The 69,594-nt window shown below is 52.7% G+C and overlaps 2 protein-coding genes and 1 long non-coding RNA gene across 5 annotated transcripts; 2 read left to right on the top strand and 1 right to left on the bottom strand.

The window, feature by feature from the left end:
* Positions 1–4,741: 4,741 nt before the first annotated feature.
* On the bottom strand, positions 4,742–19,610 carry LOC104673248. The gene is made up of 4 exons (XR_004053755.1): positions 19,560–19,610; positions 15,363–15,456; positions 11,291–11,517; positions 4,742–5,124 (listed from the first exon to the last, which is right to left on the bottom strand). It is a non-coding gene; the product is annotated as an uncharacterized LOC104673248 (long non-coding RNA).
* Positions 19,611–19,845: 235 nt separating this feature from the next.
* On the top strand, positions 19,846–36,533 carry SLC22A11 (solute carrier family 22 member 11). Of its 3 annotated transcripts, none has more exons than XM_010377213.1 (10): positions 19,846–20,644; positions 23,331–23,434; positions 26,158–26,312; positions 26,421–26,589; positions 29,026–29,146; positions 29,932–30,047; positions 32,587–32,801; positions 33,652–33,760; positions 34,637–34,843; positions 35,996–36,533. In XM_010377213.1, exons 1-10 carry the CDS (start codon positions 20,252–20,254, stop codon positions 36,057–36,059), a joined length of 1,653 nt encoding a protein of 550 aa, XP_010375515.1. In that variant the 5' UTR covers positions 19,846–20,251; the 3' UTR covers positions 36,060–36,533. The 3 variants fall into 3 exon arrangements, with proteins under 3 accessions (XP_010375515.1, XP_030774801.1, XP_010375520.1); XM_010377218.2 differs by lacking the exon at positions 19,846–20,644 and adding an exon at positions 20,856–20,941 and having other exon boundaries at positions 35,996–36,531; XM_030918941.1 differs by lacking the exons at positions 32,587–32,801; positions 33,652–33,760 and having other exon boundaries at positions 35,996–36,531.
* A 20,583-nt stretch (positions 36,534–57,116) lies between these two features.
* Positions 57,117–66,710, top strand: SLC22A12 (solute carrier family 22 member 12). Its single transcript, XM_010377240.2, has 10 exons — positions 57,117–57,895; positions 58,715–58,818; positions 59,346–59,500; positions 59,575–59,743; positions 62,893–63,016; positions 63,177–63,292; positions 64,038–64,252; positions 64,732–64,840; positions 65,098–65,301; positions 65,846–66,710. Exons 1-10 carry the CDS (start codon positions 57,494–57,496, stop codon positions 65,907–65,909), a joined length of 1,662 nt encoding a protein of 553 aa, XP_010375542.2. The 5' UTR covers positions 57,117–57,493; the 3' UTR covers positions 65,910–66,710.
* The last annotated feature ends 2,884 nt before the right edge of the window (positions 66,711–69,594 follow it).

The raw sequence follows: 69,594 nt of genomic DNA on the forward strand, positions 1-69,594 counted from the left end.
CGCCCAGGCTGGAGTGCAGTGGTGTGATCATAGCTAACTGCAGCCTCAAACTCCTGGGGTCCAAGCCATCCTCCTACCTCATGCTAGGACTACAGGCATGTACCATCACGCCTAGCTAGGGTTTTTTTTTTTTTAATTATTTTTAGTAGAGGTGAAGTCATGCTATGTTGCCTAGGCTAGTCTCCTAGGCCTCGAGCAATCCTCCCTCCTCGGCCTCTCAGAGTGCTAGGATTACAGGCATGAGTCACCGTGCCTGGCCACCTCAGCGAATTTCTTAACCTCTATGAGCCTTAGTTTTCTCATGTGTAAATAAGGATTAAGTTTGATATCGATCATAAAGTTTACATCATGTAAAAGCCCCAGTAGAAGTTAACTTTATTTATGAGGCTCTCACTATATACAAAAATTTGTCATTATTTTTATTACTGTGAAAATAAGCGAAGACCAACCAAATGAGAACAAGCAAAGCTGTTTGTTCAGAATTTGCTAGAGCCAGGGAGTCAATCACTGTCAGTTGTTCGGCAGTGACTCAAAACTGGCCGGGGAGTGAGGACGCCAGACAGTGGGAAAGGTGGCGGGCTTGGCTGTGCCCTGATGCGGCTGGCACGTGGGGAAGCTGTACGGCCTCTTGGGAGTCTGGGTAGGGAGCAGGTTGGCTTTCTTTTCTTTCCCTTCCCTTCCCTTCCCTTCCCTCCCCTCCCCTCCCCTCCCCTCCCCTTCCCTTCCCTTTCTTTCTTTCTTTCTTTTTTTTTTTTTTTTTTTCTGAGACAGGTCTTCTTTTTGTTGTTGTTGTTTTGTTCTGTCATCCAGGCTAGAGCGCAGGGGCGCGATCTCTGCTCACTGCAACCTCCGCCTCCCAGGTTCAAATGATTCTTCTGCCTCAGCCTCCTGAATAGCTGGGACTACAGATACACACCACCACGCCCAGCTAATTTTTGTATTTTTAGTAGAGATGGGGTTTCACTGTGCTAGCCAGGATGGTCTCGATCTCCTGACCTCGTGATCTGCCCGCCTCAGCCTCCCAAAGTGCTGGGATTACAGGCATGAGCCACCGCGCCTGGCCGGCTTTCTTTAGTTGATCCTAAATTGAAAACTGTGACCAAAATTAGGGAAACTGGCAGTTGCTGGCCAAGTCCTGGCCATCTGGGACGTTGCTGTGGAGGCTGTGGCTTCCTGTGCTGGTTGTGGCAGGCAGTGAGGAGTTCTGTTTTCTCGTGTGATCTGCCCTTTGTCCATAGTTCCTGTCACTATCCTCACTGCCCTGGGCTTGCCTTGGCACGCAGTGCTGGGGCACCCGAGGCCATCCTCAGCATGCCCCTAGCACAGGATCACCCTCGCTGGGCCCTGCAGGCTGTGTGGCGAAATGGCAACCTGCTGCAGGCAAAGCAGGATCTGGCATGCCTGCCCCGTGTCACTGCGGCAGCCTCTACCTGCACCTGGTGGAGCCGGTGTGCTTGTCACCACCTGGCACCCACGTGAGGTGTGCAGGGTGGGTGGGGCGGCCAGCGCCCCAGGGGTCCTCAGTCTCACCCACCTCTTCGAGCTGCTTCCTAGATCGCTGGACCCTGGATTCCTACTATCTGGGTTCAAGTCCTGCCTCCATTGTTCATTCTGTACCTGTTGGTTTTCTCAGATTCCACAAAACCATCCACACAGACCCTTCTTCTTAGTGGGTGGGGTGGGCCGTGAAGCCACGCTGGTGGAGCCAGAGGTGGGCGGGGGGCTGTGCAGAGGTGGAGAGAAGCCTCAGGCTGCCGTGGGGGTCTGGGCGTCTGGGGTTCTGCCCTACCCTGACAGAGGACCTGAGGCAACAGGAGGAGGAGGGTGGGGCAGAGCCTGGCACTGCCATTCGCCCTGGGTGACATACATACCCTTCAGTGCCCAGGACTCCAGGGCAGGGGCCCAGCTCTCTTCTACCAGGTCCAGAGCCCAGGTGCCCGCTTCCCCAACCAGAGGCAGCAGGAGGCTGGGCCTGTAGCCAGAGGCCCCCAGGAAGACCCCATCTGCCCTGGCCTCTCCTCTGGGTAAAAGCCCTGCCCTCATCAGGTGAGGTCTGGTCTGACCCAGGGCCTGGCTGCAGTGGGCTCAACAAATGTTCTTTACTGTCAGACTGGGTTCCCCAAGGTGGGGGCACATAGCCCTGTGGGGCAGGGATCCTCCACACAGCAGCAGAAAGGGAGTTCAATGTGCCTTCACACACTAGGATGCTTAGTCCCTTTTCAATTTTTTCTTTTCTTTCTTCTCTTTCTTTCTTTCTTTCTTTCTTTCTTTCTTTCTTTCTTTCTTTCTTTCTTTCTTTCTTTCTTTCTTTCTTTCTTTCTTTCTTTCTTTCTTCCTTTTCTTTTCTTTTTCCTTCCCTCCCTCCCTTCCTTCTTTCATGATGAGGTCTTGCTATGTTGCCCAGGCTGGTCTTGAACTCCTGGGCTCAAGCAATCCTCCCACCTCGGCCTCCCAAAGTGCTGTGATTACAGGTGTGAGCCATCGTGGCTGGCCCCCTTTGCAATTTTCTTTCAGTCCCCTTAAGTCACTCGAGCAGGAGAATCTGCCTCCTGAGGCTAGTAATGCCTTATTCTTAAAAACAAAGAGAACGCTGGCCTCAGTTCGGCACCCTTGGCAGGCGAAGGCGCCCAGCCAGAACTGGCACATTTGTTTCATTTGCACAGCAGGATATTTTTACAGTTTTCTTCTATTTGTGGCGAGTGATCCTGGTTTTCCAGTTATGATAGTTGCTGTAGACATTCTGGGGCACATAAATAATTTAGAAGTCAGTTCACTGAGAGAAAACCATGAATTAGATAATAGTCCATGTGATCTGAGATGTGGCAGAAGTCAGAAAGATATGTAAATGACACAGGTTTGGAAAATGCTGCTCTGAGGCAAGACAAGGATCACTTGCTGGGTCAGGGATGCGTTATTTTGTGACTGCGTCTTGCTCTCGGGCTATCGTGGCCTAGAGGATTTGGGAGCCCCAGAACAGATATGAGTTGATTAAGCATACACATAGCACTTTCTTTGTGGCTGGGCACTCCCCCAAGTGCTTTTCTGATGTGGCCTCACTTCATCCTCACACACTATGCCATCAGTCCAATGTTCCCATTTTACAGCTGAGAAAACTGAGGCGAGCCGGTGAGTGGCAGAGCTGGGGTCTGAATGTGGCTGCCTGGCCAAGTGTCTGTGCTGTGAGCTCCCACCACGGTCCCAGCGTCTCAGCCCTTACGCCCTGCAGGGCAGTTGTTGATGCTGCGGTTGTGTCCCTGGGTCACCTTTTCAACGTGTGCCCTGAAGGAAACGCAGGCCTGGCCCTGCCTGGTGCTGGTGCCTCAGAGCCTCTTAGAGCTGTTTTGTCATTTACTGGCTTAGGGGCCGTAGCCTCCGCCAGGGTCCCTGCTGTGTGGGCACCAAGGGAGACTCAACATCCTTGAGGGTGGAAATCCTCTCCTGAGACTAGGTGCTGCTGCTGTGGCTGGTCTCCCCAGGCCAGGGAAGCTGAAGCAGGAAGTGTGACGGTTACTGTCCTTCCAGGGCAGAGCTAGGGGAGTACTGGTCACCGGAGTGTGAAACGGGCACCACCAGGCTCCCCTCCAGGATGGGGCATTTGGAGAAGGCGCCCACCCTCCTTTCAGGACAGCGGCTGGGGAGTGGGTCAGATATAAGCTCACCCCCGGTTCTGAAGATCTGAGGACCCCTGAAGAACATTTCACTCCGCTCCCTCTTATCACCGACCACATCCTCCTGGGCACGGCCAGCCTGGGGAATTTTCTCCTTCTGCCTGGAACTGACATTACCCAGGACTCGGAGGACAGTGAGCAAGGTCCTAGAGAAAGGGCCGATGATGGAGAAACGTGAAGACAAGGTCCTAGAAACAAAGTTCTGAGGATGAGGGCTCCCTGGTGGCTGCAGGGAGAGCCCAGAGGTGCCCAGGTCCTGCTGGGCTGGGATGTCCTGTCCTTAGTCTCCCAAGAGGCTCTGGGGTCCAGCTGTCTCCTTGGCTCCAGGTTCTGGTCTGGCTGCGTTGTCAGCAGCTGGAGGCCCCTACTCTGCAGGGGACCCTGCCTAGGGGCCGAAGTCACTGACCCAAGGCCTCAGTGGCCAGAGATGTCCTAGGCATCTAGGCATGATGGAACCCGTCTGGCACTCGGGTTCATGGGCTGCCAGTCCCTGTGCCACCCTGGCTGCAGGTCTCCCGACCACATGTCCAGCCCCTCAAGAGGAGCATCTGCACTCCATATTCATCGTTCTAGAAGCAGGAGGAAGTCAGGAAGTGAAATTGTGACTATAATAGAAAAGGGGTCTTGATCCAGACCCTAAGAGAGGGTTCGAGGATCTCGCCCAGGAAGGAATTCAAGGCAAGTCACAGAGTGCAGTGAAAGAAGCAAGTTTATTAAAACTCCTCCATTCCCGGCCTGGTGCGGTGGCTCACACCTGTAATCGCAGAACTTTGGGAGGCCGAGGCAGGAGGATCACTTGAGGTCAGGAGTTCAAGACCAGCCTGGCCAACATGGCGAGACCCCGTTTCTACTAAAAATACAAAAATTAGCCAGGCTAGTGGCTCGTGCTTGTAATCCCAGCTACTCAGGAAGCTGAGGCAGGAGAATCACTTGAACCTGGGAGGCAGAGGTTGCAGTGAGCCAAGATTGCGCCACTGCACTCCAGCCTGGGCAACAGAGTGAGACGCTGCTTCAAAAAAAAAAAAAAAATCCTTGAGCATTCTCAGAAAGCGAGCAGAGGACCGCCCCGTCCTTAAGTTTCTCTTATATAGGGGTCTTATCTGTGTAAAGACTAACCTAAGCTGTGCCTACGTGTGGCTGGGCTGACAGCATGACAACAATGATTATGCTATTGATTTAAGAAAGCTATCCTTGACATCTTCGTGAGTGAGTACATCAAAGCATAACTATAATTTTTTGAAAGCGTATATTGTTATGGGTATTGGGACATCTGGACTTTCTGCTGTTGTAGGAGCATGTCCTTGCAGGCATCTTCAGGCTGTGTTCTTCGTAGATGTAATTATCTTATGACCCTGAGTCACGACCGGCAAGGAATGTGCCTGTTTGTGTCGAGATGGAGCCGAATTTAAAATGGCATCACTGTGGCTCTCCCTGCTCCTGCTTCCGTAACAGAATCCTTCAAGGGAAGAAGAGAATCATCGAGTGAACATTGTGTCTGTACTCCTGGGGCGTCATAGAAACCTAGATTCAAATTTCCCTGCTTCCAAGACCCCCACCCAGAGGTGGCACTTCTGCTCCCCACACCCTGTGTCCCTGAGGGCAAGCCCCAAGAAGGGAGTGTGGCCCGTACCCCCTTGTCCCAGCCCACCTCACAGTCACCTTCCCTGCCGCCCTTCCAGAAGGACACAGCAGCCTCCCACACCCCGTCATCTTCATCTGTCAGGGCCCTCCCCGCCCACCAATTGGCCCTGGCCTGAGGCATTGGGGGCTGAGAAACGGTGATGTGCTGAGAAGAAATCAGGGTGTGGATGAGCAGAAATACCTAATCGCTTGTGAAATCTCTAGCATGCTGGGGCAGCTTCCTCCGGGCCCTGGTGACACTGCAGTCTTTGTCAGCATAACCCGGACAGGAAGTGACAAGCCGAGGGCCCGGGGCAGCAGCCTGATGTGCTTCACATGCACTGGGTGGACAGCGGAGGCCCCGGGCCGGGGGAGGTGGCAGCGGCCACTCAAGTGAACCCGGGTCTGGAAGCTTCTTACAGCACGATGATGCCCAGGCCTGGCCGGGCAGCTCCCTGGACCCCTCGAGGAGGGTCAGGCACTGCTGTTACACTCCCACATCCCTGGTGGTCCTCATGGTTAGCATTTACCATGGTCTTTCCGTATTTATCCAACTCTCACTTAGTGCTTCCTTTTACTGTGTGTGGTCACTGTCCTAAGTGCTCTACTTACACCTTCAAAACAACCCACGAGACAGGAACTACTATTATACATTGTACATGGAAGGAAACTGAGGCACAGAGAGGGTCAGTCACTTGCCTGAAGTTACTGAGCTGGTAACAGGCAGAGCTGGACTCCGAGCCGGTGTTTCGGCCCCGGTGCAGTTGCCTGTTTTCTCATCTGTTCCCCTGTTAGACGGGGCTTTTGAAGTCAGGGTCTATGTCTATTTTATTCTCCTTTACCTTCATAGGAATTGACAGAGCCCTCAGGTTGTCAGTAAAGATCTGCTGATTGAAATAATGAATGAGACTGGGCACGGTGGCTCACACCTGCAATCCTAGCACTTTGGGAGGCCAAGGAGAGCAGATCATTTGAGTGCAGGAGTTGGAAACCAGCGTGGGAAACATAGCGAGACCCAATCTCTATTAAAAAAAAAATTTTTTTTTTTAAATTAGCTGGGCATGATGGCTGCATCTGTAGTCCCAGCTACTAGGGAGGCTAAGGCAGGAGGATTATTGCTTCAACCCAGGAGTTTGAGGCTGCAGTGAACCATGATCACACCACTGCACTCCAGCCTGGGCAACAGAGTAAGACCCTGTCTCTGAGATAGAAAGAAAGAAAGAGAGAGGGAGGGAGGGAAGGAGGGAGGGAGGGAAAGAAGGAAGGAAGGAAGGAAGGAAGGAAGGAAGGAAGGAAGGAAGGAAGGAAGGAAGGAAGGAAGGGAAAGGAAAGCAAGGAAAGCAAGAAAGCAAGCAAGAGAGAAAGAGAGAAAGAAAGAAAGAAGGAAAGAAAAGAAAGAAAGAGAAAGAAAGAAAGAAAGAAAAAGAAAAGAAAAAGAAAGAAGGAAGAACCAATAAGAACGAAAAGAAGAAAGAAAAAAGAGAACAGAAAGAAAGAAAGAGAAAAAGGCGGGAAAGGACCATTCCCTTCAAGGCCCTCCTTCCCCCCACCCCTCCCTTCCCTTCCCTTAAGCAAGGAAAGAAAGTCCATGGAGATACTTACCCATCTCCGAAGATGAATGAAGGCCAAGGTAACCTATAAATTGAAGAGTTATGGTGGACATTTAATGTACAAACCTACCTCCATTCTTGGAGTTTAGACATTTTACCAGGCATGTGCCAATTTTTCATCCTTGCTACCCAAAGCTACTGGGACATTGTAGCCTAAACATTTCCATCTTCTTCAGCTCAGAGGTCCTTTCTTTTCTTCCTTTTCATCTCTCTGTGCTTTTGCACTGGGTTCCAGGAAACTCCTTTGTCAAGAACTTCCAGGTCACTGTATTCCCCTCATTATTCAATCTATTAATTAGTGGTTTCAGAATTTGTCCATCACATTGGCAATTTCCAAAACCGAAAAGGTTTCCTTTTCTCAGGAAACTGTTTCTTTTAAAAAATAGATGTCCTCTCAAATTTCCCCGGAAATAGAAAGTACAGCTGTTTTACCTTTTTCTTCTGTTTACTGCATTACTTCATCGGCCTCCTGTGTTGGTTCTTTTGTTTGTCGAGTTTGGTGTCTCTCTTTCGGTGCATTGGATTCTTGCATTTTTAGTGTTCGTTGGTTGCCTCTTCATATTTGAAGATGGTGCGGGGAGGGATCTGGACAAAATTATTGTTTCCTAGAATGTTCTTCCTCAGGCTAAGTGGGAATTCCTGTTGGCTTAGCCACGCATGAAATCTTTGTGCTGGAGAGCCCTATCTACAGTAATTGTCGCGTGTGGGCAAGTGAAAGAGGCCTGTGGCCAGGAGGAGCTGGTGGATCTGATTTTCTGAGTAAAGGGTTCTGCCTCCCTGTGGGACGCTTAAGTTACCTGGGGTGCTGCCCTTTTTCTCTGGCCTAGTATGCAGTTTCAGAACTCCATTTAGCTGTTCTTGCGCCTTGACCTCCAGGCAAACATGAAATTCAATGCCAAGTGGTGTTTGGTGGAGGAAGGGTGGGACACAGTCAATCTGCTCACCCTGACACTGTTAATTACCCAGATGTCCTTGGCCTGTGCCCACTCTGCAGCCTCTCACCTAGTGCTGTCCTCCTAGGAAGGTTCAGGAGTTTGGGCCTCCTTTCCCTCCTGCATGGGGCGTGGGTCCCTTGGTCTGTGGGTTTCATTGTCCGTCTGTCCCATGACCTTTATGTCTTATGCAGATTCAGATTCTTTTCGTAGTTTTCCATTTCTCAGCTTTCCCATGCTGCTCTGGGACTGCCAGATTATTTCCTTCTTTGATCCACTTGGATTTGACTGGGGGGAGATAAATGAGTGCCCCATCAGCCATCCTGAACCCCGAGCCCCTCCATGTCCCTGGAAAACAGACAGCAAGTGGTCGGGAGACCTGTGTGACCGAGAACTTCGGGTTCCTGCATCTCTTGGGGGATGTCACCCAGTAGGTTCCTTAACGGCAGGATTCTTAGTTGGCAAAGAAGTGGCTGAGTGAGCTCAGTCTGCAGCTGGGTCAAGACCGACGAAGAGAAGGGTCTGAAATCTACCTGCCACCAGGGCAAAGGCACATGTGTCGGGGAGAGTGGGAAGGGGGGTGGGGGGAATGTAGGCCCCCAGGCTTCTGCCTCTCCAGTTGTCTGTGCAAAGAACAAATCCTAGCGTGCTGTGGCAGGGGTGGCACATCTCTTTGCTCTCACATGCCACTCTGTTCCTTGTTCCATTGCCTGATGATGCAGAGGATAGAAAGGGACTTGTCCCTGGCGCGCTGCCAGTCTGCATGGTGACACACATCCCCTCGTTTATTCAGCAAGCACTGAGTAGGCACCTCCAGTGTGCAGGCAGGGCTCAGGCACTGAAGGGTTTAGGGATACACGTTCCCATCCATAAGGAGCTTATATTTTGACGGAGAGGCAGACATGGAAATAAGCATAAAGCCCTTCCCGGAAACCCCTTCCGAGGAGACAGAAGGTGTGGAACAGTCGTGGCTGTGGAGAATGGTCAAGGCCAGGGCATATTAAACTTCAGTGGGCACATAGATCACTTGGGGCTCTTAGTAAATGCAGATTCTGACTCTGGAGGTCTGGGCTGGGATCTGAGATTCTGCGTTTCTAAAGAACTCCCAAGTGACACTGATGCAGCAACAAGGGTAGAGGGAAGCCCCAGCTTCCTGCCATACCTTGATGCTGTCCTGTAGGTGCTGGGGGCACCTGTGGGAACTCACCAGGAACAGTTGCCCCCGAGGCCTCTGAAAGAGGCCCTGTCCCAACCCCAGGCCCAGGGGCAGGATGGAGGCTGGCTTCCAGGTCAGCCTGGCCTGCAGTTCCCCCACTGCCCTTCATGCTGCTCCAGAGGGAAAGTTCTGGGAGGTGGCTTTGCCTGGACAGGACACAACCCAGCAGCTCTGGACTGGGTCAGGGAAGACCTCTCTCCAAAATTTTGGGGGTTGGCTCTGTTCTTGGGGGAAGCCTGGTCAGATGAGGTTCTGTGGCCACCCACACGGCCCTGGGGCTTCAGAGCTTGTAGTAAGGTCCTCGTGAGCACTGAGACCTCTGCATGAAGCTAACACAGGGTGGGTGCCCAGGGACCCTTGGGTGTCTTGGGGGCCAGATGACTCAGCAGCGGTCACTGCTGCTGTCAGGCTTGGCTCCCTCAGGTCACTCAGGGTCAAGGTAAAGGCTCCAGACAACTGGAGAGTCATGCCCCGCTGCCTGTGACAGTGGCTCAGGGCCAGGTCAGATGTGGCCATCCTCGGGACCAGGCTGGGAACTCGCTCCCTAACCAGGGAGCTCTGGGGCTCCTTTCAAGGTGGCGGAGGATGTTGAGCCATGGTTAATAGGCTTACAGGTTAATCCAGCATGTGACCAGGACAGGCGCATGCTTCGGCGGGTGGAGGTCAGGATGCTGCCCCCTTACCAAAAAAAGATGCTCTGAAATTCTGGAACTCTGTGCATGCCATTGAGATCACTACAAGAGCCAGCAAGACTTTGCTAGGACCACGAAGCACTCTAGGCAGTCCCTGCCCATCCACCTCTGGGCTGGAGTGCAGTGGCACGATCAGGGCTCACTGCAACCTCCGCTTCCCAGGTGTAAGCGATTCGCCTGTCACAGTCTCCTGAGTAGCTGGGACAGGCAAGTGCTACCACGCCCAGCTAATATTTTTATTTTTAGTAGAGATGGGGTTTCACCACATTGGCCAGGCTGGTCTTGAACTCCTGGTCTTAAGTGATCTGCCTGCCTTGGCCTCCCAAAGTGCTGGGATTACAGGTGTGAGCCACTGCGCCTGTTCCCCACCTCTTTAAAATGTGTTGAATTCACATTCTCCTCACCATCTCCACAGTCTGTGCCCAGTTCAGGCCAGGAAAAGCCTCTTCCTGGTTCTCCTCTCTGTAGCCCTGTCTCATCTGAGCCCACCTTACATTTTCATCCATCCAAGACATTTGCCTAGTAATCAGACACTCTTCCCCCATCTCTCCTGGTCTGGCCTCAGGGCCTTTGCACATGCTGTTCTTGCTCTCAGAACACCCATCCTCACCTCCCCACACCCTCTCAAACCTGTGCTTTCTCTCAGCTCTTTCTTGTCTGTACTTCCTAGTTACGTTTTTGGCCTTTGTCCTGTGGTGTGCTGAGTTGGCTGATACCGCCCTGATGCAGTGGTTTTTACATCTGTCTCCCCACTGGACGCACCTCCTTGCTAGTTCACCTTGGGTCTCCAGGGCCCAGCATGGGGCCTGGAATCTTGTACACCTTTAATACATGTTTGTGGAGCTGACATGATGATGAATTCTTTCACAACCTTCAGATGTGTATCTGTTAGGTGGAAGGAAATTGCTGGGAAACAATTTTCAGAACTAAGTGCATTCGCTGTTGCGCTTGGAGAAGCCATTTAACTTCTCTGAGCCTCACTACCCCACCGGTCACCCACCTGTGCAATTGTTCTAAGCATGATCAGGGGGTGGTGCCAGTGATCAGCAGGGGGTAGGCTTGTCATTGCAGGGCTGCCACTAACCAGCTGTCGCACCTCACAAAAGAGGGTTGGGAACCCCGCCTTAAGTTGGGTCCCCTCCAAAGCCAACATAAAATAAAGATTTGAATGTAAATCATCTATTTGGGAGGCGAACCCAGGAGGCACTGGTAGGGGAAGTGAGACGGGGAATGGAAGAAAGTCAGCAAAGGGTGTGGCAACTTGGGCCAGGGAGCTGGGGTATTGATCTACCAGGTCCCAACAGTCACTGAGTGGAGGCTACCCTGCGGGTGCTAAGTCCTCAACACTAATTCTGTCTTGCTCTCAGTAGACCCTTTGAGTTCCTGAAGCCAGGGAAGTGCTGGAGTACTTGCAGTATGTGGTGTCAGAAGGCACCAGAAAAGAAGGCTTGGGGACCTCTTCCTGGTAAAATGAAAGGAAATAAGCAGAAGCCAAATAGCAAAGAACGAACCCCCATCACTGGAGCTCAGGGCAAGTCCAGCCTCAGCTTACCTGCTTTGAGCAGGACCTGCAGGACAGCTCTGTGGGTGGCTGTGTAAGTCTACCAGTTTTCAGACACTCTGATTCTTGCAGCCGGTCAAAGTCCAAAGGGGCATATGGTGATGGAGACACATGTGAGAATGAGAACAAACCCCTGCCCAAGATCACATGACAGTCTGGACCCATCTGAGGAAATGAAGCCCACAGGTGAGACTGGTTAAAACCTGGTCTCCTGGAAACTGCAAAAAAAAAAAAAAAAAAAAAAAAAATTAATACACAGAACCTAACAGTACATTAAAGAAATAACACAATCTGTCCAGCTCTGTGTGTGGCTGTGTAACTCTACTTAAACCTATGAATATGATGAATTATATTAATGGATTTCCTAATACTGAACCATCCTTTCATTCTAGAAGTGAGTAGAGATTTTACCAGAAAAGAAAGGAAACTACAGCCCAAGCTCACATGTAAAGATTAAGGAAAACCTCTACATAAAATACTAATAAATAGGCTGGGCATGGTGGTTCATGCCTATAATCCCAGCATTTTGGGAGGCTGAGGCGGGCGGATCACCCGGCCTCGGCCACCCCGCCTCGGCTTTCCTTTCATCCAATGAAAGGGTGGTTCAGCATTAGGAAATCCATTAATATAATTCATCTTATTCATAAATTTAAGAAGAAAAGTCATAGTGTCAACTCTACAGGTATTGGAGAGGAAAGTGACAAATCCAACAAGCATTCTGGATTTAAAAATCCAACCATGAAACAATTCCTTTATCACCATGGAGTAGAGAGGGCTGTTCTAATGATGACTAAAACCCAAAAATCAAAAAAGAAAATGATAAATTCAATTACAAAAAAAATTCTGCATACAGAAAAGTATCAATAACAACATGAGTTGTTAAAAGACAAAGTGGGCTGGGCATGGTGGCTCACGCCTGTAATCCCAGCACTTTGGGAGGCCGAGGTGGGACGATTGCTTGAGCTCAGGAGTTCGAGACCAACCTAAGCAACATGGCGAAACCCCGTCTCTTCTAAAAATACAAAAATTAGTTGGGTGTGGTCGTGTGTACCTGTAGTCCCAGCTACTTGAGGGACTGAGGATTGCTTCCCAAGTAGCTGGGACTACAGATATGCACCACCTACTCCCTCTCCCACAGTAGTGGGAGGATCGCTTGAGCCTGGGAAGTTGAGTCTGCAGTGAGTCCTGAATGCACCACTGCATTCCAGCCAGGATGACAGAGTGAGACTCTGTCAAAAAAAAAAAAAAAAAAAAAAAAAAAAAAAAAAAAAAAAAAAAAAAAAAAAAATCCAGTCTCCCTAATTTATAAAGGGTTTGTAGATATTGGTAAGGAAATAACCTACAATTGAAATAGGTAAGTGGTATGAAGAAATAACAGAAAAAGAGAAATACAAATGCATCTCAAATATATTATAAGGTGCTCAGCCTCACTCATAAGAAAAGAAATGCAAAGTAAAGCTACACTGAGAAATCACTTTTTATCCATGATATTGGGAAAACCCCACAACTGTGACACTGGCTTTCTGAGTTAAGGAGCTGGGGACAGGATACACAACTATGTCCTTGGGGAAGGCAGTGGGCTGCCTCTCAAAACCACGGCTCACTCACCCTTCAAGGAAGCAATCCCACTTCTGGAATTTTATTCTACAGACATACTAACAAACATTTGAAATAGTATGTATGTAAAGTTATTCATCCGAGCATTTTAAATAATGTTTTAACTTTTATTTTAGGTTCTAGGGTTACATGTGAAGATTTGTTACATTGGGGAACTCATGTCGTGGGGTTTGTTGGTACAGGTGATTTCATCACCCAGGTACTAAGTCCAGTGCCCAACAGTTATCTTTCCTGCTCCTCTCCCTCCGCTCACCCTCCACCCTCAAGTGGGCTCCAGTGTTGTCTGTTGTTCCCTTCTCTGTGTTCATGAGTTCTCATCATTTGGCTCCCACTTATACGTGAGAACATGTGGTATTTGGTTTTCTGTTCCTGCATTAGTTTGCTGAGGATAATGGCCTCTAGCTCGACACATGTTCCCACAAGAGACATGCGCTCGTTATTTTTTATGGCTGCATAGTATTCCACGTGTATATGTAGCACAATTTCTTTATCCAATCTACCATGGATGGGCATTTAGATGATTCCATGTCTTTGTTATTGTGACTAGTGCTGCAGTGAACACACATGTGCATAGGTCTTTATGGTAGAATGATTTACATTCCTCTAGGTATATGCCCAGTAATGGAATTGCTGGGTTGAATGGTAGTTCTGTTTTTAGCTCTTTGAGGAATCACCACACTGCTTTGCACAATGGGTTGAACTAATTTACACTCCCACCAGCGATTTATAAGCATTCCTTTTTCTTCACAACCTTGCCAGCATCTGTTGTTTTCTAATGTTTTAATCAATAGCCATTCTGACTGGTGTGAGATGGTTTCTCACTGTGGTTTTGATTTGCATTTCTCTAGTGATCAATGATATGGAGCTTTTTTTCATAGTTTTAAAAATACTTTTTGAAATATGAAAATTTTAGGGCCAGGCAAGGTGGCTCACGCCTGTAATCCCAGCACTTTGGAAGACTGAGGCAGGTAGATTACCTGAGGTCAGGAGTTCGAGACCAGACTGACCAACATGATGAAATCTCATCTCTACAAAAAATACAAAAATTAGCCAGGCTTGGTGGCAGGCGCATGTAATCCCAGCACTCTGGGAGGCTAAGGCAGAAGAATCACTCGAACCCAGAGGTTACAGTGAGCCGAGATCATGCCATTGCACTCCAGCCTAGGGGACAAAGTGAGACTCTATCTCAAAAAAAAAAACAAACAAACAAAAAAATCAAAATGTTAGACACAGTCCAAGTGACCATGAATGGGAGGGTGGTTAAATGTGTGATGGTAAATCCATGCAGTGGGTTACCATGCTACTGTGAAATGGGAAGGAGGATGTTCACAAAGCACGAGGAAAGGCGTCCGAGGTACACTGTTGTGGGAAATCAATGCAAAGGGGAAGAGTACCTTTGTGTGAAAAGAGTAAAATCAGAATGTGCGTCTCCCCTCGCTTATATTTTCAGAAAGAAAATCTGGAAGGATGCGCAAGAAACTAAAAATGGTTCCCTGAGGGTGGGTGGAGGTGGGATGGGAGAGAGCCTCTTCACTCTACACATGTTCGTAAGTTTTCTATTTTTGAACGATGTGAATTTACTACCTATTGAAAAATTTTAAAACTTTAAGAATGTGTTTGAAGGTACATTATGATTTTTCTGGAGAATATAACTTGTTGGTGGCAGTTGCCCCAGGCAGTTGGGGATTAGAGGAGAAAAGGACTTTTACTTGCCACTTTACACACTTTGAGATCATTTTGGTTGTTATCGTATACATTAAGACTTCTCAGGTATAAATGACTAATGATAATGATTTCTGTTGACATATTTCTAAATACGTAGGTGTTTTAAATAAAGGACCTGGGGTCCTTTGAGCAGTGTGATTGTTGGAGTCAGGGGGGAAAGGGGGGCCTTCCTTTCATTCCTCACATGATTTTGTGGTTTTTGCAACATGTACACTTTAAGAAAAGACAAGAAAATCGAATTAAGGCAGTCCCTATCATCCTCCCTCCCTGCAAAAAGGCACGTGGGTGAATTTAGGAAGATCTGCAAAAATGAGTTCTTATAAGGCATAATAAGATCTAAGAGCTCTAAGCTGCTGCTGGGCAGTGAATTGAAGAGGAATTCAAAAACGAAGAAAAATGATTTAAGTTTGTAGTGTTATTGGTGGAGGAGGGATAGTCCCCAAATTTATGTCCCTCAAAGAGGAATTAAAGAACTGAAGAGGTGAGATCTGCTTATGGCCTTATGTAGCTCATCAATATCTCCTGTTCAGTGAGGTGAGTCCTGTTCTCTGGAGCAGGAGGATAATTTGATATTTTATGGTTAATGTTTCTTTGACTTTCTGATGGATCATTGGGCATCTTTACAAGGGTACAGTGGAAAAAGCAATCAAACTGGAGTCAGGATCTGAGACCCTGGAGAGCCCTGTCCCTACAGCAGTATGAAACTAAGAAAAAGCTTCACCTTCTGCCGACTCCAGATTCTTCCACGATTTCAGGGAGGAGTCAAACAAGAAATCCCTGTGATTCCAGTTGGATCTGAAATACTGCAGCTTCAACTGGAAAAGAAAAAAAGGAAGAACGATGGGTCTGCTATGATGGTTGTGGTGATGGTGTGATGGTGATGGTGGTGGTGGTGATGGTGATGGTGGTGGTGATGGTGGTCATGGTGATGGTTGTGACAGTGGTAGTAATGATGGTGGTGGTAATGGTAATGATGATGGTGATGATAGTGATGGTGATGGTGGTGATGATGGTGGTGATGATAGTGATGGTGAGGGCAGTGATGATGATGGTGGTGATGGTGATGATGGTGGTGTTGATGGTGGTGATGATGGTAGTGGTGATGGTGATGGTGGTGATGATGGTGATGATGATGGTGATGATGGTGGTGGTGATGATGGTGGTGGTGGTGATGGTGGTGGTGGTGGTGGTGATGATGGTGGTGATGGTGGTGGTGATGGTGGTGATGGTGATGGTGGTGATGGTGGTGATAGTTGTGGTGATGGTGATGATGGTAATGATGGTGGTGCAGATAGTGATGATGGTGGTGGTGATGGTGATGGTGGTGATGGTGATGATGGTGATGATGGTGGTGGTGATAGTGATGATGGCGGTGGTAATGGTGACAATGATGATGGTGGTAATGGTGACAATGATGATGATGGTGGTGATGGTGATGGTGATGATAGTGATGGTGGTGATGGTGGTGGTGGTGGTGGTGATGGTGGTGGTGATGATGGTGATGATGGTGGTGTTGATGGTAGTGATGATGGTAGTGGTGATGGTGGTGGTGGTGATGATGGCGATGATGATGGTGATGATGGTGGTGGTGATGATGGTGGTGATGATAGTAGTGGTGGTGGTGGTGGCAATGGTGGTGGTGGTGGTGGTGATGGTGGTGAGTGGTGGTGGTGATGGTGGTGATGACGGTGGTGGTGATAATGGTGATGGTGGTGGTAATGGTGACAATGATGATGATAGTGTTGATGGTGATGATAGTGATGGTGGTGATGGTGATGATGATGATGGTGGTGGTGATAGTGATGATGGTGTGATGGTGATGGTGGTGATGATGGTGATGGTGGTGGTGATGGTGATGGTAATATGATAGTGACAGTGGTGATGGTGATGGTGGTGGTGATGGTGGTAGTGATTGTGGTGATGGTGATGGTCGTGATGATGGTGGTGGTGATGGTGATGATGGTGGTGGTGATGATGGTGGTGATGGTGGTGATAGTGATGGTGATGGTGGTGGTGATGGTGGTGGTGGTGATGGTGGTGATGGTGGTGGGATGGTGGTGGTGGTGGTGGTGATGGTGATGGTGGTGATGGTGGTGGTGATGGTGGTGATGGTGATGGTGATAGTGGTGATGGTGATGGTAATGATGATATTGGCGGTGGTGATGGTGGTGGTGGTGATGGCAGTGATGGTGGTGATGGTGGTGGTGATGGTGATGGTGGTGGTGATGGTGGTGATGGTGGTGGTGATGGTGGTGATGGTGACAGTGGTGATGGTGATGGTAATGATGATAGTGACGGTGGTGATGATGATGGTGGTGGTGATGGTGGTAGTGATTGTGGTGATGGTGATGGTGGTGATAGTGATAGTGATTGTGGTGATGGTGGTAGTGATTGTGGTGATGGTGATGGTGGTGATGGTGGTAGTGATTGTGGTGATGGTGGTAGTGATTGTGGTGATGGTGATGGTGGTAGTGATTGGTGGTGATGGTGATGGTGGTGATGGTGGTAGTGATTGTGGTGGTGGTGATGGTGGTGATGGTGGTAGTGATTGTGGTGATGGTGATGGTGGTGATGGTGGTAGTGATTGTGGTGATGGTGATGGTGGTAGTGATTGTGGTGATGGTGATGGTGGTGATGGTGGTAGTGATTGTGGTGATGGTGATGGTGGTGATGGTGGTAGTGATTGTGGTGATGGTGATGGTGGTGATGGTGGTAGTGATTGTGGTGATGGTGATGGTGGTGATGGTGGTAGTGATTGTGGTGATGGTGATGGTGGTGATGGTGGTAGTGATTGTGGTGATGGTGATGGTGGTGATGGTGGTAGTGATTGTGGTGATGGTGATGGTGGTGATGATGGTAGTGATTGTTGTGATGGTGATTGTGGTGGCTAGTATTTATTGTCAAGCCCATTAATTATCTAATTTAATCTTATTACGTTAAGTGGAAGGCCCTATCTTAGAAATGGAGATACTGAAGTTCACAGCAGGTAAGGCAACCGCCTAAGGTCATTTGGCGGCCATGCTGGTCTTTGGTTTAATTGATGGGAAACCTGGGCTAGAAAGGTCAACTCCACAGCAACTCTACTTCTATGAATAACAGGGGTTTACTTTACACAAATTAATTTAATGAGGCACCCTGGAGGGCTTGACCACTATAATCGGGGGGCTGCCTGCCTTCCTCCCCAAGCCCTTCTCTCCCCACCCCTGCCTGAGGACCTTTGAAGGATGGGCACCTGGGCAAGATGTGCCTAGTTTGGGAAAGGCTACAGTCCCAGGTGTGACCGCCAGGTGGCAGAGCAGCTGCACCAAGCCCTGCCCCCAGCAGCCCCAGAAAAACAGAAAATACAAATGAAAAATTCCTTGGCCTGGAAGCGGAAAGTCAGTTGGAGATTCCGGGAGCCTTCTGGCAAGTCCAGGAGGTTTGACCTTCTGCTGTAAGCAAAGCCTAGGGGTGTCCATGACAGGCAAAGGGCAGGGAAGAAGAAAAAACGTGAAAGCATATGGACGGAGGAAGGAGAAAGAATCGAAGGGCTTCCTGGACACCTTGGGTTCCGGCAGCCACCTCCAGCCCAGAGATTTTCAAAGCAAGGCCCGGGCCCGGTGTGGTGCAATCAGTTGGGGACTTACTTTAAAACGTGCACTCCTGGGCCCAGCCCACCCTGCAGCAGACGCTCAAGAAACTGCGTTCTAGCCGGCACCCCAGTGGCTTCTGGCACATGCTGAGGTTTGCAAACACCAACACAGCAACACACTTCACTCCACAGGCAAGAAGCCAGGAGCCAGAGAGAGGAGGCCACCACGGAAGGCCACGTCTCAGGGCCAGGCCTACCCCCAACAGCACGGTGCTTGCTCAAAACAGGAATAGGGTGCAATTCTTTGCACGTTAGATTAGGCCTTTGTGTTGTTTTGGACTGGGGCTCTGTCCAAGGAGTCCCTCTCCTGCGGCCTCCTGGGCTTTAATTTGGGTTGGTTCTCCACCTCCCCCAGTCCCTCTCTTTCTGCGATTTTAAAATTCGTAACCGTTTCCTGCCTGGAGAGGCCGAAGAAGGAAGGAGTCCCAGCTTTGAAGCCCAGGCCTAGAATCCGACTCCCCAGCTTCCTGGCCGAGTTCCCCAAGCCCTCCAGGGAGGTTCTCAGAGGTTCAGGGTCCAGACACCCACCCACACCTCACCCACACTTCCAGCACTTCTCGGACTTCTCTCCGGAACTGACTCAGCCGCTTCCCTCTCGCACTCTGGGAGGTGACTTCGGGCTGGCCCTCATTCTGACCCAAATCCTGAATTCTAGCTTTTGGCCAGGATTTGGTCCATGACAGGCTGGAGACCACACCGCAGCTGCCCAGGGGCATCGGAGAAAGCTCAGGCTGTGGCGTCTGGCTCCGATCTGGACTGTGGCAAGTGACCTTGGGCGAGCTGCCTTGTCCTCTCTGAGCCTCAGTTTCCTTGTTTAAGGGAATTTGTCTTGTTTCTCTCCTGGGCTGCCATAAGGAGTGAAGGAAGGGGTGCAGGCAGTGAGGTCAGCCCAGAGCTGAGCACACTAAGAGGCACCACCCAGATGGCCATGGGGGAGGGCTGGCTTCACTCTACCTCGTGCAGAGCCTGGAAACGGGGCTGGCCTCAGAGGCTAGGTCACAGCGTCGTGATTCTGCTCACTTCCCCAACTGCCCGCCTGCTCAGCTGCGGGCCCACGAGGGGCTTCAAAGAGAAGCCAGGAAATGGTAGCCATGGTTTCCACTGGGGGAGCTTACTGTCTAATAAAGGCAACCTAAAACCTCGGAATAGAAGCTTCCCAAAATAGTGAGTCTGCAAGCTGGTCTCCCCGGCACTGCCTGGTAGGAGGTTCACATCAGGAAAGAAAAGAGCACAGACTTGGGCCCTCCTGCCAGCTCATGCCCACCCCACGTCCTCTCCCACACCCACCTGCACCATCTCCCCAGCTAGGGAAGGCCCTTCCCAGGCCTCACATCTGGCTTCAGAGCCTTGAACAATTGTCAGGAGGGATGAAGTTTAGGCTGACCGTTTTCTGATTTAAAGGGCCTTGCGTAGAAGGTTCTAAAGATTTAAGAATGAGATCAACTGGCCAGCGGGGAGTGGCTGAGGCCTCACGTCCTGAGACATGAACTGCCTTCCTCACTCAGAAGCCCACGCTGAGATTAAACTTTAACCAACTCAGTGAGGCAACAGTCCAGTTGGTATTTCTTCCAAACTGTAATTCAGTAACACCAAAGCACCCTGTCATTTTTAATAGAACCTGCCTGACTTTCACTTTTGGTGCTGGAGAACTCAGAAGGTGGCTCAGCCCTCTGGTCCACACTTGGTGGGCAGCTCGGATGCCCCAGGCAGCCCGAGTAGAGTGAGTTTAGTCCCGTTACCCCCTCCGCAGAGTGCTGGGGCATCCGCAATCACTCCTGGAAACAAGAGAAGGAGGAATTTCCCGGAGGCATCATAGGGTTTCCTGGGACCGACCCAACTGGTTATTGGACAGTGCTCCACCCTCAACCCAGCTGAGGGGTAGGAGGGCAGAAGGTCTTGGTGGCCCCGGATCTTGTGGCTGTAATCAGTTTCAAACAGCAGTTAGGTCAGCTGTCCGCTCAGCCGAGGCAGCTCCGTTCATGGCATTCTCAAAGCTCTTGGAGCAAGCCGGAGGCATGGGCCTCTTCCAGACCCTGCAGGTCCTCACCTTCATCCTCCCCTGCCTCGTGATACCTTCCCAGATGCTCCTGGAGAACTTCTCAGCTGCTGTCCCAGGCCACCGATGCTGGACACACCTGCTGGACAACGGCTCTGCGGTTCCCGCAAACATGACCCTCAAGGCCCTTCTGACCATCTCCATCCCGCCAGGCCCCAACTGGGAGCCCCACCAATGCCGCCGCTTCCGCCAGCCACAGTGGCAGCTCTTGGACCCCAATGCCACGGCCACCAGCTGGAATGAGGCCGACACGGAGCCGTGTGTGGACGGCTGGGTCTATGACCGCAGCGTCTTCACCTCCACCATCGTGGCCAAGGTAGGGCCTCCCCCAGAGCCACTCGAGTGGAGGTCAGAGTCATGGATCAGGTTGGTTGGACTCCAAGGTCCAGTCCTGGGAGGGACCCGCCTCCTCAGGCCCTGCTCACTCACGAGCCTCTCAGCCCCTCCTCAGCCACACACAGGGGAGTGGGTGGCAGGGATCCGTCTACAGATGGGGCCAGCCCAGGCTCCTGGAAGTGCGGGGGCACCTGGACATTCGCCAGCCTCGTCTGGTCCCGGCCCTGTTGACCCATCAGCCATGACTTCAGGCAACTCGGCTGCAGGGGAGTCAGGGGTAAGGGGGGGTCTGGCTGAACTGACCCAACAGGCTTCTTGCTGAGACAGGCCAGGGTGACCAGATATCACCCTAGAGGTGGGTGGAGGATGAGGAACCTGATCGGATATCGAGGCTGGAGTCAGAGGGGATTCTTGCTAAACTGATTCAGCAGGGTCCTTTGCTAAAACTGGATTTTATGAGGAAGCGCCCAGATGGGCCCAGGAGAAGGTTCAGGAACCTGACTAAAGTTTAGCCAAGCAAAGACTTCTGGTCACCCCACGCCCATTTCCTGATTGGTGATGATGGGCCAGATTCAGATCAGGGCTCCGGTTCCAAGATGAGCAGGGAGCCTTCAAGAAGCATCCATTCCACTGGTGAATCCACTCAGTTGACATGTAAACCCCTCCTAGCAGCAAAGCCACCCCTCGCCCTGCACCTGCGAAGTGGCAGACACATTTCCACTGCGTCTCTGCTGCCACAACCTCGCCACAATCTTGTGGGATGGATCCTATGACAGTCCCCATTTAATAACAGAGAAAAGGAAAACACAGAGAGGTTAAGGGGCTGTCCCAGGCTTCACAACTAGAGTGTCCTAGAGCCTGATTCAATCCCGGCAGTCTGCATGGGGGACAAAAGCAAGGTTGCGAGGGGCGAGGAGGGGCAGCCTCCTTCAGGCAGATGGTTGGGGATGGCCTCTCCAAAGAGGCAACATTGACACTGAGACTTGGATGGTGAGGGGAGGAATCGGTGAAGGTCAGGAGCCCCACAGAGCAAAGGTCATGCATAGAAGCATGTCTGGGATTTGAAGGAGCTGAACAAGGCCCAGTGCATCTGGGCACAGGTGCTGAGGGGCCAGAAGCAGGTGCAGGGGCATGCTCTGGAAATGGGATTTTCTTTTTTTTTTTTTTTCTGAGACAGAGTCTCACTCTGTCACCCAAGCTGGAGTGTAGTGGCGCAAATATGACTGACTGCAGCTTCTAACTCCCAGCCTCCAATGATCCTTGTGGCTTGGCCTCCCCAGTAGCTAGGACTATAGGTGCATACCACCATGCCCAGCTAATTTTTTTTTCTTTTTTTTGACACTGAATCTTGCTCTATTGTCCAGGCTAGAGTGCAATGGCACAATCTCAGCTCACTGCAACCTCCGCCTCCCGGGTCCAAGCGATTCTCCAGCCTCAGCCTCCCAAGTAGCTGGGATTACAGGCATGTACAACCACTCCTGGCTAATTTTTGTATTTTTAGTAGAGAAGGGGTTTCACTGTGTTAGTCAGGCTGGTCTTGAACTCCTGACCTCTGGTGATCCACCCACCTCAGTCTCTCAAAGTGCTGGGATTACAGGCATGAGCCACCACACCTGACTTAATTTTTAAAATTTTTAGTAGATACGAGATCTGACTACATGGCCCAGACTGGTCTCGAATTCCTGAGCTGAAAGGATCCTCCAGCCCCGGCATTCCAAAGTGCTGGGATTACAGGCATGAGCCACTGTGCCTGGAATTTCCTTTTAAATGCAAAGAACCTCATCATCGTCATCCTCATTGGAGGGTTTGGAGCATGGAAGTGATTTGGTCTGACTTGCATTTTCAAGAGGTCACTTTGCATGATGGAGAAGCTCTGTGAGGGCATGGGGGACCCGCTGGAGGCCACTGCAGCTGCCCGGGTGGGAGGGGAGAGAGGTGGGGGGAGCTGTTGGGCCTCAGTGGAGGACAGGCTTGGGGACGGGTGTGGGGTGTTCAGGCAAAGGATGACCGGTCCTGGGCTGGAGCCACTGTAAAAATCCCAGCGAACAGTGCCAAGCTCTCTCTAGTCATCCTCACTGCTGATGAGAGGACCAGATCATGGCTCCGTCTCTAGAGGAGAGGATAGCCCAGCTGAGGCAGTGGCTCTGCCACATCCACCTGGCCAGCACTCAGTAGAAGTGGAAGCCAAGCCTGTCATGTCACCCCTGCCAGCCATTCCCTGCCCCTGCCTCCCACTGCCCACCTTGCCTGCCACCTCACTGCCCACCACTGCCAGGTACTGCCGGACACAGCCACACATTGCCTGCCGAACTTCTTTTTACCAAGAAATTGTTCATTTTCATACCACTTCTGCCCCTTCAAGGCCCTGCTGCCCATTAGAGTCTGTCCTCCGCATGAGGGGCCACTGGGCCCCGTGGAGAGGCCTCCACACAGCTGGCAGACACAGAGCCAGGTCGCACTCTGTCCTGCAGCTGGGTTTCCCGTGGGGGGTTGTAGCCCCATGGTCAGCAGGTCTCTTCTACCTCTGTGACCTGGCACTGGGAGTCCAGGGACCCTAGTGTGGGTGGCTGGCCCCAAGGGCTCAGGCTGGCCAGGCGTCCCTCGGCCACACCCAGCCCCACGATTCCACACCCCCCAAGCTGAGCCACTGCACCCTCCTCTTGCAGTGGGACCTGGTGTGCAGCTCCCAGGGCTTGAAGCCCCTGAGCCAGTCCATCTTCATGTCCGGGATCCTGGTGGGCTCCTTTATCTGGGGCCTCGTCTCCTATCGGTGAGTGCCTCCGCTCCTCCCAGCCCCCAGCTCCCTCAAAACAGAATTGAAGACTGTGGGGCAGAAGGTTCAGAAATGTCAGGCGAGCACCCCATCCCCCCCTCCATCTCCCTCCTGCCTCCTCTGTTTCTTCCCTCCCCTGGCCATCCCCACCAACCCACAGACTATTCCGGGTCCCCACCTCAGCAAGTTCCCCCAGACCCTGGCCTGGGTCCCCTCACAGGGAGGCCACCCCAGACCATCTCCCACTGCCCCCATTCCCTCTTCCATACTCCAGCCAGATGGTCATAGGCCTCCTCCATGTGGCCGTGCTTGGACCCTGTGCCTCAGAGCCGTCCTGGCTCCCCATCCTCCTCTCCTCTGTCCTTTGTCCCCCAGTCTCAAAGCCTTTCCAGAAGCCTCACGTGGGCCAAACACTGGCTAGGTGCAAGGGACACCCCCAGCAGAGATGGGGGAAGGGGCGGTAGGGAGGCTGGGAGACAAGTGTCTGCTCTTCCCCAGCTTGGAGCCAAGCAGGGCTCAGGACACAGGTGAGTAAGTTAGGCCACCTTGGAATGTGAAGGGGGCTAGGGAACAGGGCACAGGTAATGGGCACGCCGGGGCCGGCCGGCAGGACTGGATACGTCTCATACCAGGTGACACCGAAACCCAGGCCTGCTGCCGGGAAGAAGCGTTCTCTGTGACATACTTTCTTCTCTCGGCTTCCAGAACATCCTCACTGCTGGTTTTCCTTCCACCTCCCAGGAAGCTGTTCCCCTTCCCCCTCCTCCTGCTACCCCTCCTCCTGCTCCCCCTCCTCCCTCTCTTCCTGTTGTGGGAGCTGAGCTGCTGATTCCTCGCCACCCCACTCGCTCCCTCAGCAGCCTCCATCAGAGGACACGGACCCCCGACCCATGGGCCCCTCTGCACCTGTGCTGTCCCCTGGCCTCCCTTCCTCACCCCACACTCGCCTGGCTCTTCCTCCAGGACGCACTCAGCCCAAGCCCCTCCCTGCCACAGCATCTGCTTGCCTGAGCCACCATCTCCTCCCACCAGGCAGGCCGCAACCCCTCACAGGTGTCCTCTACAGTGGCCATCCACGCTGCCACAGCACTGAGTGACTTTGCAAAATCTTGGAGGTTGATCTGGTCAATAAAAGCTGGCCGGAAGTCCTCCAAGGGCCCCACTGCACTGAAGACAGTCCCTTTCTGCCCACCCCCTGCCCTGCGCTGGGCATCCTCCCACCCCCAGCTCCACCAGCCTCCTCCTGGAGCCCCCTGCACCCCTGCAGAGTGCCTCAGTGACTGTGCTTCACCCAGAAGCTCCTGCCCACGCTGCCTGGTGCCCACACACAGGCCATAGCTCAATGCTCTTCCTTGGGGAGGCCCTTCCAGGCCACAGAGCCAGAGACTCCTGCCCAGCCCCAGGCATGACTATCCCAACCCCTCCTTACTTCCCTCATCACAGTGCCTGGCTCTGACCATGACTGGCTGGCTTAAGTCTTGTTTATTGTCCATGTCCCCACAAGCACACAGGAACCCAGGGACTGTGCCCCAGAGCCCAGCTCAGCACCGTGGCAGACATGCAGCCATTATTTTAGGAATGGAGGACTGCCTTCCCGCTCCCTCCTACCACCACCCTACCGGCTCTGGGGTCTGACTACCTGGGTCTGAATCCCAGCCTTACCACACCCAGTCTTGTTCTACAAGGTAGATCTCTTCCCTTCTCTGGGCCTCAGTTTTCCCCCAGCAGTGGGGCCTCGCACCTGCCCACACAGTTGTCGTGAGGATGAAACGAGCATCCTTGCTCCTGGATGCTGCTCAGACAGGCATGGCCAAGGTCCACCTCGCATCTCCGTTCTGAGCAGCACGGGCTTGAGTGGCACTAAATGCAGTCTCTGGTTCAGACTCAGCCAGCCTGGAGGCCACTGCGGCCCAGGGCACTTGGGCAGGGCCGAGGGCTCTGCATTGCCCCATGAGGACCCCTTTCACAGTGCACAGATGAGAGCAGTGCCTTGCAAAGTCTCAGCCTCCTCACTCCCCAGCCCCTTGCCCAGTGTCTCGATTCTCATAGCAGCCCTGTGAGGCATGTCCTTATGGATGCCCTTGTGTTACAGATGGGGAAACTGAGGCTCAGAGATGTCGAGTCACATGCTCAGGGTCACCCAGGAAGGACAGAGCTGGGGCTCAAACCCAGGCATCTGATGCCCAAACCTGTGTTCTTTTTTATTTATTTATTAGAGACAGAGGCTCACTCTGTTGTTCAGCCTGCAGTGCAGAGGCATGATGATAGCTCACTGCAGCCTTGAACTCCTGGGCTCAAGCTATCCTCCCTCCTCAGCCTCCCAAGTAGCTGGGACCACAGAAGCCTGGCTAATTTTTTAAATTTATTTAGAAGAGACTGAGGTCTCACTATGTTGCCCAGGCTGGTCCTGAACTCCTGGCCTAAAGTGATCCTCCAGCCTCAGTCTCCCAAAGTGCTGGGATTACAGGCATGAACCACCGTGCCCAGCCCCAAACCTCATGTTCTTAAACATTGAGACCGAACTGCACCCTCCCGTGGCAAGGTACTGCCACTTTTATAACAGAAACACTCTGAGTGTACCCCTAAAAGTTCCAAGAAAGATGAGCCTCCTGCAGGAGACCCCCTGGCGTTGTTGAACTCCCAGAAGGCAAGTGCCTGCCCACATATCCACGTCCTCAGGGGCCCCTCTCCAGGCCCCGTGTGCTTCTCTCCTTTGACAGGTTTGGGCGGAAGCCGATGCTGAGCTGGTGCTGCCTGCAGTTGGCCGTGGCGGGCACCAGCACCATCTTTGCCCCAACATTTGTCATCTACTGTGGCCTGCGGTTCGTGGCCGCTTTTGGGATGGCTGGCATCTTTCTGAGTTCACTAACACTGAGTGAGTCCCCAGCTCAGCGCGCTGCTGCCATGGGGGCGGGGGTGGCAGGAGAGAATGGGGCTCAGGTCGCCGCATGAGGCCTCACCTGCACGTGTCTGCATCCTGCAGTGGTGGAATGGACCATGACCAGCAGGAGGGCGGCCACCATGACGGTGGTGGGATGTGCCTTCAGCGCAGGCCAGGCGGCACTTGGTGGCCTGGCCTTTGCCCTGCGGGACTGGAGGACCCTCCAGCTGGCAGCATCAGTGCCCTTTTTTGCCATCTCCCTGATATCCTGGTCAGTATGATGTGGGACCTTTTCCTTAGGAGACCCAGGGTGGGAGGGTATCCCTTCACTTTCACTTCTCTGACTGGCAGGAGGTCCAGAGCCATGGAGTGCCACAGAAGGGCCGTGGTGTGAGTGGGGCCCTCACTGGGGAGGGACATTGGAGATTGGCAGTCCTAGGCTGAGCGTTGCAGCCCAAGGTCTGTGGCTCCCATCCAGCCCAGACAGGCCAAGATGGGCCGGCACAGCATTGGTTCAAATGGTGATTTAAAAAATATATTTGTAACTAGTTGCTAACATTTAAAAATCAGAAGATTTGCCCGGGCGCGGTGGCTCAAGCCTGTAATCCCAGCACTTTGGGAGGCCGAGACGGGCGGATCACGAGGTCAGGAGATCGAGACCATCCTGGCTAACACGGTGAAACCCCGTCTCTACTAAAAATACAAAAAACTAGCCGGGCGAGGTGGCGGGCGCCTGTAGTCCCAGCTACTCGGGAGGCTGAGGCAGGAGAATGGCGTAAACCTAGGAGGCGGAGCTTGCAGTGAGCTGAGATCTGGCCACTGCACTCCAGCCTGGGCGGCAGAGCAAGACTCCGTCTCAAAAAAAAAAAAAAAAACAGAAGATTTTTAAAACAAACAAAAGCAGTATTTTTACCTTCTCTGGAAAAACTGGAAGATCCAGGGGCACTGGGCCAAAGTTCGGCCACAGTGGAAGCAGCCGCTCTCCCAGCCCCCAGGCCCCACCGCCGCCGTCCCCTGGGCTGAGGCTGTGGGCATCGTCCCTCCCCAACGCTTGCACAGCCCCCACCCACCGGCTTCACTCCTTCACATACAGGGCGGACCAACATTGGATATGAAAATAGATCGTTGTCACTACAGTTTTAGGAGTTGCAAAAATCCCTGAAGTATGGAAATTCCTCCTTGGATTGGCACTGAGGAAGGAGACACAGATAGGTGCAGAGGGTCTTAGGTGCTAGGGACACACAAGTGAACAAAACAGGCAAAAACCAGGGGCCCCATGGAGCTTACGTTTCATACACAGATCAATAAGTGAAGAGGAAGGCCATCCCTTACAATAATTAGGCCATCCCTGCCACACTGATCAGGTGTGTACTAGGCGCTTACTAACATATCTTCTAATAAGGAAGATGATGCCATTACCGCCATTTTCTTTTTTTTTTTTTTTTTGAGACGGAGTCTCGCTCTGTTGCCCAGGCTGGAGTGCAGTGGCCAGATCTCAGCTCACTGCAAGCTCCGCCTCCCGGGTTTACACCATTCTCCTGCCTCAGCCTCCAGAGTAGCTGGGACTACAGGCGCCCGCCACCTCGCCCGGCTAGTTTTTTTTGTATTTTTTAGTAGAGACGGGGTTTCACCGTGTTAGCCAGGATGGTCTCGATCTCCTGACCTCGTGATCCGCCCGTCTCGGCCTCCCAAAGTGCTGGGATTACAGGCTTGAGCCACCGCGCCCAGCCCTTACCGCCATTTTCAAATGAAGGACCGAGACCTAGAAAGGTTAGGTCACTCACCCAGGGTCACACACAGCCGGTGAATGCCAGAGGCAGGATTTGAACCCAGGCAGGCTAACTCTTCACCACTACATCAAACTGCCTCCAGAAGTCCTTCTTAGATTCCCTGCAAAGAGGGCTGAGAGTCAGTGGGCTGGGCAGATCCTGTGCCTTCCACCAGCAAAATGCTTCTGGCCTATCTGCCCCTGAGGTTGGGGAGAAACAGACTGGTTTTATAAAATTACCTGGTTCTGCCTGGGAATGTTTTAAACGTGCTTTAAAAAAAAAAAAAAACAGGCCAGGCGTGGTGGCTCACGCCTGTAATCCCAGCACTTTGGAGGCTGAGGCGGGCAGATCACAAGGTCAGGAGATCGAACCATCCTGGCTAACATGGTCTCTACTAAAAATACAAAAAAAATTAGCCATGGTGGTGCATGCCTGTAGTCCCAGCTACTTGGGAGGCTGAGGCAGGAGAATCACTTGAACCTGGGAGGCAGAGGTTGCAGTGAGCCGAGATTACACCACTGCACTCCAGCCTGGGTGACAGAGCGAGACTCCGTTTCCAAAAAAAAAAAAGTACTAAGTGACCTTTCTATCCTAGAAATGGCCCCAGAATCACTGGTGAAGCAGCCAACTCTAGGGACACCCATGCCCAGGCCACCTGTGCCCTGGCTGTGTGCAGGACTCAGGTGGGCAGGCCCCAGTAGCCAGGCGAGCCAGATGGAGGTGGCTCGCTCGCGAAGGTGGGCCGCCAGGCACTGGGACTCAGTTTTATTCTGAAACCATCGGGGACTGCCAGGCTCATGGCTGGACAGCAGCAGCACAGAAGCATCTGCCTACTCGTCACTCATCTCAGCTGAAGGGTCTGTGCCCACTGGCCCTTTCCACCCTCCCCCAGGGGAGAGCCCAGCGTGCACCCCAGCTACACACCTGCCTCCTTACAGGTGGCTGCCAGAATCCGCCCGGTGGCTGATTATTAAGGGCAAACCAGACCAAGCGCTTCAGGAGCTCAGAAAGGTGGCCAGGATAAATGGCCACAAGGAGGCCAAGAACTTGACCATAGAGGTGAGAGGCTGCTGTCTGTGACTTGACCTGGGACAGGACATGCACTGATGGATCGTCTATGTGGCCTCCAACATCAGTACCACCCACTCCAGCACCACCTCCACTAGCACCACCACCAGCATCTCCACAGACACCACCAACACCTCCACCACCACCTCCACACAGACATCACCACCACTAATCCCAATACCATTGCCAACAGCACCACCACCGTCCACAACCACCATCACCTTCACCGCCATCACTCCATCACCACCAGCACCACCAATACCATCACTAACCCCACAGCCACCATCTCTGCAAAACATCTCCACCACCTTCACCACCATCGTCACCATCAGTAACAGCACTGTCATTATCAACAGCGCCCACACCGTCACCTCTATCACCCACCACCTCCACCCGCACGTAGCACACGCCCACCTCACGGGGCTTCTCGATGTGTCTGGGGAAACAGAATGTGCTTATGTGAAGGTAGCTGTTTTCAGGAAGCAGGTGCTGCCAGAGATTAGAGTGAAGATGGGGCGGGAGGATCAAGGAAGACTTCCAGAAGCGGGCAAGCTAGAGCTGAGAGGACCAGGGCTGAGTCAAACGGGCAGAAGAGCCAGGGCCTGGAGAGAACTTTTTCTGCTCCATTCCTGCCCCCTCCCCTAGAGATCCGGCTTCCAGAGGCTGAGGCCCAGGACAGGCTCCCGGTCACTCTGGCCACTTGGACAGTTCTCTGGCACAGGGGGTGGGCGGGGCCATTGCCCCACCATTCACAGTGCCCCCATTCTCCCCGGAAGGTGCTGATGTCCAGCATGGAGGAGGAGGCAGCCTCTGCAAAGGAGCCGCGGTCGGTGCTGGACCTGTTCTGCATGCCTGTGCTCCGCTGGAGGAGCTGCGCCATGCTGGTGGTGAAGTACGCCGTCCTGGCGTCCCTCCCCAAGGCAGGGCTGGGACAGGCAGGAGGCAGGGTGTCTGGGGGAAACAGCACCCACAGGCCTCAAGGGGGTGCATTTCTGTCTGGGACAGGACGCAGGCAGCCCCAGGAGGCAGGAGTCCTGGCAGACCCCAGAGAGGGACTGTGCACTGGTGGGGTCTGGAGGCTGCCATCTGCAGGAAGCCAGAGGGAAAGGCTGGGGGTCCCAGGGTCCCAGGGAGGTCCCAAGACAGGGGCAGAGCCAAGGTCCCTAAAGCCAGGGGACCAGCCGTGGCCGAGGAATACCACTGTTTGTCAGCATTAGAGACTTACCACTTTCCTAGAAACTATGGCCGTGCTCCTAGAGGGTGAACCCGCATTAGCTGACCCCTCCATGCAACCCCACTTCACTGATGGGGAAAGGGGATCCCAGAGGGGTAAGCAACAAGCCCAAGATGATAGAGCCTGCATTGGAACCGGGCTGAGCTAGCACTTGGCTTACTGGTACTGTCACCGCCCAGGGCCCGCACGACCAGACCCTGGCCCACCCAAGGTCATCTGGGCCCAGGAAAAGGCCCTTAAAACAAATTCAGTTCCTCTGACATCCAAAAGAGCATATTAAAAAGCAAGGACCAGGCCGGGCACGGTGGCTCACACCTGTAATCCCAGCACTTTGGGAGGCTGAGGCGGGCGGATCACAAGGTCAGGAGATCGAGACCACAGTGAAACCCCGTCTCTACTAAAAATACAAAAAATTAGCCGGGCGCGGTGGCGGGCGCTTGTAGTCCCAGCTACTTGGGAGGCTGAGGCAGGAGAATGGCAGGAACCTGGGAGGCGGAGCTTGCAGTGAGCCGAGATCACGCCACTGCACTCCAGCCAGGGGGACAGAGCGAGACTCCGTCTCAAAAAAAAAAAAAAAAAAGCAAGGACCAGTCAGGCGTGGTACTCAAGCCTGTAATCCCTCACTTTGGGAGGCTGAGGCAGAAGGATCGCTTGAGCCCAGGAGTTCAAGACCAGCCTGGGTAGCATAGTGAGACGCTCTTATCTCTACTGAAAATCAAAAAGTGAGGCAGGAGGATCACTGGAGCCCAGGAGATAGAGGCTGCACTGAGCTGAGATTGTGCTACTGCACTCCAGCCTGGACAACAGAGCAAAGAAAAAAACCTTGGGACCAGGTTTGACTGGGACTTTTATCTTGAAATAAAATTGAAGCTTAGGAAAATGTTTCTTTTATGCTATATTTAACCACATATGGGTTATGATGGCAAATATTTGCTAATCTTAGAACAAAGATAGATCAAATGCCTTTTTTAAAAAACTTCAATTTTTTTCTGATAAATCAGAAGAAGTGCTCTTGCTGCAAACACCCGGGACCAGTTTAAAAAAAAGAAAAAAACAACCTTCCAGGATTCCTCAGGGGCCGGCTCTGCAACCTTTGTTATTCAAATCAGAGGCTTTGAAGCCGGTGACCTTGCGGGTTTTCTTGTCTTGACTTGTTAACCCAGTTGTTATCTGTCCAAGGCTCCAGCATCGGCCGCTTTTGAGCATCAGCCAAGTGACTCTCACGTCACTCACATAAACTTCATGAAACACTGCGGCTTGTGCATGAATTGCGATTTTACTCTGCCGTGGTTGGGCTGGTGTTGTCCAATGTTTATTGGGTGATGCAATCAGGTGACCCCTAAGGGGAGGGCCGGGAGGAGTGTCTGGGTTGAGCAGGGAGGGACACAGATTTTAGACTTGGCGGGGAAGAATTTTACCTTGCAGCCACTTGTGGATCCAAATCCCGTCTCCAAACCATGAGAATTTAAATACTGTAAATTCAGCTACTCGTGAGCCGGTGGGTGGGGGAGTGGGCAGAAAGCAGACCCTGAGATGGACCAGAGAAGGGAAGGGGAGATGCAGCCATAGCCTGGGCCCGGCCCAGCCCCTGGGAGCATGGTAGCTGGGGCCCTTCTAGGTGGTCCCTCTGCCCCGTGAAGCAGTCACAGGCTGCTCACCCCAGAGGAGGGGCAGCACTCCCAGGGGCTGGGGGACAGGCTTTCCATCCTGAATGCGGTCTGGGCAGTGCAGCCCAGGGACTCCCGAAAGGCCCCATCCTGCCATGATTCCATCTTCCAAAACAAGGGAACTGGCACAGTGTGATTGGTAATTGGAATCAAAGTCAGAGAGGGCTAGGCCGGAAGTGAGGGGCAGCTCAGAGATCCCTGAGGGCAGGCTTGGTCCCAGCCTGAAGAGGGCCAAGTCTCCCAGCCAGGGAGCCAGAGAGGCGATGCCCCAGTCTATCACTGCCCCTGACCCAAAGCCCGTATGTGAAGGGATGGGGGCACCACCCTGCCTGCCCTTTCCTGGAAGAGCCTGACCCTGGGATTGTGTCCTGAGTTTAGCAGGCTTCTGGGACGGCTGGCCGAGACAAGCCCGGGATTGTCCTCCGGGGTTGGCCATGTCCTTCCAGGCAGCTCCTGGTGGGAGGTGCTGTTGCTGTTGGGGCGCCCTCTCCCCGGCAGGGCAGGGGCCTGACTTCCAGCCTTGCCCGCAGCTTCTCTCTATTGATCTCCTACTACGGGCTGGTCTTCGACCTGCAGAGCCTGGGCCGTGACATCTTCCTCCTCCAGGTCCTCTTCGGGGCCGTGGACTTCCTGGGCCGGGCCACCACTGCCCTCTTGCTCAGTTTCCTTGGCCGCCGCACCATCCAGGCAGGTTCCCAGGTCATGGCCGGCCTTGCCATTCTGGCCAACATGCTGGTGCCGCAAGGTGAGGCGGGAGGCCTGGGTGGTGGGACAGGGCCCTGCTTCCTCGCCCACCCTACTGCTCTCAGTGTGGGGCCACATCCCCTCCCTGGCCCCAGGAGCTGCCTCCCTGTCTTCTTTCTGAATGAGGGAGGCTGCGAGGACCTGGAATCCCTCTCCGTGTCTCCTTTTATTGCTCAGGGTGGGAGACTGGGCGAAAAAGACAGGGCCGCATGTCCTGTGGTGGCAGCAGAGCTGGGAGGAAGGCAGGAGGGTGCCTTGCGGCTGGCCAGGGAAGGCCTGAATGAGGACAGAGGTGGCCGGGGCCCTGCAGGCTGCAGCGAGAGCCCAAGTTCTGAGCAGCTGCAAGGAAACTGGCAACGGCGAGCCCCTCCCAGCAGTTCAGGTGCCTGCTCGGAACAACACATTGGGGATGCCAGGCCTGCAGCCAAAAGTGGCCCAGACCTCCGCCTCCAGGCAGGGCTTCTGCCTTCCCCACACAGGCAAGCTTGGGGCCAGCAGGGAAGCTGCTGTGGGCTGGGCCTGGCGCTCTCTCCTTCACAGCAAGAGGCACCTCGGGACCCTAGGAGCAGCGGGGGGCAGGCTTTGAGTGCAGCCTTCACAGCCGGCCAGGCTCAGCCACCCCAGACCTGGCTGGGTTTCTGCCTGTGCCCCTCAGGTCCACCTGCCACGATATCACATCCTATGCTCCGTCCCCCAACCCCAGCCCTGGGCAGCCCCGCACCAAGCCATCAGGGCTGGGGACTTGTAGGGAGCCCAGGGGCCCCTCTGCTCCAGGCTGGCTGGCCACACACTGACTAGCCCCTGGGGACCCTCCGGGACCAACCCCACTCTCACCCCCTTCCTGTACCCAGATTTGCAGACCCTGCGTGTGGTCTTTGCTGTGCTGGGAAAGGGATGTTTTGGGATAAGCCTAACCTGCCTCTCCATCTACAAGGCTGAACTCTTCCCAACGCCATTGCGGTAAGCTGGGCTACAGGCCATGCCCCAGGGCCAGCAGAGCCATCCTGGGAGGGCAGTGGGGAGGGTAAACAAGGGCCTGGTAGTCAGGGAAATGCAGCCAGGGCTGCTCAGGCCCCCCCCAGGATAGCTCCTCCCCACAGAGAGTCTCGGCCCAGACAGAAGCAGCACAGCAGAGCCCTAGGGACATCCGGGCCTGTGTTTTCAAACCGTTTTGAACCACAGAGTCATCTGTCCAGGTGGAATCTTATAAGAACCCTGATAAGGAGACCAAGCGCTGCTCTGGTGGCAGTGGGGACCCTCAACTCATTTCCCACCACTCCTTCCCTGCCCCAAGAGAGCCCCAAGTCACCTCCTTGGAGCCCAAGGGCATCATAAAACACAAGTGGAAAACCCGTGGTCTAGAGTCTAGGCCACCCCCACATTTGATATTTGGGTAAACAGGCTCGGGGTGAAGGGCTGACTCAGCAGAAGGGTAGGACTGGACTCCAGCTCTCCAGACTTTTAGCCCAATATTCTTTCCACCACTCACTTATTTGTCCATTTTTAAATTTGTTGTTTGGACAAGCATTTATTGGTTTTGTTGATATCATATGGAAAGCCTGAGTTGGGAGCTCAGTGGCCTAGCAGGAGCATGGAGAAGCCCTTAAGTTGCCCAAGAGCAGGGAAAATGAGGTGGACCCCATAGATTTCCCCTGAAACACTAGATGCAAAAATCTGGGTAGGCTCCATGGAGGAGGTGGCATTAGAGGAGGCCTTGAGGAGGGCAATTCCCTCAGCCCAGCTTTCCTTCCCCTGGCATCCATGGGCCCAGCCAACCTGTCTTCTTGCCACAGGGCCAGCTATAACAGGGATCTGGGCCCTCCCCTTCACCCACAGGATGACAGCAGATGGCATTCTGCATTCGGTGGGCCGACTGGGGGCTATGATGGGTCCCCTGATCCTGATGAGCCGCCAAGCCCTGCCCCTGCTGCCTCCTCTCCTCTATGGCGTTATCTCCATTGCTTCCAGCCTGGTTGTGCTGTTCTTCCTCCCGGAGACCCGGGGACTTCCGCTCCCTGACACTATCCAGGACCTGGAGAGCCAGTGAGTGACCTGTGACCCCTGGGCATAGGGCTGGGCTTCCTCCTGGGCCAAGATGGAGACAGGCCTGGGTCACCCAGGGCAAAGGCTCAAGAGTATCAAGGCCTATGTTTCTGAAACCATTTAATCTTTCCAACAATCCTGCCAGAAAGGTACTATTACTATCCCCATACTATTACTAGAGTCAGAGAGAAAAAGTGACTTATCCAAAGTCTCATGGGTAGAAAGTGATCATACCTCATGCAGGAAAATGTAACGGTTGAAAGCCCAGGCTCGGCAGCCAGATTGCCTGGGCCCACATTCCACACCTGCCTGGGCAAGTGACTTAACCTCTCTCAGCAAAACTGACAAAGGAAGATACAGATAGTCTCAAGTGTCCTAGTGAAATTTTCCCACAAAGAATTTCAGGCCCAGACAGATCAACAGGTGAGTTTTTTCAAACCCTCAGAGAACAGATTGTGCCATCTCACATCCGTTCTTTGAGAGGGAGAAATGAGGGAGCACTCCCTAGCTGCATTTTATAGCCAGAATCACTTCTGTGGGCTTTAGCCTCCTCCTTTGTAAAATGGTGTTTTTTTTTAAAAAAAAAAAAAACTAAACAAACAAAACCCAGCCTGGCTCACAGAGTTGTTTTCTGGTTTAAGGGAATTATTACTTTAAAGTGCCTGGGAAAATGCCAGGCTTGCAGCAAGCACTCTGGACATGTGGTTTTTGTGACCTGGGTGAGTGTTCACAGGGCCTCAATTCTGATGGTGACTGAGGTCACAATGATAGTAATAATATTGAGCTCTTATTGTTTTATGTCACCTTATTTAATCAATGCAACAACCACATGAGGTGCTATTACTGTCCAATTACTTTGCCAAGGAAACTGAGATGCAGCAGGGTTATATAACTTGCCTAAGGACACCTGCAGAGACCCAGAGAAGATGGGACTTCATTTTTTCTTTAATTTTTGTTTTGTACTACCTACTGTGTTTTTTGTTGTGTACCTACTATGTTTCAGGCACTGTCCCATGCTTGGGACACAGAAGGGAGTAAAAGCATAATGCCATAGAGTTTACCCCCCAATAAGACTTGACTGCCATTCTGCCCCAAGCCCCAAGTGCATACCCACTTCATCACATAGCACTGCTCTTCTTTGGATTATTCTAGGAAATCAACAGCAGCCCAGGGCAACCGGCAAGAGGCCGTCACTGTGGAAAGTACCTCGCTTTAGAAATTGTGCCTGCATGGAGCCCCTTTAGTCAAAGACTCCTGGGAAAGGAGTTGCCTCTTCTCCAATCAGAGGGTGGAGGCGAGCTGGGCGAACTCGAGGGCCTGGCATGGCAGAGGCCAGGCAGCCGCAGCCGAGTGGACAGCATGGCCATCTTCTGTGGCTGAAGGCAGCTTCCACAGCTCACTCCTCTTCTTCCTGCCCCACCTTACCCCAACCCTACAGGAGCCTGTGCAGGCAGCCATGCCCAACCAATAACAAGACGGTTCCCCTCTCTTTTCCTGCCAGGCTCATGTCTTTACACCTTCACTCAGCCACGCCAACCAGAGACTGGGTTCCAATCTCACCCCACCACATACAGAGCCCTCATCTGTGAAATGAGAATGATCACGTGACCCACCCCCAGGGCAGGTATCAGGGTGAACTGATCTTAGCACCGGCCAAATAAATGGAACTTGCTGAGAGATCTGCCAGATACAGGTGTCCAGGTTGCACACTGGCCCCAGGCGTGTAGCCAAGGAGGCATGTGGGGTCTGAAACTCAGCCCCGGCTACACTGGCCCCACTACCTACCCTAGCAAAGGCTGTGTCCACTCCAAGAAAAGAGCTGTTTTAATCACTTTTCATTTACCCATCAGTGAGGGAGGGCTTCCAGTCCTGTGGTTACAAAGATGGCCAAACACATCACGAAACACCAGACAGGAGGCTGGCAGCAGGTTACCATACACATGTGCTCAGAGCCCACAAAGATGACACTGCACGCCATGCGGGGCCACACGGGATGGGGTGCACTGAGAATCTGAGCGAACAGCCAGGGCTGCGGGAAGGCAACTTTGGAGCACAGAGAGGGTAGGGCAACTCCTGGCTTCTGCGGGAGGGTGTAATTGGCTTGTTCCATCATGCTGCGGGCTGGCGAGAAATGGAACCTTACAAGCGTAGGGATAAGAGGAACCGCCCTTGGTCCCCTGGCTGAGGGTCGGGCCAGGGAGCCTCTTCCACAGAGGTGGAGTGAAACGGAAGAAGGGGAGCTCACAAGCAGGCCTGCCGAGGCCTCCTGGCTTTGCCAGATGTCAAGGCAGCACATAATACTGAACCTTAACTTGCGGTTTTCAACCAAAGGGTACCCTTTTGCTGTTTGTTTTTCCGGAGGAGACACCTTTTCTAGATTCATGCCCAGACCTCTCTTGTCCAGGCTGTGAAAACTATGGGATGGTTGAGGCCGACTGCCCGTCTCAGAGGCAAGGAAGCAAAAGTGCAGAGTGGTGGAGGGGCCAGCTTGCAGAAACACGGCCGATCCTAGCCCAGGGCTCTTTCCAGCACACAAGGCTCCTAGCCCTCGTCTCCACCCCTCCACGCCCCTGATATCTGTGGCCCTGCCACAAAGTTACCCTCATGCCCTTCCCTGGAGACCCCATTCTGGGAAACCTCAATCTCAGGCCCCTCAACTCACCTCTCACACCCCATGTACACCAGGTCAATCACTCCTGCCCCCTTACAGCTCCCAAATCCACCTACTTCCCCTTCACTCTGGCTACACCCTAGTTCACACCACGGTTGTAGTTCCAAACTGGTCCCTGATGTCCATATCGCACTCGGTACAATGGCCACAATGCTTATTAAGAAACGCAATCCAAACCAAATCCCTCCCTGCTGAAAGCCCTCCAGTGGCTCACGATAAGGATCACACTTCTTCCCCTCCCTGGTCAGGCCCCTATGGGCCCCCAGCCTTTCCTCACACTTCAGTACATTTTAAAGGATTCAGATCATACAAAGAATGTTCTTGAAACAGCCTGGAATTAAATTAGAAATCCGTTATGGAAAGAGATATAGAAAACCTCTTTAAACTATACAACACACTTATAAGTAACCCACGGGTCAAAGAGTGACTCTCAAAGGAAATAAGAAAAGATGTTGAACTGAGTGAAAATGAAAAAATTACATATCAAAATTTGTGAGATGAAGCTAAAGTAATGATTATGGGGAAATTGATCTCATTGAATGCTAACATTAGAAAAGAAGAAAGTTCCAGATCAAATCCCTCAGCTCTCACCTGGAAAGTAGAAAAAGAAGAGTTAATTAAAACTATAGCAAACAGAAGAAATAATACACAAGAGAAATCAGAGAATTGGAAAAACAATAAAGAAAATTAGCAAAACCTAGAGGTAGTTCTTCAAGATCAATACAGTTTACAAACCTCTAGCCTTCCTGATCAAGAAAACAAGAGGCTGGGCACGGTGGCTCACACCTGTAATCCCAGCACTTTGGGAGGATCACTTGAGGTCAGGAGTTCAAGACCAGTCTGGCCAACGTGGTGAAACACTGTCTCCACTAAAAATACAAAAATCAGCCCGGTGTGGTGCTGCACACCTGTAATCCCAACTACCCCGGAGGCTGAGGCAGGAGAATCAAGGAGAATCACCTGAACCTCGGAGGCGGAGGTTTCTGTGAGCCGAGATCACACCACTGTACTCCAGCCTGGGCGACAGAGCGAGATGCTATCTCAAAAAAAAAAAAAGAGAAGAAAGAAAGAAAAAAAGAAAAAAGACACCCACTACAAATCTAGGGCATGAGAGAGGACACATCACTAATAATCCAGACATTAAAACGATAATAAGGGAATATTCTGGGCAATAATTAACCAAATATTTTGAACACTTTAACAAATTTCTTGAGGAACACAAACTACCAAAACTCACTCAAGAAGATATAGGTGACTTGATTAGCCCTAAATCTGTTTTTAAAATTGAACTTATGTTTTAAAACCTTCCCACAGAGAAAATTCCGGGCCCAAATGGCTTCACTGGTGAATTCTGACAACTATTTAAGCAGAAAATAATAGCGATTCTACAAGCAAAACCTTCTAGAAAATTGAAAACGAGGTAACACTTCCCAACTCGTTCTGTTTCCCTGAAAGCAGAAAAAGACATTACAAGAAAATAAAGCTATAAACCAACATCCCTTATGGACATAAACATAAAACTTTTTAAGAAACATTTAGCAAGTTGAATCCAACTATGCATGTATATATATTTACATATGTGTGTGTAGTTGTGTGTTTTATATATAGGTATTTATTACACATGTGTGTAGTTGCATATTTTATATATAGGTGTGTGTGTATATACATAAAGAGAGAGAGAGCAATACATCATGACCAAGTGGACTTTATCCCAGGAATGCAAAGGTAGTTTTACATTTAAAATCAAAGTTAACAAACCAAATTATGAACAAGCCAAAACAGAAAAGCCATATGTCATGCAAATAAACAAAGAAAGATCATTTGACAAAATTCAACAGTCATTCCTGATCATTAACATTCAGCAAACCAGGAATTCACGGCAACTTTTCCAGCCCGATCAAGGCCATCCCTGGCCTAGATGGGCACCCTGTTATCCCAGAGGTGCCATCATGCTTATGGTAAAGGCTGCTTTCCCCTTTCGATCCGGAATGAGGCTAGGACATCCACTCTCACAGTTTGTATTCAGTGTTGCTCCTAGTCAGTGAGATAAGGCGAACAAAATAAGTAAAAGGTGCACACATTAGAAAGGAAGACACGAAACTCTCTTTATTTGCAGATGACATAATTGTCTATGTAGAAAATCCTAAAGAATCAACAAAAATACTACTGAAACTAATAAATTAGTTTAGCAAGGTCAATATACAAATGCGTATTGTATTTCTGTATACAAGTAACTACCAGAAATTGAACACTTTAACACAATACCATTTAATAACAGCATGGAAAAAAATGTGACACCCAGGGAAAAATTCAATAAAAGAAAGACAAGACCCATGAACTGGAAACTGCAGAACTGAGAGGAATCAAAGGGCTAAGTACGTAGACGCATCTTGTTCATGGATCGAAAGACTCGATATTATCAAGATGCCAATTCTCCACAACGTTGTGTTTAGATTCAATGCAATCCCAGTCAAAATGCTAGCAGATTTGCTTTAGATAAATTGACACGCTCGCCTTAATGTTTATATGAAAATGCAAAGGGCCTAAATTATCCAACACAATTTTGGAAAAGGACTAAGTTGGAGAACATTTTTTATAATATAATACAATCAAAAGTTCAGAATAGAGCCATGCGTTTATGGTTTACATTTAATAGATTTTCAATCAAGGTACCAAATCAATTAAAATGAGGAAAGGATAATATTTTCTGCAGATGATTCTGGAACAATTTGGATAGCCATATATAAACAAAGAAAGAAACAAGGAAAAAGAGGCAAGGAGGGAGAGAAAGAAGAAAGGAAGAAAGGAAAGATGGCAGCGGGGAAGGGAGAAACTCAACCCTAACTCACACCATTTCCAAAAATTAACTTTAACTGTATCATAGACCTAAATATAAGAGCTAAAATTATAAAATTTTTTGAAGAAAACAGGAGAAAGTCTTGGCAACTTTGGGTTTGGCAAAGATTTCTTAACTAGTACTCAAAAATATGAACTATAAAAAAACATATTGGACTTCATAAACACTAAAAACTTTTGCTTTCCAAAAGACACTGTTACAAAATGAAAAGGCAAGCCACGAACTTGGAGAAAATATTGGAAAAATCTGTATCTAACAAAGGACTTCCACCTAGAAAATGTAAAGAACATTTACAACACACCAATCAAACGACAGTCCAATTGTAAAAGGCAAAAGGTTTGAACAGATGCATCGCCAAAGAGGATATGTAGGTACCCAATAAGCCCAAGAAAAGATGATCGCCACCATTAGGAAAATGCAAATTAAAACCACAACGAGGCCGGGCGCGCTGGCTCACGCCTGTAAGTAATTCCAGCACTTTGGGAGGCCCAGGCTGGCGGATCACCTGAGGTCAGGAGTTCAGGACCAGCCTGGCCAACATGGTGAAACCCTATCTCTACTAAAAATACAAAAATTAGCCGGGCATGGTGGTGGATGCCTGTAATCCCAACCACTCCAAGTTGGGAGGCCGAGGCAGGAGAATTGCTTGAACCTGGGAGAAGGAGATTGCAGTGAGCTAAGATCATGCCAAGCACTCCAGCCTAGGTGACAGAGCGAGACTCTGCCTCAAAAAACAAATAAACAAACAAACAAAAACATAAATTCAAATCTATCATTGAATTTACAAATTATCATCAAACAAATCCCACGTTCCCATGACCTAGCTGGAGAAGCAGAGCCTCACTGGTGCTTGATGGCCCCTGCATGGCCCTCCCCAGTCAAATCCTCCCACCCGAGGTAACTGCTATCCCGAATTATCTTGTTTTCCTCATAAACGTTCCACCTACTTGTATATCCTCCAGCAACATTCTGTTTGGTGACACCAGCGTGGGATTCCATGGTCTCCTGTGACTTGCTTCTTCCAAACCATTATTATGTGTTTGAGACACATCCCCATTAGTGGTTGGGCTGTGCAGGACACGGAACAGACCATGCAGTGGAGCAGATGGGGAAACAGAGTCAGGCTGCCAGGCACACGGAGGGCCCACCCAAGTCCAGCCATGAACTTAGAGTGGCCTGTCAGCTCGGCTGTGTGTGTATTTTTTCCATCCACATTTGGCTGCTCAGGGGCGGGTATGGGTTGTCAGAGAACCAGGAGCCCATAATAAAAGTGATGACATCAGTGATAGTCCCCGAGAAACCTGGCAACACCACCCTTTCCAATATCACTGGTGATACTGGTTAGATGTTCGTGCAGCTGCGCATGTACTCCCCAAAATGATGTGATGAGTGGGTCCTGCCATCTCACTGGTCTTCTCGAAAACCTGTAACCCCAGTCTAATCATGGGTTCAACCCTCAGTCCTTCTGAGATGCCTTGGGGCCCTGTGTGACCAGGCTTATCCCACACCAGCTTGCCTCCCCCAACCCAGCCCCATCCTCATTCCCCTCACAGTTCCATGAACCTGACAGATTCTTGCCCATCACAGGGACCTTGCACATGCTGCTCCCCAACTGTATGCACCTCCCTTCCCAGCCTCAGGTGGGAGCTCCTGTTCCTTCCTGATCACTGGCTGGATGGCCCTCCACACCCCTTACAGTTATTCTATGACCTCTTGATTTTGTTCGTGACCCTTACAGAGTCTGTCTTCCTAATGGCAGTGGCCAGTCAGCCTGTCCTCCTGCCAGCACCATATGACCCAGGCAGGAAAGTTTCATCATCTTCTCCACAGTGTCCCCAAAGCTCTGCTCCAGGGCCTGACTCTGGTATATTTTTAATAACTGTTTACTGGATAGATGGATAGATGGATGGATGGGTGGGTGGGTGGATGGATGGATGGATGGATGGATGGATGGATGGATGGATGGGTTGGTGGATGGATGGATGGATGGATGGATGGATGGATGGATGGGTTGGTGGTTGGATGGATGAATGAATGGATGAATGGGTGGGTGGATGGCTGGGTTGATGAATGGATGGGTGGGTGGATGAATGAACGGATGGATAGGTGGGTGGATGGATGGATAGATGGATGGATGGATGGATGGATGGATGAATGGATGGATGGATGAATCGATGGGTAGATGGATGAATGGGTGGGTGGGTGGATGAATGAATGGATGGATATGTGGATGGATGGATGGATGGATGGATGGATGGATGGATGGATGGATGGATTGGTGGATGGATGGATGGATGGATGGATGGATGGATGGATGGATGGATGGGTTGGTGGTTGGATGGATGAATGAATGGATGAATGGGTGGGTGGATGGCTGGGTTGATGAATGGATGGGTGGGTGGATGAATGAACGGATGGATAGGTGGGTGGGTGGATGGATGGATGGATGGATGGATGGATGAATGGATGGATGGATGAATCGATGGGTAGATGGATGAATGGGTGCGTGGGTGGATGAATGAATGGATGGATATGTGGATGGATGGATGGATGGATGGATGGATGGATGGATGGATGGATGGATGGATGGATTGGTGGATGAATGGATGGATGAATGGGTAGGTGGACGAATGGATGGATGGATGAATCAGTGGGTAGATGGATGAATGGATGGGTGGGTGGATGAATCAATGAATGAATAGGTAGGTGGATGGATGGACAGACGAATGGATGGACGGACTAACGGATGGATGGATGGATGGATAGATGGATGGATGGATGGATGGATGGATGGATGGATGGATGGATAGATGGGTGGGTTGATGAATAAATGGGTAGATGGATGAATGGGTGTGTGGATGAATGAATGAGTGGGAGAGAAGAGAGTGAAGAAGTCAAAGACAGCATTTAAAAATATTCCCACAGAGAAAATTCCAGGCTTTGATGGCTTTGCTGATGAATTCTGACAAATATTTAAGCAAGAAATAATAGAAATTTTATGTAAAATCTTCAAGAAATTTGTAAATAAGTGTGCGACTCTTCATTCAGTTATGTTTTCATTGCCTTGCCTCTGTCTGGTAAAAGCTCTACCCCTTCCTCAGGGCCATGAGGGACAGGCTTGAGCCCCGCCTCCCAGGTTAGAGTGTGGCCGAGAGCTTCCAGGAACCCACACTCATCCACAAATAACCCTCCCCCAGGCACAGACATCACAAGGCAGGGGATAGAAAAGGGGACGCTGGACAGGGATCTCAGGTGACCTTCCCTACCCAGGCTCTGCCCTTCCCATATCATCACGGGTGTTGCTGTGTTCTTTGGGTCCAGGAGGCTGCATGTGCCCTCACTGGGCCACCAGAGCCCTCTCCTGGGCCACTTGTAGCCAAAATGAAGAAAGAAAATCAGTCCCTCTCTCAGGGTAGAGCAGCAGGAGTTGGCATTTGGGCTGTCGGTCATGCTCTGTGCTTTGTGGAGAAACAGACCTGCAGCAAAAATGAAAGCAACAGGGAGAAACAGAAGCAAGAGCTAGAGGGAGGACAGGGTGGAAAAGCCACAGGTCCCCATAAGACCCCACAGACCAGGGACCCTGAGCTTCCAGGGAGCCCTTCCCCCTAAGTTTGTATGACCTGGGGCCCTGTCATTCACAACCCGAACATCCTACCACTGCGCGTAGGGGGCCTGGGCCTGCCACAGGGCAGAAGCACCCACTGGAGCCACCTATGTATGTCCTCCCAGGAGTCAGCCTGTGGCAGGCTGTGCTGCTTGGGTGGTGATGGCCCTGGTGGGGCCACCTCCCCGTCTGGGTCCCCAGGAAGCTGCCTAAAGGAGAATCACTGCTTTTCCAGCCAGTTATAGGTAGTATATGTGATCTTAACAGCTAGGAACTGAATTTTCTCAGGGATAAATCTGCATTGGCTTAGGAAAATCCCCTGGCTAGGCTACTGGAGGGAAGGCGAGACCCTAAGGACACCTGTTTTTTTTTTTTTTTTTTAGGAGAAATAGCCCCAAGAGGGAGAACAGGATGATTCTGGGTTGGAACTAACAGACCACCAGGGTGGGGAGAAAGCAGAGAAGAGGCCGGGCGCAGCGGCTCACACCTGTAATCCCAGCACTTTGGGAGGCTGAGGCGGGTGGATCCCAAGGTCAGGAGATCGAGACCATCCTGGCTAACACGGTGAAATTCCATCTCTACTAAAAATACAAAAAAATTAGTTGGGTATGGTGGCGGGCGCCTGTAGTCCCAGCTACTAAGGAGGCTGAGGCAGGAGAATGGCGTGAACCTGGGAGGCGGAGCTTGCAGTGAGCTGAGATCACACCACTGCACTCCAGCCTGGGCGACAGAGCAAGACTCCGTCTCAAAAAAAAAAAAAAAAAAACAAAGCAGAGAAGCAAGGGGTAGAGAGGAACTGTGTGGTAAACAGGCCCAGGGCATCCATCAGGAAGGAGGGTTCAGTCCATTATCTGTCTAGCCACAAGCTGTTCTCATGGCTGCAGGGCAAACTCACCCTATGTCTCTTTAAACCCTGAGAACTCAGGTGGACGGTGCATGCGTGTGTGTGCTCGTGTGTGTGCCTGCCTGCTGTGTGTGTGCATGAGCCTGCACATGTGCCCACCTGCTTGTGTGTCTCTATGTGTACATGTGTGTGTGTGTAAAAGCTAGGGACTGCCATTCATGTTTCAAGGACACAGATCCCTCCAGGATAGAGACACAGGAAGGGCTGCAAGCCCCCATGGCAGAGGATGACTCTAGCAGGGACACAAAGTAAGGAGGAACACAGAGCCCCACATCTTCCTCAGCCCCAAACCCTCCTGCGCTTTGCTCAAAAGCATGAACGGGGAGTGAGCCGATTGTATTTAGTTCCCGAAGGTCCAGTGCCCCTGACATCTGTCATACGGGTGTTCTTTTTAGAAAAGAATAAGAGGTCTTTGTTAAAACTCCAAGCACACATTAGCCACAGGTGAAAATGAACATCTCACTCCAGGTTTCAGCAGACTCATGATACTGTGTGCAGTTTGGTGCCTTGTCTTTCTTTTTTTTTTTTTTTTTTTTTTTTTTTTTTTCTTTTTTTGAGATAGAGTTTCACTCTTGTTGCCCAGACTGGAGTGCAATGGAGCGATCTTGGCTCACAGCAACCTCCGCCTCCTGGGTTCAAGCGATTCTCCTGCCTCAGCCTCCCGAGTAGCTGGGATTACAGACATGCATCACCACACCCAGCTAATTTTGTATTTTTAGTAGAGATGGGGGTTTCTCCATGTCGGTCAGGCTGGTCTCGAACTCCCGACCTCAGGTGATCCACCTATTTTGGCCTCCCTAATGGCTGGGATTACAGGCGCCTGGCCCTGGTGCCTTGTCTTTCAAATGATATCTCTGCCTGCCCGATCTAATCCTGGGGTGACCTGGCTCCCCATGGGTCCTTCTCAAGTTCAGCCTCTGGGAGCTTCCACGTGTTTCCCACAGTCTTCCTTGTCAAAAATCAATCACAATAACAACAACAATACGAATAAGGCATTCATTGCACTCCAGGGACTATTCCAGGTGATTTGTAGAAACTCGTTTGGTCTTCTCAAGAGCCTGATGAAATCAGAATTATCAGTACCACCATTTTACAGAGGAGGAAAGAGAGGCACAAAGGGGTTAAGAATTTTCCCAAGGCCACACAGCCTGGGTAGAGCAGAGATTCAAATCCAGGCAGCCTGAGCCCAGAGTCTGTGCATGTAACCATTGGGCCTCACTGCCTCTCATTTACCGGGGAGTCTGCGGGGTCTGTTGAATCCCTGGCCAGCACTGGCTGCTCTGAGCTCACTCTGTGTGGCTCCTGCATCCACAGAAGCAGGAAAGAAGGCTCCTGCTAGCACAGTGTGTTTGCACACGGCCGGCCAAATCCCACACTGTTTTCCGATGAGATGAGAGGAATTTTGCCAAAATCCACATCATGCCTTCCCCTGCCCTCCCCGCAGCTAGACTTGTCCTTGCATCCACTTAAAATTGCTCCTGTGAACAATAGGCTGCAACTCACAAAGTCAAAAAGAGACAGCCCTCTACTAGAAGACCAGCATTCTTGAGACTGCAGCTTAACCAGCATGAAACTTCTCCAATAAAGATGCAGCAATCATAAGGTAGAGGCCAAGAATCATGGGAGCCCACAGGAAGGGGGGCCCTGGGCACAGGCTCCGGAGGAATGACTCAGAGGGCAGCATTTGTACCCAGCCTTGTTAAAATGTGCCAGCCAGAAAATGCTGGCTATGGGCAAGACCCTCCAAAAACACAGAACAGTGCAAAGTTCAACCTGTTTGAGCAGCTCCCATTTTGACAAGCCTGGTTCCGATGTCTGGTTAACATCTCTGTGTTGAATTTTAACATAAAACATCTTTTTGACACAACAAGAAGAGCGAAGTCCCTTTGGAGCAGGAAGGCCAGGCTCACAGGTGCCACCAGGCACATGAAAGGGCAGGGCAGCTGAGCCATGCTGCCCTGCGCCTTCCTCGGCCTACTTTGGCAGATTTGCTCAATGGGCCAGAGGAACCCCTCAGGCGGAGGATCCAGTGGGGGCTGGAGAGAAGGGGTCTGCGTAGTGTGGGGCCTGCAGTTAGAGCCGTGCCAGCTCGTGCCAGGGGCAAATTAAAGTCACGAGTGTGCTCCCCCCAGCCCTGGCCACCTGCCTGAGCTGGTGCCGAGCCAGCAGCCCGTGGCTGCTTCCCCACAATACGGCCTCCGTGTGGGCGGCGGGACACACAGGTGGCCAACCATCGCCTGCTCCCAGGGGTTAGCAGCCTTCAGGCCAGAGGAAAATGTATTTTTATTCAAGCGATGTCTGTGAATGCTCTAGAAGGGTGCGGGGAGGGAAGGACGGGCTGTTGAGTGAGTGCTGTTGAGGAGGGCGCAGGGGCCACATGTGTGAAGCAGAGGTGGAAATGGCTGTTCCCGGGGTGACAGCCCATGGGGAGGCTGTCCTTCTGGGAAAACTTATTGCTGGGCTTTGGGGTACACAAGGGCAAAGCTAGAACCTGGTCCAGAGAGAGAGGAGGCCAAACTGGAGGGTGGGAAGTGTGGGAGCTCTTCCTGGGCTCCAAGGGCACTAGGACAGGATTGATTTGAGTCTCCCTCTAGGACTCCCTCACCACCACTCTCCCTTACCTCTCCGTCACCAGCAGCACCACCATCTCAATCACCACCATCATCATCTCAGTCACCACCATCACCATCTCAATCATCATCACCACCACTACCACCATCACCACCTCAATCACCACCACCATCATCTCAATCATCATCACCATCACCATCACCATCACCATCTCGATCACCACTATCATCATCTCAATCATCATCATCACCACCACCACCATCACCACCTCAATCACCACCATCATCATCTCAATCATCATCACCACCATCACCATCACCACCTCAATCACCACCATCATCTCAATCATCATCACCACCCCCATCACCATCATCACCTCAATAACCACCATCATCATCTCAATCATCATCACCATTGCCATCAGCATCACCACCACCATCATCATCTCAATCAGCACCATCTTAATCATCATCATCACCATCTCAATTATCACCATCTCAATCATCACCATCACCATTTCAATCACCACCACCACCATCTTAATCATCATCATCACCACCTCAATTATCATCTCAATCATCACCATCACCATTTCAGTCATCAGCATCACCACCATCTCAATCACCACCACCACCATCTCAATCACCACCACCACCATCTCAATCATCACCACCACCACCATCTCAATCACCACCACAACCATCATCTCAACCACCACCACCACTATCTCAATCACCGCCACCACCATCTCAATCATCACCACCACCACCATCTCAGCCATCACCACCGCTATCATCTCAATCACCACCACCACCACCATCTCAATCACCACCACCACCACTATCTCAATTACCACCACCATCACCATCTCAGTCACCACCACCACCATCAGCAGCAGCACCACCATCATTGTCATTCCTATCATCACCATCATCATCACCGTCATAAGCACTGGGGCATTTCCCAGTTGTTCTGTGGGGAATTTCAAATTGAGCCTGTGGCCACGTTTGGGGCACATTTGATAGTGACAAGGAGCAAAGCCACTGCCATTTTTCAGAAAGACAGTGGCCCAGGCTGTTCCAAACAGAAGTTTGGAGCAAGCACTGCCCAGGAGAGCAGACCTTCAGAGGCTTTGGAGGAGCTGGCACTCCCGAGCCTCACATGGGTTGGGGGCCCTCATTATCCTCATGTAGACACTCCAGAAGCTGGAGAAGGACCCTCAGAGAACCAGGATATCTTGCCCTAAAGACCACCTCACAGAGTGGAGAGTACAATGCCCTTTCCACAGATGAGGAAATCAAGGCCCAGAAGACCTGGATTTAAACCAAGACTGTGAAGATGGTCACCCCTCTCTGCAGCCCTGACTGGGCCCTACCCTGTGCCAGTCCTGTGCTGGGCACTGTTAGAGGCACGATGACTTGGACCTGGCCCTTAGAAAACCTGCCGCCCATCACCTCACTCAAAGCACCTCCAGGTGGTGGGCACTGTTCTGGAGGGCCTCAGGGATAGAGAAGCGAGGAGAGAGGAATGGGCCTGGACAGGCGGAGACGGTGGTCACAGCATTCAGGTGGAAGAAGCAGCAATGGAGCAAAGACAGGAGCGCAGGACCTCTTCAGAAGAGAGTTGGTGCCTGTGTGGGCAGGGCTGGGGCCACGTGATGGAAGCAGCCAAAGGGAGAAAAGAGGGTTCCCATGGCCTCGGCCTCCTCTCCAAAGCACTAGGGAGTTATCTCAGACTCTGAGCAAGGGGTGACAAGCTGAAGGCTCGCAGATCCTCCAAGGGGTCCACACAGAGCTTCTCCCAGGAGTGCCCTTCTACCTCCAAGAACCCAGCCCACAGAAACAAGGGCTGGGAGAAGAGCAGAGGCTCTGATTCTGCAGTAATAGTTTCCAAGCCCCAGGCAACCTCGAGGGGCACAGAGCCCTGTTAAGCCCTGAGCAAGCCCAGCGGGCTTTGGCTGCTGCCTCCTTCAGCCGCCCGCCTGGATTCGGCCAGCCCTGCTGAGTCACGGACAGTAAGCTCTCCTGCCTGCCCTTTCTCCTGCCTGGCCTGGGACCAGAGGCAGCTGCTGTCACCACAGGACATTGGGGGCTGGGAGGAATCACAAAAAACCTGCTGCACGAACCAGCCAGAAAGATGCCCACCGTGCAACCCCAGGTCCCAAAAAAAGAGTGCACTGACAAACCACTTGCCTGTGCCCATTTTGAGAAAATCTGCCATCTCGCCAGTAACAAGGCGGGCCCGGGACAGGATTGAAGCCTCACGGCCACGGGATCTCCCTTCATTGATTTTGCTCCCATTGCCTCCACTCTCTGTTCCTTGACCCTTCCCCCCGCAAAAATCTCATCCTCCACCCGCCACTCACCCCTGTGGTCTAGGGCTCATCACTAGACCAGTAGCTGCCCGCGTCCCAGCTCTCCACCTGGGCTCCCCTCCAGACCTGGACTGTAACAGTCCTTCCACACTGTGTGCACTAAGACTTGGTGCCCCTCCTCTTGCACTGTCCCGGTGACCTTGAGTCCCTTTAGCCACTAGCTCAGGACTCCTCCGGGGAACATCTTACAGCCACTCCCTTGCACATGCGCACCGTGCAGCGGCCCCATCTCTCTCCTTTTTTGCTGCCTGGCCAGGTTCCTCCATGCCCAAACCTAACTCTGTCCACACCATTCCTGCACCCCGCAGAGAAGGCAAAGTCTCATCACAGACCCCCAAGGGGTACCAGCAGCAACCATCCCTCCCTGGTCTGTCGGCTCTCCTGCCTCTCTCTCTTCAAATTTGCAATACCTCCCGAAGCCCAACTGCCTACCTTGCTTCTTATTTCACCGGCCCTTGTTGTCCTCCCAACGCAGAGCTTTGTTTGTGTCCACACGATCACCCTCACCTCCTGCAGCTGGCAATGAACTCCTGGGGCCACTGTGCTCTGGGTTCCGTCCCCTCTCACAATCTCAAGGACTCTGCTCAGTATCCCTCCTGCCAACAACATCAAGGCTTCCCTTTCTAACATGTGATCCATCAGCACACAAGCGAGTTGTAATGACCCCTCTGCTTGAAAACAAAACTTCAATAACACAATTGGGTGAGCTCCCAAAGCAGAGATGGCCAACTGCCCATAGCACCCACGCTTCCCCATCCAGTGTTGAGATGTGGCCTGGAAGCAACAGTCTAGCCAGGAACTGTGTCCCTCCCCACCTTCTGCCTTGTCACCAGTTCTCAGCAGTGGGGTGTGAACGGAATAAATGTGGGTCACTTCTGGGCTAAGATGGTTAAAATGCAGGTGAATGTGGGCCAGGCACAGTGGCTCACGCCTGTAATCCCAGCACATTGGGAGTTTGAGGGGGGCAGATCACTTGAGGTTAGGAGTTTGAGACCAGCCTGGCCAACCTCGTCTCTACTAAAAATACAAAAATTAGCCAGGCGTGGTGGTGCACACCTGTAATCTCAGCTATTCCAGAGGCTGAGGCAGGAAAATCGCTTGAACCTGGGAGGCGGAGGTTGCAGTGAGCCAAGATTGCTCACTGGTGACAGAGCGCAACTCCATCTCAAAAAAATACAAATAAAAAAATTTTTTTTAATGCAAGTGGATGCTTCATCTTCTCTTCCCCTCTGTGGCTGGATGCACATGAGCACAGCCAGCGTGGACACCAAGCACAGAGCTGCGAGATAGGGAGAGCCTGCATTCCCAGACACCTCTTGGAGGAGAGCTGCCCACAGTCAGCAACAGCCATTTGGGACTTTAAACTATCAATAAATAAACTTCTATTGTGTTTGAGCTGTTATACATTTCAAGATTGGCTTGCTACAGCAGCCAGCGTTATTCTAATTAATGCAAACCACATCCCCATTTTCCTGCTTCTCCTTAGAGTGAAACTCCATAGGTGAGCTGCCTGTGTTCACCGACTTCACTTCCCTGCCTCCAGCACTCTCACAGTCCCGTGCCTCTCTGCACTTCACCTCACCCCTCAACAGTAAACCCTCCAGCCAGGGCCCTCAGAGAAGTCCATGCTGCCAAATCCGGGGACTAATTCGAGACCTTATCCCACTCCACCTCTCAGCAGGATGTGACTTTTTTGTTTGTTTGTTTTTGAGATGGAGTTTCACTCTTGCTGCCCAGGCTGGAGTGCAATGGTTTGACCTTGGCTCACTGAAACCTCTGCCTCCTAGACCCAAGCAATTCTTCTGCCTCAGCCTCGCGAGTAGCTGGGATTACAGGTATGTGCCACCATGCCTGAATAATTTTTTGTATTTTTAGTAGAGGTTTCACTATGTTGGCCAGGCGGGTCTCGAACTTCTGACCTCAGACGATTCACCTGCCTCGGCCTCCCAAAGTGCTGGGATTACAGGCCTGAGCCACTGCACCCAGCCAAGGATATGACATTGCCGATTGACTCTGTCAGATACTTTTTACTCTGGCTTCCAGGACATCCTGCTGTCCTGGTTTCCAGGACTCATTGGTTTTGCCTTCACACCTCTTTTGCTGAGTCATCCTCTTCCTGACCTCTCAAAATCAGAGACCAAAAGCTCCATCACAAATGTCATCTCTTTGCTATGAAAAGTTGCACCCTACGTGAGCTTATCCAGTCTTGTGACTTAAAATGCCTTTTATCCCCTAATTATTCCCAAGTCACTCCATGATGCCACCACCTGGATGGCTAATAGATCTCATCACAAAAAAAGATTCATTTTTCCTTCACACTTGCTTCTCCCCGAGTGTTCTGCTTCTCCATAAATGGCCCACCATCCACCCACCACCCACCTGATTATCAGTTTATCCTTTTCCTTCACCCTCGGCCCTATAGTTAATCAAAGCAAAGCAATATGCCCCAAATCCAAGCATTTCTCTCCACCTGCCCTAATCCCCTAGCCCTGACCCTCATTGCTCACATGATCCACCCCAACAGCCTCCTGGGGGAACCCCTTCTTCTATGTTTGTCCCATTTCCAGTCTGTTCTCCAGGGGAATTTGTAAAAGCATTCATCAGATCATGCCACTCCTCTCCTCAAACCCCTATAAGGATCTGTATGTTTCAGCCCCATAACTACTCTACTTTTCCCACTCACTTATCCCCAACCATACTGGCCTCCTTCCTACTTCTTGAGCATAAAATCACATGCCCACCCCAGGGTATTTTCTTATACTCTTCCCTCTGCCTGCAATATTCTTTCCCCAGTCAACTGTGTGTCTTGTCCCTCATCTACTTGGGTCTCTTTCAATGCCGCCTCCACAGAGAAGTCTTCCCCGACTGCCCCACCCAAAGTGGCAACACGATCCTTACTCTCTGCCCCTTATGCTGTCTTGCTCTCTCCATGGCATGATCACTACTTGTCACTACATTATATTCATTTATTTCTTGATGTGTTTCCCCTCTCTTACTGGCATGTCTTTCTACATATCAGTGAGAACAGGGAATTATCTTGTTTGTTCACCGCTGCATCCCTGTGCCTAGAGCAGTGGCTGGTGCATTATCAACACTCAGCTCAACAAATGAATATTGATATTAACAAGAAAGACCCTCTTTTTTTTTTTTTTTTTGTCAGACACAGTCTTGCTCTGTCGCCCAGGCTGGAGTGCAGTGGTGTGATCTTGGCTCTACTGCAAACTCCACCTCATGGACACGAGCAATTCTCCTGCCTCAGCAACCCTGGTAGCTGGGATTACAGATGTGTGCCACCATGCCTGGCTAATTTTTGTATTTTTACTAGAGGCAGGGTTTCCCCATGCTGGCCAGGCTGGTCTCAAACTCCTGACCTCAAGTGATCCACCCACCTCGGCCTCCCAAAGTACTGAGATTACAGGCATGAGCCACCACGCCTGGGCCAAGAGAAACACTCTTAATATCCACTAAGAGAGCAAGGAAATTATTCCACCCATGAAACAAGAAGTGGAAACTAGGAAACAAGAAGTTGTAGGAAGAACCAAACAGGGATTCTGAAATGGAAATTACACATTCTGAAATTAAAATGCTGGTGATTTGGGGCTGGGTGTGGTGGCTCACGTCTATAATTCCAGTACTTTGGGAGGCTGAGGCGGGTGGATCACTTGAGGCCAGGAGTTCGAGACCAGCTTGGCCAACATGGTGAAACCCTATCTCTATTAAAAATACAAAAATTAGTCGGGCATGGTGGCGCATGCCTGTAGACCCAGCTACTCAGGAGGCTGAGGCATGAGAATTGCTTGAGCCTGGGAGGTGGAGATTGCAGTGGGAGGTGGAGATTGCAGTGGGCCGAGATGGCACCACTGCACTCCAGCCTGGGGAACAGAGCAAGACTCTGACTCAATTAAAAAAAAAAAAAGTGGAGAAAGCTGAATGAGAAGCACTTTTTTGGGAGAGCTCAGCTTTGGCCACACTAAGTGTGAGATAATTATTAAGCACCTAAGATTAGGCAGTTGGATCAAAATCTAGCATTCCAAGAAGAGGTACAGGCTAAAGATGTGAATGGACCAGATGATAGAGAAGATAGAGAAGACCAAGGAGTGAGTGAGCTCAGTGGTCTCCAATGTTAACAGTGTGGGGAGAAGAGGAAAACCCAACCAAGAAGACTGAGAACTGGTGAGTCCTGGAGGCCCAGGGAAGAAAGTATCCTCAGGTGGAGATCAGAGACAGATGGCTCAAGTAAGATAAGGACTGAAAATGTCATTGCATCTAGCAGCATGGAGGTCATTGGTGACAGCAGAGTGATAGGGGCAAAGCCTTGATGGGAATGAATCCAAAAAAACAAAACAATGGGAAGAGAGAAACTGGAAATGAGTGTCAATAATACTTTCATAGAATTTTGTTGTAAATAGAAGCAAAGGCAGGGCAGTAGCTTAAGCAGAAAGAGGCGCTCAAATGGAGGGGGACTTTTTGGAAGACTACAGAAAAAATGGCATATTTGTACATTGCTGGAAATTATCCAGTAGTGAGGGAAAAACAAATGCCAAAGAGAGATGTGAACAGGCAAAGGGGCTCTAGGCACCCAGTGAGGGGTTGGCATGGATGAGAGAGAGACCAAACTGGGTGGAGGGAAGGCAGAATGTGGGGGCACCAAGGCAGGTGAGCTGGTGAGAGAATTAGATTGTTGGCTTCTGATGGCCTCTATTGTTTTAGTGAAATAAGAAGAAAGGTCATCTATTGAGAGAGAGGATGGAAGAGAAGGTGGTAGTTTTGAAGAGGGAAAGTGGTATCAAATAACCCCTGGTTTCTGTGTTCAAATATAAGGATAACAGAAATAAAACATAACTGACAGACCAAGACAGAAGTATATAACAAGAAAACTTAATTTATTCAGTAGAAATTAGGAACAAGGAAACCAAGATTTAAAGGGAAAATGTGGTAAACGAGAAAACGTATAGTAAGTCCAAACATGTCAATACTTACAAAAAATATGAACAAGTTAAAATTGCTAATTAAAAGGCAAAGGTTTTTCTTTTGGATTTTACAAAAGGAAATGTAAAGCTTATTTGGCAGCTCAGGCTGATGAAGCTAAACATATCAGTTACGAAAACAAAGTCTGGACATATTTACACCAAACTGTAAACAATAGTGTAGCTCACTGCTTGATGAGTATATGAGTGATCTTTATTTTCATTACACTTTTCAATATGTGCTGAATTTTTAAGGAAGTGTGTAAATTATTTCATAATTAGGAAAAAAAGGAAGTTTTTTAAAAAATCGTCCATGCATTTCAGCAAGTCTTCATGGAGCCTTTATTTGTTGTCCAAATCAGTTCCAAAGAGGCTCTAAAGAAGGGTCCCAGACTACCAGGAGCTCACTGGAAATAAGACCAACTGGACCATAATAGAAGAATGCAGGACATGGCTGGGTGCCATGGCTCACACCACTTTGGGAGGCCGAAGTGGGCAGATCACCTGAGGTCAGGAGTTTGAGAAGAATGCAGGACAATGTAAAGATGGGATTCCACTGACAACTCTGAGCCCTGGGTGTAGGCAGGAATAAGCAAAGAGAGCCCACTGGGGGAGGCAGTATTTGGACTGTGCCCATTCCACACAGTATGTGGCCTAAGGGTGAGCCTGGAGACAGCATTCCAGGCTGGAGGTCCAACATAAGCAAGGGTGGGAACTGAGCAAGCATGTACAGGGCGTGTGGTGGAAGCAGTGGATGAGTCAAGGTGCAGAGTCCAGGAAGGCAAAGAAATTGGCTTGGGAAGCCACGTGGTGGGGCAGTGGGAAGAGTGAGTGAAGCAAAAAGAAGCAGATGAGAGGGGCATTTATGCCTCAAATGGAGAGTTTTGTGCCCAAAGCACCCAACGGCAAACACCTGGGTTGCCATCACTGCTGCACTGCACATATACACATGCACACACATACACACATGGACTTATGCAAACACATGTGCACACATACACAGGCATGTGCACACAGCCACATACATATACACTTCTTTTTTTTTTTTTTTTTTTTTTTGAGATAGAGTCTTGCTTTGTTGCCCAGGCTGGAGTGCAATGGTGCAATCTCAGCTTGCTGCAAACTCCACCTCCCGGGTTCAAGAGATCCTCCTGCCTCAGCCTTCCAAGTAACTGGAATTATGGCTGTACACCACCACCATGCTCAGCTAACTTTTGTATTTTTAGTAGACAGGGGTTTTTGCCATGTTGGCCAAGCTGGTCTTGAACTCCTGACCTCAAGTGATCTGCCCACCTAGCCCTCCCAAAGTGCTGGGATTATAGGCATGAGCTACCACACCCGGCCACACACACACACTTTTTAACTGCTTTGTGTTCTCTGGCCCTTTCGCCTAGAGAATTAGCTATCAAGACCAAGGGGGTTCTCTTGGCTTCGGTCCAGACTTTCCTGAACCCCACACCCTGCACCAGCACACACTGCTGCCTGCCCCCCTGCCCTGGTAAGGCACCACTAGCTATTGTTGACTGGGAGCCCCTTAACTTTTAAGCAGGATTTGACCCAAGGGTTTGCAGTGCGGAGTGGGTCCAGGGACAGGAGTTGAGGCAGAAAGACAAGGGCAAGGACAGCTGTGGAGTTGGGGAGGTGGGAGAGAGACATCCTTAGGAGGCAAAACTAGCCAGGCTTGGCCTGTTGTGGGTTTGGGAGGCAGAGAGCAGGACGTGTGAACCAAGACGCTGGGTTCCAGGCCAGGGACCATGACATGGGAGGCCATAGCTGAGGTGGGGCTCTGCAGGAGGCGTAGATTTAGGGAGGCGACAGAGATCTCAGGGTGGCATTGGGCACACTGAACTTGGGGAGTCTGTGGGGTGTCTGTTGATGCTGGGAAGCTCCACCGAGGGCTCAGGACAGGGTACCAGCAAAGGGGGAGCAGGACACCAACCACAGCAGGTGCGTGGAGGCAGGAGCCACGGGTGGGGCCACGGGCAAGCCTGGGAGGCGCAGGGGCTGGGCAGCTGCCAGTGACCCAAGCCCACACAGAGACCTGCACAGCTGCCTCAGCCCCAAGTTAGGGGGATCCACGGGCCCGCCTTCTCTTGGCTCAGCCACCCTGGGAGGTGGGCATGCAGGGGCACTGAAGGGGGCAGGCAGCCCTGGCATCCCACAGCCGCCAGGAGGAGAACTTAGGCCTCCCCAAGACCTGGCAAAGAGCAGGCTGGCCCCGGCCCCCGAGCGGAGGAGGCTGCAGCTCCCTCACGTCTGCGCCTCCCTCAACGCGGGTTAAACTTTGACCAAGGAAATGATTGCTAAACTCGATTCCGTAAGTGTCACCAGTCACACTTAAATTCCAGTCTAGAATTAAAGTCTTCAGTCTCCACATTTCCTACTTTCCAAATTCAGCTTTTCCAGGAGGTCTGGAGCAGCTGCCTCTCTGGGGAGATGCTGGAGGTCTCAGAATCACCTCACACAGCCTCAGGGCCCAGTTGGAGCCACTCCAAGTGACACCAGCAGGCAGATGACCAGAGAGCCTGAGCCCCCAGCCCCGAGTCTGTGAAGCCAGCAGCCACTGACATGCTCCCAGCCGCCGGGCTGGAGAAGCCACTGTGGGCACCACCGTGGAGGAAACAGGCCCGTTGCCCTGGTCCCTTTGCCTTGGGCCAGCCCTTGTGAAGTGGGCCCTCTTCTGGGCCCCTTGAGTAGGTTCCATGGCATTTTCTGAACTCCTGGACCTCGTGGGTGGCCTGGGCAGGTTCCAGGTTCTCCAGACAGTGGCTCTGATGGTCTCCATCATGTGGCTGAGTACCCAGAGCATGCTGGAAAACTTCTCGGCCGCTGTGCCCAGCCACCGCTGCTGGGCACCCCTCCTGGACAACAGCACAGCCCAGGCCGGCATCCCAGGGGGCCTGACTCCTGAGGCCCTCCTGGCTGTCTCCATCCCACCAGGCCCCAACCAGGGGCCCCACCAATGCCGCCGCTTCCGCCAGCCACAGTGGCAGATCTTGGACCCCAATGCCACGGCCACCAACTGGAGCGAGGCCGACACGGAGCCGTGTGTGGACGGCTGGGTCTATGACCGCAGCATCTTCACCTCCACCATCGTGGCCAAGGTAGGGCCTCCCCCAGAGCCACTCGAGTCCTGCCACCTTGGAGGTCAGAGTCATGGATCACGGTGGCTCGGACTCAAAGGTCCAGTCCTGGGAGGGACCCACCTCCTCAGGCCCTGCTCACTCTTGAGCTGCTTAGCCCCTTGTCAGCCACACACAGGGGAGTGGGCGGCAGGGATCAGGCTACAGATGGAGCCAGCCCAGGCTCTTGGAGGTGTGGGGGGCACCTGGGCGGGCACCTCTAAATGCTGGCACCTGGACACTCACTGGCCTCACCCAGTCCCGGCCCTGCTGACCCATCAGCTGTGACTCCAGGCAACGCAGCCACAGGGGGACTCAGTGACCATTCACTGGATTCCCCAAGACCAAAGCACACAGGGTAAGGGACCACCCCAGGCTGCCTCCCAGATGGGGCGCCAGGCAAAGCCAGGCAAGCAGAGAGGGGTGGCTCGTCCCAACAAGCGGGAAGGACCTCTTTATAAAGAACAGGAGGGAAGCAGCCTCTGGGAGAGAGGCCAGGGTGTCAGCTTGGGTGGCTGCTTCCAAGTGGAGAGACAGGAGAGGGGGCAGATGTGGCTAGAAACCCACTGGGCAATAGGGATCCATGGAGGAGTTTAGGCAAAGGGTGGCAGGATATACTCCTCGGAAGACCAAACTGCCTGTGGGTGCTCTCACTGTTCCACAGGGTCTTGCTCTAATGCCCTAGAGGTCACCAGGGCACCCACCCCACCCAGCTCCCTGGGGGCCCTCCCATACAGTTCCTCTGCCCCTCTGCACAGGCTCTCCCAGCCTCCTGAGCTCATTCTCCTCCTCTCCCCTCAGTGGAACCTGGTGTGTGACTCTCATGCCCTGAAGCCCATGGCCCAGTCCATCTACCTGGCTGGGATTCTGGTGGGAGCTGCTGCATGCGGCCCTGCCTCAGACAGGTGAGTACCCCCAGTCCAGGAAGGTCCCAGTTCCCCTCACGACCCTTGCTCTCCTAGGCCCCTGGCCGACTGGCCCCAAACCAGCCTCAAAAAACCAAGTCTAGACGCCCTCCTTGTTGGAGGTGGATCTCGGACCAGCCACCCTGCAGCTGTGCCATGTAGGGAGGTCTGGAACCTTCTCTGAGCCTCAAGTTCACCGACTTTACTCTGGGGGTTGTAAGGATTGCTACTCCCCAGCAAACATTCACTACTAAAACTGGCTTGGCCACATGCCTTCAGCTGCAACCTGAGTGCTCCCGGTGACCAGAGCCCATCCCCTTTGGCTCCAGCCTCGGGACTCTCCTTGTGCTCCAGAGTCTTGCTCCAGAGTCTTCCATGGGTGGAGAATGCAGGTTTCACCCAGGTGCCGCTACAGTGTCCGCCTCAGCTCAGTGGGCAAGCAGAGAGTGGGCTCTCCGTGGTCCAGATCCCCGTGGCCAGTGCCATGGCCAGTCACAGACCCTGCCTCTTCCTGGTTTGTGCCGCAGGTTCGGGCGCAGGCTGGTACTAACCTGGAGCTACCTTCAGATGGCTGTGATGGGCACGGCAGCTGCCTTCGCCCCCACCTTCCCCGTGTACTGCCTGTTCCGCTTCCTGTTGGCCTTTGCCGTGGCAGGCGTCATGATGAACACAGGCACTCTCTGTAGGTCTCTAACCTGGCGCCATGCGGGGGGCTCCATGCAGGCTCCAGGGCTGAACCACTCGGTCTCCTTGCAGTGATGGAGTGGACGGCGGCGCAGGCCCGACCCTTGGTGATGACCTTGAACTCTCTGGGCTTCAGCTTCGGCCATGGCCTGGTGGCCGCATTGGCCTACGGTGTGCGGGACTGGACACTGCTGCAGCTGGTGGTCTCGGTCCCCTTCTTCCTCTGCTTTCTGTACTCATGGTGGGTGCTGTGCTCCAATTCCCTCCTCAGAGGAGATGCTGCCCACTCTCCACCCGGGGGAATGGGAGACTCTCCTTTCCCTGGGGGCTGGGGAGTGCTAGAGGCCAGGGGTGCACGGGCTGGAGGAAAGCCAGGAGCCTGGCAGAGTGGACCACCCACAAGCCCAAGACACCCACTCCAACCAGGGCTTGGGTCCCCAGGGCGCCTCCCCTGCTCCTCCCAAGTGCTCCTTCTCCTACTCATTCTTCTCCTTTCCTCCCTCCTTCTCCTCATCTCTTGGCCTGTTCCCCTCCTGTCTCTGCCTGCCTTGGCATCTGTGCTGCCAGGCCCATCTTCTGAGCCCCTCCTCTGTGCCAGGCATGGCAGTACTGAACTAGGCTAGGGGAGCGTGTAGAAAGATACAACACATGCCCGCACATACAGCACACAGCTGCAGTCTGCCTCATGGGCTGACAGAATCAATGCAGGTGTCTGTCTGCTAGAGAACAGGGACCAGGACCCACTCATCAGAGAGGACTCCACAGTCCCCAAAGAGAGCCGGCATGTGTGGGAGGTTAGGAAATGTCAGCATTGCCCTTAAACAAATCAGGCTTGGCCCTTGCCAAGCACCTGGCACATAGTAGGTGCTAAATAAATATTTGTTGAATGGATGAATTGTTAGGTAAGTAGAAATAGGTAGGTAGGTAGATAGGTAGGTAGGTAGGTAGGTAGGTAGGTAGGTAGGTAGGTAGAGACAGATCAATAAATGGGATGACGGATGTGTGGATTAGATGAGTGAATGGGTGAGTTAGTGTATAGATGGATTGGATTGTATAGATGAATTGAATCGATGGTTGAATGAATGGATAGAAGGATGGATGGATGGATGGTTGGAATAGAAGGATGGATGGATGGTTGGGATGGATGGATGGATGGTTGGGATGGATGGATGGATGGCTGGATGGATGGATGGAATGGATGGATGGAATGGGTGGACGGATGGATGGTTGAATGGATGGATAGATGGACGGATGGATGGAATGGATGGATGGATGGTTGAATGGATGGATAGGTGGATGAATTGGATGAACTGGATGGATGAATGGATAGATGGATGGACGGAGGCCATTTGAGGGCAGGGCTGAGCCTGGATCATTCATACATGGACCCTGAACTTAGTAGTTGTTTGGCCATTGGGACCACCACAGAAAGGAGCACAGTAGAGGGCCCAGTGGTGAGCAGATGCCTACACCCAAACTAGGAAGAAGGCTCACTCCACAAATCTCTCCCATCCAACAGTTTGGAGTGGAATAACAATTTGCAGCCACTCCTCAGAGCAGGAGACAATTACATCTCATACAGTGGCTCCACAAGGAGGCAACTGTGTCTGACAGCCTGGGATGGCAGCTTGACTCCCAACACCAAGAGGGTAGAGAGTGGAAGGCAAAGGTCAGCGATACAAATTCCAAGGCACCCCTCCTGGTTCTCATGCTGATGCAGGGCCACAGAGCTGCACCCCCCTTTCCTTGATAGACATGCTCCCACAGGGCTGAAGAAGTGCCCATTAATTCATTCATTACTTCATTCATTCAACAAATAACTACTGAGCACCTACCAGATGCCAGGAGCTGGCTGACACCAGCTATGAGCAGATATGTGGTCCCTGCCCATGTGGAACTCACAGGGAATCCCAAACATCATGACCTCACAAACTGCGCCTAAGGCTTGATGAACAAGCTGGGGTGTGGACATCTGAAAATGAGACCCTGCTTTCTCCCTCCCAGTAACTTCCAACACATTCCAGTCAGCTTTCTCCCTTTTCTCCACCGAAACTGCCCTTCCCAGGGTCACCCACAATGATCCGGCCACCATCACTTGTGGCCCCTGCTGTGTGGCGGGCACGGTCTGCACTCTTTCCCTCAGGCAGCCTCACCCCTGCCTGTAGCCCCAGCTCCCTCCAAATGCTGCAGACTCCAAATCTCCACTCGGTCCTGCCTCCCCCACTGACCTCCAGCTTCGCGCCTCCAACTGCCTGTGTGATGGTTCCATTATAGGTGTCTCATCTCCACAAACGTCTCCTTAGACCTCTCCTCCCCAAGCCTTCCCCAGCGTGGGGAGCAACCCCTGAACTCACCAGATGCCGAGTCACAGTGGCCATGATGCCTCTCTCTCCCTTACCATCCCCCCACCAAGTCCACGGGGTCACCAGGCTTCATCAGCTCTACCTGTAATATGCACCTACTTCTCTGAAGTAGAATCTCTACTTCTCCCCTCTGTTCTGCAAATACCTAAGGAGCTCAGGGCCCCAGTGGGTGTAGGGCAGGTGGTCCCCCCCGGCTGCTCATAGGGGACAACACGTCTGGCTGAAGGACCTGCAGGAGCCAAGGCCTAGAGGCAGGCCTTGTGTAGAGTGGTGGGCATGGCAGGCGCTCGGCAGGTGGGGCAGGATGGTGTGGCATAAGCTCAATTTGACACTGAGGGTAGTGGGAGCCAGGTCAGTGTGAGGGGCTGAGTCCTGCCACAGGGAGGGGAGGGTCTGGGCTCATGAGGCTGAGGTAGCAGAGAGACTCAGGCACAAGGGGTGCTGAAGGTGTGGGAATCGGCTGACTGGGTGCGGCCAGAGGGCACTGGTGCTGTTGGGGACCCTGCTCCCAGCCTGAGTCCCAGGGTGGCTGTTAAGCTGTTTGCAGGAGGAAGATGCAGCCATGGGGTGGACAGGAAGGGCGTGTGGTATGGGAGGTGCCAGGACAGGGGTGGACCCCAGAGGCCTTGGAGATAGTCAAGGTCCTGGCAGCGGCCAGGACCCAGTGGTCCTATAGCCCTAGGGGCCCTGACTGCAACCAGGCCAGGTTCCTAGTGAGGTAGGGGAAAGGCTGTGGGGCCCAGAGGGAGGCAGGAAGGGTTCAACGGAGTCGTCCCTCCCTCCATCCCAGCAGCCAGCCCCAGGATGAGAACTGCATAACCCCAACCGCAACCCCTAGGAGGGAGAAAGGAAGCAGAAGGGGTCTCCTGCTGGGGAAGGAGGGTGCCCAATGGCTGCCCTTCAGGGTCCTCAGCCACCCTGAGCCTTGGGCCTGGAGCAGTGGGTACAGGGGAGCAGTCTGAGGCTGGTGCAGGCCAGGCCCTGGGGGCCACAGGCAATGACCCCTCCCATGCCCCCTCCACTTAAGGTGGCTGGCAGAGTCAGCACGATGGCTCCTCACCACGGGCAAGCTGGACCGGGGCCTGCACGAGCTGTGGAGGGTGGCTGCCATCAACGGAAAGGGGGCAGTGCGGGACACCCTGACCTCTGAGGTAAGGCTGGATCCTCCTCGAACCTGGACCCTCAGACCCTCTCCCTGGCCCTGCACCCTGGGAGACCCACCAAGGACTTCAGCTCCCTGAGAAGAAGGTCTCAGAGAGGAGGAGGCACCTGGAGCCCCCAGTGCCAACAGCACCCACCCCGTCTCCACAGGTCTTGCTTTCAGCCATGAGGGAGGAACTGAGCATGGACCAGGCTCCCGCCAGCCTGGGCACACTGCTCCGCACGCCCGGACTGCGCTTCCGGACCTGTATCTCCATGTTGTGCTGGTAGACGCCCTTCCCCCAACCCCACCTCCACAGGGGAACCTGGAATCGGGGCTCTCGCTGGCACCTGGCCCCGGCCTCTGCTGGCTCTGCTTGGTCCCGCTGGCCTGCAGCACAGACACCTTCCCCTCTGTCAGTCACTCCCGACAGGAGACAACCCAGGCCGGGTGGGCTCACTGAAGAGCTTTAATAAGGAGCAAGGCAGATAGAAGAGATGCGGTAGACGAGGTCCTTAACAAAGCTTCTGGGAGGGCTGGGAGCCAGGCAGGACGATGGGGTGATCCAGGCAACAGCATGGGCAGCAAGTGCCCCTGCCTGGTGTGGAGGGGCTGGGGAGGGCAGAGCGGGCTCATCAGAGCCCGGGACCCAGGCCATCCAGCAAAGACCAAAACCGCCAAGGCCAAGGAGGAAGGCCTGTTTAGCAGCAGCTGGAGCCACGGAAGGAACACAGTCACTCCCAGACAAAGCCCCCACACAGAGAGGGAGGCAGAAATCCCCCGCTTCTCCCCTCCTCCAGCCTCTCACCAGCACCTCCCATCAGCCAAACCCAAAGGAAAGCCATGTTGGCAAAGGGACCTGGGAAACGGTCTAGAGACTGGCCCCACCCCACAGAGCTGCAGCTGAAGGGCCAGAACACTGACCTAAGAGTAGCGCGCCCCCACCCTGACCGCCCCCGCCCATTGTTCCCATCCTGCCCACTGTCCCCCTACCCCCACCCCCACCCTGACTCCCCTGACCCCCGCCCAAGGTTCGCCTTTGGCTTCACCTTCTTCGGCCTGGCCCTGGACCTGCAGGCCCTGGGCAGCAACATCTTCCTGCTCCAGATGTTCATTGGTGTCGTGGACATCCCGGCCAAGATGGGCACCCTGCTGCTGCTGAGCCGCCTGGGCCGCCGCCCCACGCAGGCCGCATCCCTGTTGCTGGCAGGGCTCTGCATTCTGGCCAACACGCTGGTGCCCCACGGTGAGGGGACAAAGCTGTACACCAGAGGCTTCCCTACCTTGGGGGGGTCGGGTTGGGAACAGAGACCTCGGCCCCTCCTTGGAGGTGCTGGACTAGAGCAGGTACTCTGTTAGGAAGGAGGCTGCTGGAGCCGTCTAGGAACAGACGGCAGTGTCTGCGCTGAGCCAGCGAGAACGGTGAAGGAGTGGCAGGGGTGGCACCAGGGAAAAGTGTGGAGTTAAAATGAGAACTGAGCGATGGGTTGCAGGGGGAGGGAAATGGGGGTCAAGAGGACTCCAGGGCTGGCTCCAGATGTCTGAGTGGGAAGCAGATTGCGGGTGTGGCCATGAGGCCACACAGGACAGGACTCCCAGATGGAGATGACTCCCAAGCATTTGCAAAGAGGCCTACAGCTCAAGGACAAGCCCCCTGGGCTGAAGGGAGCCCCCGTCTGATCTTGGGCCCCCCACCAAGGTCACTAATCCCATCTCTACCCACAGAAATGGGGGCTCTGCGCTCAGCCCTGGCCGTGCTGGGGCTGGGCGGGGTGGGGGCCGCCTACACCTGCATCACCATCTACAGCAGCGAGCTCTTCCCCACCGTGCTCAGGTGAGGCTGGGCCTGGGCTCCAGGAGAGGGGAGCCCTGGGCTGAGCTGCGGAGCAACCCCAGGCAGGAGTGGCTTCTCCCAGACCTAGATGTTCATGTCATGCATCTCCCTCTTGCATGGTCCTGGGGCTGCTCAGGTGCGTCCCAAGCCCAGCCTGACCCCCTGGGCCTCCCTGGGCCAAGTGGGCCTGGCCCAGGTATGGGATCAAGGATGTGAGCAGGCAGACCAGGCGCTGACAAGCGCATCTGCATTGGCAGGATGACCGCAGTGGGCTTGGGCCAGATGGCGGCCCGTGGAGGAGCCATCCTGGGGCCTCTGGTCCGGCTGCTGGGTGTCCATGGCCCCTGGCTGCCCTTGCTGGTATACGGGACGGTGCCGGTGCTGAGTGGCCTGGCCGCACTGCTTCTGCCCGAGACCCAGAGCCTGCCGCTGCCCGACACCATCCAAGATGTGCAGAACCAGTGAGTGGACCCAGCCTTGGGACCAGCCCTCCCTCCCACCAGAGAACCCCAGCACAGGGCAGCCTGCTCACCCATTCCCATTACTGGACGGAGGGGAAGCAGAGGCCCAGACAGATAGGATAGGCCCAGGGTCACACAGTACATCTCTGGGAGAGTGGCAACCCAGGGCTGGGTCTCCAGCTGGCTTTGACCCACGGCTTTGTCCTCTGCCCTTCACTCCACCATTCGAGACACAAATGGCCAAGCTCCCCCAGGTCCACCCCGAGAGAGGCCAAAGGGAGAAGAGTGGATAGTCCTTTGTGAGAGGGAGATCCAGCTCTTGTTGGGGGACCTCACAGGCCCCAGATTCTACCTCTAAAGCCCTGATGACTGACAGGGCAGTTACTGCACACATACTCCCCACCCATCACATGCTTGGGAGTTCAGTTCTGGGCCCCCGAGAGCAGGGTGGTGGTATTCCCTGGAGTCCTTGGGATGGATACAGGTCAAAGGTCAGGGGCTACTCTGCACCCCCAAGACACACCCCCGTGTGTTTCCTGAACAGGGCAGTAAAGAAGGCGACACACGGCACACTGGGGAACTCTGTCCTGAAATCTACACAATTTTAGCCTCCTGGGGAGCCTGCGATGGGACAGCTGGAGGAAGAGGCTTCTTCTGTCCTCTGGAGAAGGCAGGAGGAAAGCAAAGGCCTCCATTTCCAGAGGCCCAGAGGCTGTCCTCTGAGGTCCCCACTCTCCCCCAGGGCTGCCCCACCAGCCGAGCCCTGCCCCTCTCACAGTCCAAAGGGCCCCCTTCAACACTGAAGGGGCAAAGAACAGTTTTATTTGCAGAAGGCGGCCCAGTGCACCATCACCCCGCCCTGCCCTCATGGCTTCAGAGAGCAGAGGGGTCAGGCCCAGGGGAACGAGCTGGCCTTGCCAACCCTCTGCTTGCCTCCTCACTGCCACTTGTTCGCCCACACCCATCCACCTGCCCAGAGCTCAGAGCTAACCACCATCCAAGGTCAAGACGTCTCCTGGCTCTGCACAAGCAGTAGAGTCTCAGCTCCACAGCTTTACCCAGAAGCCCTTGTTAACCTTACCCCTGGCCCCCTCCATGTCCCTCCAGACCTCAGCCACCTGCCCGCCACATCCTCTGCCTGCTGTCCCCTTCCCACCCTTATCCCTGACAGACTCCACTTAACCCCCAAACCCAGACCCCCTTCCAGGGCTCCAGGGCCAGCCTGAGATGCCCGTGAAACTTCTACCCACAGTTACAGCCACAAGCCTGCCTTCTCCCACCCTGCCAGCCTAGGAGTTCCCAGAGGGTTGGCGCGGTCCCATGACTCCATGTCCCAGCTCCCACACAGCGCTGGACCAGTGGGGCATTGGTGCAAGGGATTGAATAAAGGAAAAACTGAATGGCTGCCCCTCACTGACTCCAGTGATGACCCCCCAGGGTCCTCCCAGGTCGGGGGAAGGAGGAAAGTTCTGGGGCCTCCTTGCTGGGATGGGCCTTTTCCAGGCCAGCTTTCCTGCCCCAGGTGCCAGGCCACGGTGGCTGCTGTTTCCAGCCCCTATTGTGGGCCCTGTGTTGTGCTGGACACCTCAAAGCATCATCTCACTTCACTTTTTCCTGAACCCTGTAGGGCAAACGTTGCCCCATTTTACAGATGAAAAAAACTTGAGGCTTGAAGAACCCGATTGCCCATGACACTCAGTTAGGTGGGGGCAGTATCAGGATTCAAACCTGTCAGTAGGCCTCCAGAGCCCCACTCTGGCCACAAACACCCCCAGCCTCTCCCAACCCAGCCTCACCATCTGGGTGTCCAGTAACTCTCCTGGAGGCAGCGGCAAGGCCAGGGGCCCACAGTGTCCACAGGCATGGCTTGCGGGGAAACGCAGTGCAGCGCACACAGAGGTCTGGGTGCAGGCAGAAGCCATTTGCTGCCCAGCCGGGACCCGGTCAGCCCACCCAGTCACCTGAACCACCCTGGGGCCATGCTCAGATAGTCACAGGGTCCACCTGTGCCCGCCCTGCTACTTCCGGGCACCTTGACCGAGGGCTGTGCCCCACCCCCACACACACACATTAGCCATGTGTGCACACATGTGCCCACATGCACATGCTCACGCATGGAATGGGAAAACAGAAAGCAACTCTTTGCCCCCACAGGAAGGGGGTCACTTCTTGGCCTGGTCTTGTCAGCTGCAGCCCCTGGGCCTCTGGGGGGCCGTGTCCTCCGGCCATCTACCTGGGGTCACCCCTCAGTAAAGAACCCTGGGCAGGAATCCCATTTGTGAAGATGCCTGAATACAAAGTCATCTCAGCCTGCCCTGGACTTGTTGTCTTTTGTCTTATCTGCTGCCCAGCTGAGGCCCAGTGCCCTTTCGAACCCTTGAACAGCATTCTTGGGACCTTAGGGTATCCAGAAGTTTCTAGAAGGCAGAACCCAGGGCTGGTGGGAGATGTCCCCTCCTGTCTTCTGGGATATCTCTCCAGCCCACCAAGGGGGTCTGGGCTACTCCTCTGCCCACATCCTGAGTGGCCTTGCTCCTGGTCCTTCCAGGTAGTCACGAGCTTCCAGGACCCAAGGCCTGTCTGCTTCCAACATACGTCACCCCTCGATTAACTCAAGAGGCCCTGAAAGCTGGGAAGGCCCAGGGCCCTGTTCCTCTGGCGAGTGAGCAGCCTTGCCGTGGCCAAGTGGGTGTCGGCGAAGGGAGAAGGGTCCCCCTCAGCCGCAGCCACAAGCCCACCCGAATGGCAAGCCTATGCTTGGGACACACTCTGTTCTGATGCCCACACAGGGGCTCCAACCTCAGAGCCTGTGGGGACACCCTACTGTGGAGGAGCCAAGGGAAAGAAGAACCCATAACTACCCTTGTCAGTCTCATCCCCATGGCGGTGGAGGCCTCAGGCAGCAGGGATGAGGAAAGTGGCTCAGGACTCACTTTGTTCATTTTCCTGCCTCCAGCCAAGCCCATAGTTCACCCAGGAGGGTGTGTGGGAAGAGGTAGCACCAAGCCCCATGGGCTCCAGATCTGCCTTCGGTGGGGGGGGGGGGTTCTATCCAGAAGCGCTGGGCACTGGCTGGGCTGGTGTTCACTCTCCTGGGGGCTTGCTTGATGAGGGCAAGTCTGTGAACTTCTTCCCCAAATCCCTGTCCTTGAGAGGCCTGAGGAGGAAGTTCCTGACACATCCCTGTGAGGACCACCCGCCAAGGAGCCAGGATGCCTGGAATCTCAGCCACCATCAAGCCCTGGACACTGGGCCTGTCTGGGACACTCCTGGGGCCACTGCCAGGCCAGCCAGACCCTGAGGAGCTCAACTCAGGCCCAGATGCTAAGTTCAACCTCAGAGGCACAAGATGATAAACTGAGAATCAGGTGACTATCTCTTACAGATGGGTAAACTGAGTCAATGACTGAGTCTGTCCTCTTATAACCAAGCCCTTGAGCTGCCTTATGCAGAGAGAAAGACCAAGTCCCACAGTCATATGGCAACCAGGAGGACTGGGGTCCATCCTTCCAACTCCTGGACTGCCCCTCTTCCTGCCCCCCTACCCTGATATACTGTCCCCTATCCTGTTTAGGGTCATTCCAGAAATTTCTGGAGTAAGGATATTCTTTCCCTTCCTAACACCAAGGAGCCCCTACCTGCCTGTCTTTGTTTCTTTGGCTAGTTGTGATGGGAAGAGGGGAATCCAAGCTGTCTCCGTCCCTTGGTCAGAGATAGTAGCGACAGGAAGTCCCAAAGGTTCCAATCAGCAGCCCAGGAACAGGACATCCCAGCAAGAATGCCCCAAACCAGGGCCTCTCCCAGACTTCTACGGGTGCTTAGAGCTGACCTCAATGATGCTGACTTTGGCTCCAAGACTGTGAGCAGTTGGGGGACAAGCAGGGCCCAAGCCTCACCCCTCAGGAGCTGGATCAGAAGGGCAAGGAGGGGCTGAGTCCATAGAAATCCACACCTGGGGCTCTGCTCTCTCACCCTTGTTAGGATTTTGCAGGAGGAATCTCAAGATGTCTTGGGGGGGGCACCATGGTGGGGAGGGTCCCAAGACAAAAGCTTCCTTCAGAGATGGAGAGAAGGAAGAGAGGGAGATGAGACTGACCTTGGCCTCTGGAGACAGCTGGAGGCTGCTCAGGTCAGTACCTGCCACTCCCACTAAGGGATGTTCCTCAGCTGAAGGGTGGGGCTCCTGCAGGCATGGAGGCAGCCAGGCCTAAAGATGGACCAGGCTTTTGAACTGCAAAATGCCGCAAGGATGAGCTGGTCAACAGCCAGAGCCTGCTGCAGATGGAAGATCAA

The sequence above is a fragment of the Rhinopithecus roxellana genome, chromosome 15 (genome assembly GCF_007565055.1).
Source record: "Rhinopithecus roxellana isolate Shanxi Qingling chromosome 15, ASM756505v1, whole genome shotgun sequence".
Taxonomy (NCBI): Eukaryota; Metazoa; Chordata; class Mammalia; order Primates; family Cercopithecidae; genus Rhinopithecus; species Rhinopithecus roxellana.

Coding starts and splice junctions, on each gene's coding strand:
- SLC22A11 (XM_010377213.1), top strand. CDS start 20,252: ATGGCATTCTCAAAGCTCTTGGAGCAAGCCGGAGGCATGGGCCTCTTC. Junction 26,313..26,420: donor TCTGAGTTCACTAACACTGA/GTGAGTCCCCAG, acceptor TGCATCCTGCAG/TGGTGGAATGGACCATGACC. Junction 29,147..29,931: donor CCAAGAACTTGACCATAGAG/GTGAGAGGCTGC, acceptor TCTCCCCGGAAG/GTGCTGATGTCCAGCATGGA.
- SLC22A12 (XM_010377240.2), top strand. CDS start 57,494: ATGGCATTTTCTGAACTCCTGGACCTCGTGGGTGGCCTGGGCAGGTTC. Junction 64,841..65,097: donor CTCTTCCCCACCGTGCTCAG/GTGAGGCTGGGC, acceptor CTGCATTGGCAG/GATGACCGCAGTGGGCTTGG. Junction 65,302..65,845: donor ATCCAAGATGTGCAGAACCA/GTGAGTGGACCC, acceptor TTTCCTGAACAG/GGCAGTAAAGAAGGCGACAC.